Genomic DNA, 72089 nt, shown 5'->3' with positions numbered 1-72089 from the left:
CCATCCCTGGCAGTGCTCAAGGCCAGGTTGGACAGAGCCTTGGGTGGCATGGTTTAGTGTGAGGTGTCCCTGCCCACGGCAGGTGTGTTGGAACTAGATGATCTTAAGGTCCTTTCCAACCCTAACTATTCTATGATTCTATGATGAAACCTTGGGGAGCAGTCTTTCATTTGCGCTTTGTAAGTATAGGAATGCAATCTAGAGAGTTGACTCCATTACCAATTTTTCCCCAAAACTGAGCAGCCTCAAAACCCCAGCATTTTTGTCTACTTAAGAGGACTAATGATAACAAAAGTGAGGTGGCAGAATAAAACAACAAAATGGGCCAATGTAGGCATGAAAATGTTGAAAAGGTAAATATCGTCACACTAATGACAGACAAAACCGAATTAACTAGAGACAGTATCAGCTGTTTCGCTGGCTCATACATGATTCTAGCCCCTTTGACCATACTCATTAACTTCAACAAGACATTCATCTCCGCAGATGTAGTATTCTGGCAATAAAGATTGCAATTCAGAGTCCTGGAGTTCTGATGACTTCAATAACTTACGTATTAAGTTTAGGAGTGGTGTAATTCTTTGAAGGATTGGGACCCAATACTGAAATCTCTGCAGGAAAAAAAATAGTTCCTTCCTGTGTTTTTATTCCAGAGCCCCAGTCTTTATTGCAGCTTTTATGAGATGCTATAATTCAAAACTCCACTTCCCTAGATTGCTGCATTTTTTTCGTCTCACCTTTGCATTTCACTTCACATGCCCTGCACAATCTACAATGAATACGAAAGACCATGTTTGACAAAATAAAGGAAAATGAAAAAACACCCTTTGCAGTTTCTGCCGGTATTGCCATTGATCCAATGGTATTTTTTTGCATCCATCCCTCCAGATTTATTCTTGAAAAAACGATAACCAGTCAGAAGAGTTATCACCTTGTCTCCTTGTGGAAATGCATTGCCACCTGCACCACAATTCATACAGTGAATACCAAGGCCAGCAGCAGAGTATCTGTGAAACCAACAGGTAGGAGTACTTCACCTAATGATGAAACAAAATACACAATAAAATCCCATTATGTGTTTCTTGCCAAGATAGTTGTTTGGGGTTCTTTTTTCTAATAATATTGTTCCAAAAGTAATTAGAGTCCACGTTGTTCACACATGCATAATAAATCAGACAAAAAAACATTCTTTCCTATTGCTGTTATTCATCCCCAATCGGCATGATATATCAACGTGTTTCAGCAATGTGCTATATGTTGAACATTTGTTTCAGATAGAAGTAGCTAAACCAAAATCAAAGAGAAGTGTCGTGTCTTTGATGTAGTTCCATACATTTGTTATGCTGCAAGGGCTAAGGCTGCTAGACCCAGCTAATGTCTACAGATTGGTTAAATCCTCTTTTATACTTTGTGGGAGGAACAATTAAATCCCTGTAGAAATGCTTTAGAGATGCTATGTATTTTGAGCTATTTAGTTGCCTGTTCCTTTTGTGCTTTTGGTAGGTAGAAGGCCTAAAGATATAGCTGAGGCCGAGATCCAGAAATGAGACAAAGTGAGATCAGACAAAGCTACATAGTTGGTATCTGTGTCAAACTGAGATACTCAAGAAAGAAGACTTCCCAATCCTCCTTTCATTCTGTGACGAAAAGAACAGCATGTGCTGTCTTTGAAAGAACTGTCACCGCCTCTCAGGTATTCATGTATTAATAAATACCTGATTTTAGAGATTATTTTAGACAAACTAGATTTTCAAACATACTAAACTTGTAACTACTTCATGGCTGACCTAAGACTGTTACAGAATACGACCAAAATATTTGCCAGCTCATTTCTGTCATAGCACACATGAACATTTTCCTGGGCAGAAAAAATCTGAAGCTTGAGAACCTGTAATCTCTTCAAAGGCAGACAAGCTACTGTCACACATCATTATGAGGTGTAAAAAAACCCACCCAACCAAAATAAAACCCAAAAGCAAACAAACAAAAACCCCACAAATCAACAAAACCCCCCAGCAACCTGTGTAGGCTTTCCTAGAGGAAAAAATAATAGTTCACACAAGTGGCATAATTGTATATAATATATAGCCACAGGAAATAACTACTTTACCACGTTCAGCCATTCAGAAAGGAGAAAATGGAAGTCACTCAAGCTAATCCTTTTTAGACTTGCACAGACTGCCTTCTGATACAGCGGCTCTGGTTTTGTACTCCCAGCTGTGAGAGCTGCTAAACTATCTCCTTGAAAACCGGTTTTAATTCGGACACATGGAGCCTGTGCACACTATTATAAATGGAAAATGCCCTTCCCACACAGTGCTGTGTTCAGCTTTCAGATGGCTGATAGTATTTTGCTCCAATGTGAGAACCACTTGTGTTTCCCTAGAAAGGAACACCATAGGGGCATGTAAAATAATGAATGGTTCAGTTGAAGTTGATTAGGCTCCCCTGTTCATCCTGAAAAATAACACCAGAATAATGGGGAAACTCAAGCAGATAAGCTACACAGCAAAACAGAAAGAAAAGTAAAAACACATTAAAAACAAGTACATGTTGTGGAGCTATTAGGTAATTGACAACAGACATGAATAATTTGAGGGGGTTGATATATAAAACCATGATTTAACTTTTGGGTTGGTTTGTCTGGACTTGGAGTAATGACAAGATTACTCAAGGCTCCTTCCATAACAGAATTAGATGCAACAAAATCACAGGGTGTTTGAAGGCACAGGTTTTAAGAAAGAGCAGGTCATTATGAACAGTATTTGCATTACTGTAATTAGCTTTATTGATGTCAACAGGGCTAGCAAGGAGGTAAAGCTTTCATCAGTAATGGCAGCAAGCTTAGATGAAAAGTAAATAAAGCAAGTAGAGACATGAAAGCTCATTAGGGTTTAACTTCCCAGTACTCAACTCCTATGGAAAGTCACACATTATCTAAACTAGTGCTGGATACAGGGCACTACAGACACCATTTGCTTTGTTAGGCAGCCCTCTGTGTACAGTGTAACATCCCACATTAGAGAGCAGAGAAAGATAACAGGTTTTGACTACTCAGAGGTGAAATCCTGACCCTGGTAACATTTACCTGAAAACCATCTCCTGCCAACACCTACCTTAAACTGTCACTTCAAAATGTCTCCAGAGAAGCTGTCTAGCCAAACTTTGAAACATATTATAACACAACACCAGGTTCTTTCAAAATCAAAGCATTAATTGAATTTCCCTGAAATACCTGAGCGAAAAGACATAGGCATATCAAGAAAGTCCAAAGCAGCTTGTTTTGACCTAACAGAAGGAAGTATTTCTACTATTCATTTTGAAGACTTTATATTGAGGGTAACACACAGTAAAACCTTAAAAGTAAAAATTAAAACATCTAAATTCAGTGAAATCTATTAAATAATTGTTGGGAGAGATGGAGGACAACTGCAGGGCATAGAAGTGTGGTTTTCTGTTATTTTGGGTTTTCCTGAATGGGGAGCAGCACATCATAGGGCTTCATAGTTTGGGATCTCACAAAAGTATGTGGCAAATGGATTAAATGGATCCATCAAATAGAGCTGGTTTTGACGCTTCAGAATCTTATCTAGACAATCAATACACACTTGCTTCTGACAACTATTTCATTAGATTGCAACTGCTTTTGCACCAGGACAATGTTACCTACAAATGCGTTAATCACTGAAGCATTTCTGCTACTCAGGCATAGCTTGTTAGGAGTATGTGGATCCTGGCCCCCAGTCCACAGAAAATCCTGCCAGTAGTTGTAGCTTTCTCCATGAGTTTCACACATTCAAAGCCAGAAATCACTGAGCAACACTGCCAGGAACTCAGTCAGTATCAGCTTGAAGCTCTAGATTGCCAAGAGTTTTTATTTTTTATATTGCAGTTTTAAAAGGGAAATTTATTACCTCCTATTTTTAAGCTAGGATTCAATTTTTTTTTTAAACAGCCTCTTTTAAAAGACAGTTCAGAAACAATGATATGATTATATATTGCAGATCATTTATGACAGTTAAAAGAAAGGATCATTTAGGCAACAGCTATGTTACTTGATTGAAAGAGTTAAGAAAACCAAAGAATCCTTGGTATTGCACAGCTCTTCATTTGAAACTCTCATCTGAAAGAGTTCACTGGTAGCTGTCCACAGCTAACACATCATCAAAATCCTAATCAGCAGATCAAGGCATCATTGCACTTTAAACTTGAAGTACTTGAAATTTTAAACTTAAAGCACCAGGGAAGGCAACTGCAACATCAAATAACATGCAGGAGAAGATCAACCCCCTTCCCTTAAGAGACTTTATTTGAGTGATGTGGGGGGAGCATCCCTTGAGATGGTTAATACAGGCTTCAGTGCATTTATCACTTTGAAGAAATTTTCACTTTTAATTTTCTAACTCTACAGATGCAACTTTTTTAAAGCTGTGGATGTTCTTCCTTAGCTCTCTGCTCTGCTACATATTTCACATAGAAGTTTTGACCTTGCTACAACTTTAAACCTTTTAAACCCTATGAAACTCAAATGTTAATTCATACTGCATGATCTGAAAGCAAAACTGGTTCACAGATGGTGAGGAAGATCCATCAGAATCTGGACTCCTACAGTCTCTACTAACTAATGCACACTAAGATTACTGTTTTTCTTGTTTGTGAAAAGAACAATGCAGCCTCAATATGTGCATGTACAACAGAGAGCAACTTTTAGCAGTGAGCAGCCCCATGTACTAAAACAGCCGCAACCATCACTCACCTACTGCTTCCTATAAAGGAGTAAAATTTCTGTCTCTCCTTTCTACACCTATGTCTTTTTCTCCATGGCCACATCAAAGAACAAGGCAGCACTTTAAGCATCACCTAGTGCAAAGAATGTCTTTCCGAACATGGAGCAATCCCATTATGAGTATTTACAAGCTAGAGCTTCTTGTGGTTATTATAACACATTCTACCTGGCAAATGGGCTGTCTCAGGACCACCTGATCACAAGTCATTAATACCTATTTCCCTCAAGTCCAAATTCAGATATCATCATCTTGAATTAAGAGGATACTAAAGTTACCCCTAGCATCATAATATAACTCAGACTGAGGGGACCCTCAAGAAGTCACTATGATCCAACCTCCTCCCAAAAGCAGGGCTAGCTTCACTGTTGGGTGAAATTGCTCAGGTTTGTTCCAGTTAAGTTTTGAACTTCTCTGAGAATGAAGAAGATAATACGTATGTTTACAGCAGACCCTAATAAGGTACAAAACATCGTAGAAACAACTGAGGGATTTTAATCAGAATTTACAGCTCAGACCATCTTTTTTATGTAGTAGTTCTGACTATAAGACCTGACTATCCCATACTTTTAGGTGTCTCCATTGCCCTTTCAGTAATTAACTGTGTATTTTGAAGTTTTCCAGCTTTGATGTCTACTGTTTTGAAACAGTATACAAAAAGTGAAAAGGAAAATTTCATTCTGTCTTGAGCCTCCAAAGCTGCATACATCTGTAATAATCTTATTTTGAGAGATTTTCTCTACTTAGTTTTTTCCAAAATTAAAGATTTACTACTATTGCATGTATCAAAGGTTTCTCTTTTACAATTAATTCATATTGGGCAAATCTGATAAGAGTTGGTTTCTGTTATGATCGTTCTTTGCAGCATTATTTTGTAGCCAAAGACAAAACGTCTGCCACGCCACAAGTCTGTTTTCCAGAAAATGGAAGAACGTTCTATTGAAGCTGCATAGAAATGATCCTATTATGTGTGAACCGTTTAGAGCACACTGGCTTCCTAACAATTAGAAAGCTTTATGTGTTTCATTCACAGCTTATATAAAAATTCTCAATAGACTATTTGCCCTCTCCTTCCCCCACAGAAAGTTTGAAAAGACATCAGTAAAGATCCTTCATGGCATCTAATTTATTCTCTTGAAATTACCTGCAATTCCTTAGTAAAAGAGACTTTTTTACATGAATTCTCTCTCTCCAGTTACAACCTCTTTCATCGTGTGCTGGCTCTGCAAGAGCACCAACACAACTTTTCCTGCTTAGGAAAAAAGGCAATGCATTTTTTTTCTCATGGCAGTTTGATTTTGTTTTTAAATTCACAAGTCAGCCTTGTGAACTGTATTCAGAATTCAGGTAGAAGTGCTTTGGTTTACAGTCCTGTGTAATAATGCCTTTGAAGACTACAGAAGCGTGGAAACAGGGAGATGGTGGTGATCTCTCTCCCATAAAGCAGCTGATTACATGATCATCTTGAACTCTCTGAAGTCAATTACTGTCATTACTGCAACTATTGTGTTGTCATATTTCATTTGGAACAAAATGGTAGCATGAGAGGAAACTGCCAAATATGGTGTTCCAGACTTTTTCCACTTTCTAGGAATATGTTTAAAATGAAAGCTTCTGTCAACCCCAATGAAGTGTTTGTAAACTCAGGAGGCACATTTACCTATTACAACACTCTGTTAACATAAAGCACTGGAAAATGTAGCAAGATTAAATAGAGGGAGTATTTAAAACACAGCTCCAGCAGGACAGAGAATATACAAGAGGTGTCAGAATTGCCCACGAGGCAGCCTGAGGATCCATTTCATTTTCCTCCTAAACTCCACCATACTAAGCAGAACAGCTATTCAGTGGCATCTTGCAAGTTCTGCTTCACATGCCTTTGATAGAAGTCCTGTGTAAACTCAGCCATCACCTCATGTAACTGATGATCCCCAAAACAGACCATGGCAACTGGATAAAAACTTTTCCATCCTCAAGATGTTTTCAGGAGTTTGCTTGGCTCAAACCATAGCCTGAATACAAAAACATTATAATACAAGGTTAACCTCAACTTCATCCTGATGGAACTATTTATCTGTCACACAAAGATAAGTATATTCTCTGTCGACTGCTCTTTTTAAGGGCACATACACAACCTATTTTCTCACTACAGTGAAAGATGTCTAAGTAAATCTCTTACAGACAAGTAATAGGAAATATTTCAGCTCCAAGTGACTACACCAAACTATTTCCCAACCTTCACCGGCTTCCCAAGGAAAGCCAGTGAATACCTAGAAGTGTTAGTACTTCTAAAAGAACTAAATAGGTTTGCAAAACACAGTGGTAAGAACCTCAGCACTGGCCCTCAGTTCTAACTTCATGGAATACAAACCCTTCTCATACTTCTTACCACACAAAATGTGGCACACTGTATCATGATTCTTGGTTTTGCTTCCTTTTAATAGGCAATAATTTTTCCTTGCTTTAAGGTGACATAAATATTTAAGCCTCTCTCCTGTAACTCCCTGTCTCTGGAAAGGCTGAGCAGATTCTCCAAGGACCAATACTGAAACAGATACCAAATTGTGAGCCATGCTTAGGGATCCGTGAGCTGCATTTTGTTTTCAATACCACTGTGGCCACTGTAAGTTTGCTGGGTCTATATATACGAGGCCTAACAAAAATTCATTGAAAAACTGTTGTGAAGAGAATCTTTTATGCCCCATCAAGCCTTTCATGCACCAAGTACAATGCAACATCCTAGCTTTTGAGGAAAACAAGAATAACTGTGCTTCAGACTGGAATACTCACTGCTAAGGCAGAGCCTTGGATTTGGAGTGATTCACCTTCAGCATGTCAGGCACTCAATACAGGAGTCCATGCAAAGCCAGCAAAGGGCTAAACCCCTTCTGGCACAATTCACTTCCTAGCCCCTCTCGTCATGATGCCAATGTGCAGAAAGTATGTCAGACAGGAATGATGAGGCAATAGATATTGGCACAGCTTCAGTAATAGATGTTACTATCCAAAACTAGCGAAGAATGTTATTTTGTAAGGAATTATAGAGAAACCTCAAAATTGATAAGAATTTTTTTCCTGTTGGCTTCAAGCAATTCAGGATTTCACGCTTAAGGTCTCAAAGATAACAAAATATTTAAAAAAAAAAAAAATGAAAGCAGCAGAACCATTGCAAATTAACAAATACTGTCTGAAATCTCAAACAAGACTGTACAAACTGCCACATCCTTGCCTTGACTGCAAACAGTCAACCCTCTAGATGTAAAAGGTTTAAGCTGTGAAATTCCGTCACAGATATTTTAACTGTAACAGTACTTGCATTACTTTCCCGAGTAGGCAGCATTACTATTTTTTCCAAGGAAACTCAGGAATTTTGCCTGTATGTGCCTTTTTGTGCTGCTTCCTGAAGACACTGGCAGTAGAAAGGCTACTTTTTGGTGATATTTTTTGTCCTTTTCCATATCAATTTATTTGGAGATTAACTAACTCAACTGTTAAAGACGGCTTGTGAACAGATGAAGGACAATGCAGCACTTTCATACTGTTATGGATGATAAAATAAATAATTTTCATTCCACAATGTTAAATGCATTCCATGTTCTCACAATGCCTATTTAATAGTTTGGGGACTGTGTGTGTGTTTCTCTTAGAAAAGAAGAGCAGAATGCACTTCACCTTTTTTTTTCTCCTCCTGGATCTAATTATTCTCTAATTTAAATGCAAAGGCCAACCCAGGTTGCTCCTGAGACACTGTGGGACTCTATTAGGATCTTTTACATTAAGACTTTTTATAATAATGATTATATGATAAAGAGCACCTGGAGTCTAACACAATATTAACACTATTTCTTAAAGGTGCAACCCAATTTCCCCCAATCTAACATTCAACTTCTCTGTGCTTACACATCCTAATTTAAGGGAAGAGGATAATTTCTCCCATATAGTCTATACCAGTTATGACAGTATCAGAAAAGCCTAGTGTGGGGACATTTAGTTTTTAATATCTAGTTTAACATCCATCAGAGAGGATGTTCTGCATCTTCAGGCTCTCTTCAGTTAAGTCCACACTGTACCATTATTTCCTACACAGAAATTACATATTTCACTTATGTAATTCAAAAAACAACAACATTAAAGGTTTGAAAACAACTCCAAACAGCATACTTTGCCCCACATGCTGTAACACAGTATTACATTACACCCCTTCATAAAACCTCCACGCTAACAACTGAGACATTGTCTAGAATTGCATTAATTTTTGTCTAGATCTTTGTCTAGACATAATCTTTGCTGAGATCTTCTACCTGTTCTGATGTCTAATGAAAATTAAACACATCCACTAATTCAGGAATAAGATACTCAGGTAGAACATACGGAAGGTGAGGTTCTTTTTTTATAAATCATAGTCCCTAGAGTCTAAAACTTACTTCAAGGATCACACTTTGTATTTCACTAACACAGTTTGGGCTTTCACTCTACTGTACTGTATTTCAATTCAATGGAAGCAGATTCTGCTAGAACAAGAACAATCTGGCATAATTTTTAGTTATTTATTTGGTAAGTAGAAGGAACAAGTAGAATTATGATAATTTTATGATCTCCTTTTGACATGAATAGCTTACAGATAAAGAAATAAAGCATTACAAGTAGGCAACGAGAGGCAAACCAGGAATTTTCATCTGCAGTGTTTAAAGTCCAAAAGGTTCATTGATTTATCCACAATTTGCTTCTTCCTACTATTCTCTTATATACTGCATGCCACTGCACGTCTCTATCTATACACCTAACCAATTGACAGATACTAGCACTCCCAAGATCAGATTCTGAAAGATCCAACTTCAAAAAGGGCTTGAAGCACACAGTTTTTCTCTAGATAGACGAAAAGGGCTAATTCTATTCCTTAACTCTTTTTTTCCATGTATAGTACAAACTTTTTGTTACTCTTTTTGATGAAATATTAAACATATATAAGAAGTATCAGGAATATGAAAATGTTTTTTTTTTCCTCATGCTTAAATTATACAACTTTAATAAACTTATTATACTACCCGACTAATGCAACTGCACTGTATCTGTAAGGAAAGTAGCAGGCTGAAAGAACAATAAAGCCAGCTTGCATTTTCACCTGTGCTGAGCTACTTTTTCCCAATGTTTCATTTGTGGTCTTTTTGCTTTTTCAGTGAGCTAGTAGTCTTCACACCTCTACACTGCTATAGCATCATAAACTTAGCAAAACCAGGAAAATTCCCCTAATTACTAAGTACAGTATCCATGTGAGAAAGGAAAGTGTTTTTCTGCTTTACTGCAACTCTGAGATGAGCTAAATAGCCCACAATCTATATTACAGGAAGAAAGACACTTTCCAATCTGAGATATAGTTTCAATCTATAATTAATGAACACACAAATGCCTCATTATTTCTGTACAGACTTGCAGAAGGAACATTTTAACTGCACATTTTTAACCAAATAGGACCTAATAGTTAGCTGAATCACAATATCAAGGATCTTCTGTCCCCAGTGCTCTTGAGCTGAAAAACTTATTGGAGCTTCCCCAACAAAGAAACTAGTAAGTTGAGTATTTAATGCCACAAAAAAACAGTGTCAGTTGACCCACTGTGCATTTTCTTGATTCTCTCTGTGTAAGACTAGCTAATTCACATTGTCTCAGGTTCATGCCCCATGTTTGCACATGTTCTGTTCAGTAAATAAAATCAGTAACATCCAATTTGATTAATTTTCTAATGCTACTTTGTGAGGCAGCTTATACACTTCCTGGGTGTATGATCTCCTTCACATAAGTGAGGAGGAGCAAGAAAAGTGATCTCTTAAGAATGCTTTCAAAGGAAAAGACAGGTAGCACATGACACCAAGGACTACAATTAATTACCAAAAAAAAAAAAAAAAAAACAAAAGAAAAAACATTAAGGTCTGTACTAAACACTTGATAAAAACAAAAAAAAACCCCAAACAAACAACCAAAAAAAAAACCAAAAAAAAAAAAACAAACCCACAAAAAACTTAATGTTCTGACAATACCTGACCACCATCTAGATGCAGACATTCTCTGGAGAAATTAATATAGCCTCAAGGCAAACAAGCATGCTCTAACTCATATTGTAGGTATTCTTTTGTTTTCCAAAGGCAGAGCAGACAGCTGAATGTGACTATACAAAACCAATATCCAGACTTGCACTGCTTCTTAAAGAACAAGGGTAGAATGATCCTCTGGAAAACACCCACCTTTTACATACCTTTCCAATCCAATTCTTCATGCCACTAGATGTCAAAATGAAAAGTTTTTCAGAAATTAGTTTTAACATATAACTAAACTGATGTGTTGGGATTGTAAGTAGCACACGAAACTGTTGCAGCAAGTCAGAAGAGGGCCACAAGGATGATCAGGGGTCTGGAGCACGTCCCATACAAAGACAGGCTAAGAAAGCTGGAACTGTTCAGCCTGGAGAAGAGAAGCTGCAAGGAGACCTCAGAGCAGCCTTCCAGTAACTGAAGGGGGCTTAAAAGGTTGCCAGAGAACAACTCCTCATCAGGGACTGTGGTGATAGGACAAGGGGTAACGGGTTCAGATGTAAACAGGGGATATTTATGTTAGGTATAAGGAAAAAATTCTTTACTGTAAGAATGGTGAAGCACTGGAACAGGCTGCCCAAGGAAGCTGTGGCTGTCCCATCCCTGGAAGTATTCAAGGCTGGGTTATACAGGGATTTGAGCAACCTGGTCTAGCGGAAGGGGTCCTTGCCATGGGAGGGGGGTTGGAACTAGATGATCTTAAGGCCCTTTCCAACCCTAACTATTCTACGATTCTATTTTCAGTTAAATAACTTTCTTGATAGTACTCCATGACATCGGAATTTGGTTTCTCAGATGTGCTTTAAACGTGACTGTTTTTTTCACTAGGATATTTACATAAGCCAAATAATGTTTTCTTTTAGAGGGAAGACACTAGAAAAAGTAATTGCTTTATGACTTATACTGTACTATTAGAAAAGCTATTAGACTTTAGGAAAATAAACAAGTCCATTTTCCTCAATATGCCCATTATAATCCAACATGTGATCAAGGAGTTACTATTTCATTGCCACATATAATGACAGGGAATCTGCTTCCCTGTATTGTCCAAAAACCGACTGATACTACTTGACAGCATTCCTGCTCTTAGGTAATGCCAGGAAGTCAGTCTGGACTAATAAAACATTTGAAAGAGGCAAACCTGATCTACTCAATAGAAACAAGAGGGTTTATTTCTTGCCTTTCATATTTGTTGTAGTTTTCATACTCACAGGAAGGTGGAGTTTCATGAAACAAGACACCTGATGTTCATGTGTGATTTTGGCTCAGGGGTTTTAAGCAGAGTTAAAATGAAGAAGCCAGTATGTCAGCTATGTCATTCCGGATGCAAACTTTACACTGCAACACCTCTGAAGTTCGTTATCCCTTATGATGAATCTCAGGTAGATAAGTCTCAGAGAATTCTAGGTATTCTTCTATTTGGAATGCTCGTTATTTTGAACTGTATCTTTTTCAACAGTTGGTTGAAACTGCAAGGTCTTCTAATTTGAAAATCAAATGTCAATGTTTTTGAAAAACTTTAAGGAGCTTTTTTGTGTCTTCACTTTAGTCCAGCTGTGATTACAACTATGTATGGCAAATGCTTAATAATTCCCATGAGAAAACAAGTTTAACCTATCCACATAGCTCTTACATACCAAAGCATGGCTTCTGCTTGTAGAGACCATTGATTTGATAAAGACTTAACATTATTTACGCTATGGTACATTTCCAAAGCTAGTGGAAGCCACTTCATTATTCAGACCTATTCCTATTGCCTCATAAGACTATCAGAACTACTCTACCTTTTAATGTGCTGAAGTAAGCCATGTTGTTGTTTGGTCTTTTCTTATGTTAGACCCTAAAGTACAAGTACATTTCTTGTGTATTGAAAAAAGTTTGTTCTTTGTATGTTTCTTATTCAATTTAAAAATAAATGAAAACTAGGTTAGAGCAGCTGAACGTACTCCTTTATTTTCTGGTTGGGTAGCTATTTTCACAGCTAAGACTTTTAGTTCAGATTAGCGCACAGATGATGCTATTATGCAGTTTGGGCACTACAACAGTTGGGGAGCAATCCTTTTTTTCTTTTTTTTTTTTTTCCAGAATGGTCAGGCAAAGTCCAAACCACAAGAGACTGCTGCACATTTTCTAGCCTGATGCTATGAAAGTATGAAGGAGTATCTTTTGTTACCTTTCCATTCCAATGTTAGATAAAAAAGCTTTAGAAGTAGCTATCACGTAAAGAAAATCCTTGCACATAATAAGATTTCATATAGACCACTCACAGGTCTTTAGGCATAGCAGACAAAGGCAGGTTTTACTGATAGGAGCTAAGTACCCAACAACACTAAAAACTTCCATCTCACATGTCTAAAAAAAAAATAAAAATAAAAAAAAAACCACCCAAACAACCCACCCACAACAACCCCAAGCTCCTGATCTTCCTTTCTTCAGTGAAACTAACAGATGGTTCATCCAGTAGCATGGCTGCCATTTACCTTTCCTTTATGGAGAGAGTAGCTGATGAGTTCTCCCACAGCTGAACAGCTGCTTCTCAACTATCTCTAACTCAGAAGCTAGACTGGCACTGGGGACTAAAGTGAAAAGATACGGTCATAGACCTGTTGTTATATCCACAGAGCTTTCCCACAGAAATCTGAAGAGTTTGCTCCAGGTACTGAAAAAAGAACTGTTAATAGAAGTACTTGTCCTCTCCAAGCAAGACAGTCACTACCAAAGCACTGTGGACTAGAAAATTAAAAAGAACATCCAAGGACTTTCCTGGAAGGCCTTGTGAAGACTAAAGTATGTGAGAAAGATGAGGAAGAAATCTAGTCAAAAAGGGAAAAATAGTTGCTTGACAAAGGGAATCTAAGAATCAAAGGTTCTTGAACCAGTTCCTCAGGGTTAACAAATTGTACTCCGGGAATTAAGGTTTACGTACATTATGGACACTGTAGGCACTGCGTTATAGAATCAAAGAAAAATAGGGTTCAGTGGGTTATCCTGAGGTCTTGCAAACATATCACTTTTCCCTGACATTTCATTTCCCTTAAGGACCTCTACTGATGGAGAATCCCTGACTATTCTATTCCTTCTTTATCCTTAACATTAGGGGATTTTCCCTAACAGCTGGCCAATACTTACTTGCACAGATTTACTTCCTTGCCATTTGAGCAGAACTCAGACTATTCCTTTCTTCTTTCCAGCAGCTCATTATGTATATGAACATTGACTTTATGTACTCTTCAGACTTAAAAGTTAGAAATAAAAGAAGCCCTTGCTTTCTCAAACAAACTCTCATAAATGCAATCTAGCATTCTGTTGCAGCACATATGGCCTAACAAATAACTAGTAAAAAACGTTTGCCCAGCTACATCTACCTTGTGATTCTGCAGAGATAATGCTGACCTCACACACTTTGAACTGTGATGTTCTATTGTGGTATCAGGTATGTAATTCAATTAATGATACAGAACAAGACACTAAACCACCAGGTGCTAATAATGGCTGTGCTCTGATGTTCACAGTCCTTCAGATCTTGACTCCACTGTGTGTCTGTCCTGCCCCTTTGCTTGAACATGGGCAACAGAACTGAAAGGTCTTTCCTGCTCAGCCACAGCAATGGCTAAAAGCAAGCCACGCTCCTCCTTCCCCTCCTCTTCCCACTGCCTGCTCTCACAGGGCAGTAGCACATTTCAGTCTCCAGAAAAATGAGCAGAGGAGCAGAGCGGAAGCTGTGATTCCTGGCAGGTGGCTGCCTGACATGGCACCAAACTCATGAAAACTTCAAAGGCTTTGTCCATCATTACCAAACACCAACTTATGTTGATTCCCTTCTCACCACGAGAATTTCAAACCACCCCTTGCTTAAAATATCCCCACAACTTACAGAATTATTGAAAATTTCTGAGTGCCAGTACTACCAGATTATTCATTCTTCAGATCAGAAAAATATTTAAAAAAAACCCAAACCTTACAATCAAAATCAAAGCTTGGTTTTATCTTTTTGCATTTTGCATCTAAAAATTTCAAAGTGTTTGTTTTCTACCTCTCATGCTTATTTGCTTTTTTGCTTAATATTTTATTTCACTTTCGCCTTCTATCAAGACAGACTTTAAAATGTGGTCTGAGCTAAAATTTAATATGCACAATAAATTTTATTATGTGGCCGAACAAGAAGCCACTGCACCAAAAATGGTCCAGTCCAGCAGTTTTCTAAATGATGTAGGAGAAAAATAATGGGGCAGAGTAGAAGAAGCCTGACCCTATTCCCATAAGACTGTAAGATTTATCACCTACATAAGCAGAATGCTACAGAAAAGAGATCTATTGACCACAGCAATAACTCACAGCTCAGTAAAGCTAGCTGAGATGCTAGCCTGGTATTTGCTGATAGTACCTTTCTTATGTGGTACTCAGAATCTTTTTAAATAGCTTTGCAACAAGCTACTGGTTTTAATATTATGCACTACCTACTCTTTTTTTAGACCAGCCACTTATTTACAGTGCTGATATTAAGGGGAGGGGGAAGCTGCATGGAAGGATTTATAACAGTGGGGATTTACTGTTTGAATTAAAAAATGTGTTACCACAATTCTTGTGGATTTCAGGAGAGGGGGAGCTACAGGCACACGCTATGCTGGTATCACAGAAATACTACTCAAACAGAAATATGTTTGCATAATACCTTCTATCTGAATAGAATATTTACTGGGGAAATAAAAAAAAAAAGTCAGAAAACTGCTATCACTTACAATACATGGACGGAATTTTTGCTGGTTTGGGTACATGTAGGGAGATGCTCAACTAGCTTTCTATTGTGCAGACCATTTCTCCAAGCACTTAGATAGCAAGGGTACAAAGTCCTCAAGAAGTCATCTAATACTGGAAGATGCACTCAGAGAGCATCACCTTTTCCCAGTGTCAGAGTCCTAAGGGCAAACGACTTCAGCTGACTGTGCTCGAGGCCAGTGCTGATGGGGTGCCTCAGACCACTGTGAAAAGAGCTGTGAGAAGCAGGGACATGGCCCTCTTTGCTTCAGAGGGACATTTAACTCAGGCCACTGACCCCTAATGAGCTACACTGATGACATGCCTGTGATAGTGTATCCCACCTCCACGGACCCTGACCTATGAACTTCCTGCCTCGAGCACAAATCCATCTCTAGAATTCCCCTAGGGAAAGACAATTTCATCCAGAAACATTAACTACAATGGAGCTATTTTATCCTAGCAAGAGAGTCCAAAATATACACAGTGAGCTTAAGAAATAGCCCTAGTTTTTATTGCCTTCTCACAACCTCAATGCCAGGCATGCTTTTTGTCTTCTTTCAGGATTTAAAAGAAAATGTAACGGGTTTTGAAAGTCCTAAGCAGCCACAAGTTGTAATAAAACATCTGTTTATGATTCTTTAAAAGCTATTTCAATTACTTGTTAGGGTGACTAGCTCAAAAAATCAAACACCAGAGAATCCTAACTAGAAGAGCAGAAGCTTTTTCCAAAAGGATTCTTGGCGGTAGCTGCATGAAAACATGCTATAAACAAACAACAAAAGAGAGCATGCTATAAATAAATGACAAAATAACAATAAGAGTCAACAGCTCAGCTGAACCCAAGAAACACAGTTCAGCTGTTCACCCGAACCCAAGAACCACAGTTCAGCTGTTCACTCGGCCACCTGATCCTACAGAAAACCCCACCAGAGGATATCACAGAACCATGGAACAGGCGAAGTTGGTGGTACCTGGAAAGGTCACCCGGGCCAGAGTCTTCTGGAAAGGGAGCCAGTATGAGACTGCCCAGCTGCAGCACAAAAGCCTCCCGCAACGGGCACTCTGCCATGCCTCTGGAGAGATCGCTTCGTGGAGTGGTTGTTCTCAGTATAAGAACAAACTATTTCTTATACCAAGATGAAACCCGTCCTGGCGCAGTTTGTACCCGTTGCTCCTGATCTCTGCCACAGGGCGCTTTGTGCTCGGACACACCCCAATACCTGACAGGGCTGCCGCGCGGCGCACCTCCTCTTCCCGCCTTTCAACTCTCCCGCCCAACTCGCGCGAGACCTGCCTTGCGAGACATGCACACGCATGGGCGGCGGGAACAGCTTCGGGCGCATCATTGCAACGGACTCTGCGGGAGGCCTGGTGTCCGCGCAGACCCAGCGACTCCTCAGACACCCCTGGGCTCCGCAGGCCTCCCTGAACACGACATCTGCTCATCTCTCTTAGCCGAGAAACCCCCCTCTTTCCACCTGGAGGTATTTTCTTGAATAATCCTATCTTGTTACTCCGGGGTATCTGCAGTGGCCATGGAGCACAGACCGTGTTACCTTGTAGGGAAAGTCTTTAAGAGAGTCATCACATACAGACACTGAGGAAACACGGAGGAGTTAAAATGGTTTCTATGCTACTTTCTCACTGTTGCTTTGACAGACCACACCACCACTGTGGTGGTTTTTTTTTTTGGGGGGGGGGGGGTTGTGTTTTTTTTTCTGTTTGGTTTTGGTTTGGTTTTTGTTTTGGTTTGGGTTTTTTTGTGGGGTTTTGGTGGGTTTTGTTTGTTTGTTTGTTTTGACCACTCTCAGTACCTTGAAATATTACTAAAGTATCTTAAATTCATGCCTGAAAATATAAGTCCGTGTAGCAAAATTAGTCTGTGGAAATTCTCTTCAGAACACACTGAAGACACAGGCTGAGTATGTGTGTTTATGAATATACAACTTTTCATGGGTTTTCAGTCCATTTACTCCTGTAAGCCCAGTGGTTTTTGCCAGGAATCATTTAAATGTACAGGGCAAGCGGGCACAAAAGCCTGAAATTATTTTGGCTTTCCATGTGAAGCCTTATTTTCACACCTTCTTTGAAACAAAGAAAAGCACAAAGATAGTAAGAAGTATGAAGAGTTCCTCTCTGACTGCCAAAGGTTGGCTACTTCCTAAATTAAGAACAAAACAACTTTTGTTTCTAGCACTGCCTGGTTCCACACGTTTTGAATTCTTCCCAAATCTGCGTACAGTTACCTTCACCAACAGCAATCCTCACTAAAAAGCAAACCCCAGCTTCTGTTCTCTGAGCATCTCAAGATCCACTCACAACCCAAGTCATGTATGTGAAAAGATCGATGCTTAGCCAAGGCTGATGTGCAGCTGAGTAATGGCCCCATTCTACTTTGGCATATACCAAGGTTTGAGACCAAAATGTCTTCCAGACAGAGGTTCATATTTCACACCAAAAAACCCAACAACAGACAAACCAATCAGCAACTGAATCTTTGTTCATGAAAACATAATTGCCTCAGGTAGAATCAAGTTGTGTCATTAGAACAACAAAGACAGATTCTAGCACATGGGGTACATCTGTGGCCATGTGCATAAATTCTTGACGACTCTCCAAAGTAATTTATCCACCCAGAACACACATCCAAGCCGGCCAATATCTAGTACTGAGCAGAAAGGAAATTTAAAGAAAGGCACATCATTTATCATTACAGACAGCTCAGAAATACTGTGAACAGGGAGCACAATTTCAGTGGAGGGGGAAGAGGGAGTGGGGGAATGAAGACTGGAAATGCTTGCTGAGCTTAGAGCCTGCTGTAACAGCAGCCTGACATCAGGATCTCAAGGGCTACTTCCTCTGAGAAAAGAGGAGTACAGAAAGCCGTGTCTTAACCATTCAACCCTGTCCTAACACATATTGTAATTCAATGAATTGCTATTTTGTGATGGAAAAACTTGCTATTGGAAAATTTTTTACCATCCTTGCATAACTTGCAGTGGAATCTAATGTGAAGAATAAACAAACTCACCACTCTATGGCAGTCTTACATTCAGGCTGAAACCTCCCAGAGTTAAACATTACAAAAAGCCCACTTTCATATGCTGCATGTAAAATTCTACTTGTCGTGGTTTAAGCTGAACCCAGGACACTACCTCTTCCTCCCCACACTTAGAGGAGCTCTTGACAGGGGCCTTAATGCAGTTACTCGCTACAAAAACCTGTGTGCTGAATTTTTCAACACACTGTTCAGCTTTCTAGGCTATAAGGTGCTAGGGCAAGGCGAGGAAAGTGTACATTATGGGTGGTAATTGTGCTATTTGATCCCCTCACCTTTATCAAAGACTCAAGTTTAGATAAGAGAACATGCTGACATACGGGTATCAACTTCATCCAACAGAATCTCATCATTCATTAAAATTAAGGAAGATTTTAGCTCTTGGCGTCACCAAAGAAACCCTACTTTACAGGCTGTAAAAAGTATCTCTGTGAGGTGTTGGGCTCCCCAGAGTTTACACACAAGACAGTGTTCTTGATGATGCACCAACGGTGATGCGCAGTGAAATACGTGGAGGCAAGGAGAACATAATGCAGCTCTAGGTAGAAGAGAGGATGAGCTGCAGGGAGCAAATTTTACTGGAGGCACATTTTAAACAAGTAGTTTGGGAGACGTCTATATTTTCAGGAGCTATTTCAACTGAACTGCCTCTAGCACAGTCTTGGATGAAAGCACAATTGCAAGCTGCTGAATGCAAACCCCAGTCAGTCTGTTCCTACTGCACGTTACAAGTCTTACTCAGCTCTGCAGGTGAGCATAGGCCCTTCTGCTTCCACTCTCCTTTTGGAGACGCTACGGCAGTAGCATGCCTTCTTGCTAAAATGAGATGCTTTCACCTTTACAGGCTGTAGACTAGAGGAGAATCAGCAATCATTTTAGCTGTGTGTGCAGTCAAGGATACAGCAAAGAATTTTCATTCTGCACATGTGCCAAAGGAGTGCATTTTCACTTCTTAATTTCTGGGAGGTCCTTGGTTTTCCTGCTAGAGTTTCTGAAACACAGAAATGACACAGTCATTTCTCTGGCACAGATAATGTTCAGAAAAATCAGCTGGCTGCACAAGAAAAAATAAATTAATACATGTCTTCTTCACAGTCATGCTGGAAAACTTAAAACACTGTACAGTACATCTTTAAGCTATCATGAGATCCTGAAAGCTTGCAGTACCACTCTCAAAAAGAGAGAACAAATTACGGAACAACAACAACAAAAAAATAGTAGAGGGAGGAAAGAAATTATTCACATAGTTATGATCACAGATTCGCAGACTGATTTGGGTTGGAAGGGACCTTAAAGCTCATCCAGTTCCAACACCCTGCCATGGGCAGGGACACCTTCCACTAGACCAGATTGCTCCAAGCCCTGTCCAACCTGGCCTTGAACACTGCCAGGGATGGGGCAGCCACAGCTTCTCTGGGCAACCTGTGCCAGGGCCTCCTTACCCTCACAGTGAAGAACTTCTGCCTAATGTCTAATCTTAGTATCCCCTCTCTCAGTTTGGAGCCATTCCCCCATGTCCTGTCACTATGTGCTCATGTCAAAAGCCCCTCTCCAGCTTTCTTGTCAGCCCCTTTATGCACTGGAAGCTGCTTTATGATCTCCCCAGAGTCTTCTCTTCTCCAGGCTGAACAAGCCCAGCTTTCTCATCTTGTCTCTAGAGTGGAGCTACTCCAGCCCCCGCAGCATGTACATGGCCTCCTCTCAACTCGCTCCAACAACTCAATGTCCCGCTTGCGGTTTTGCCCCAGAGCTAGACACAGGACTGCAGGGGTGGGGAGGTATCCCCAGAATGCAGCAGAGGGAGAGAATCCGTCCCTTGAAGGATGAAAGTAAGATGACATTCATTCTTCATCTAGATTGTCCCTGACACACCAGAAATACCAGATGAGCCAAGATGACAACATCTAATGCAAGTACTAGAGGAACTGACAGGAGAGGTGCCATGCTTGACCTTGTGCTCACCAACAGGGAGGGGCTGGTTGGGAATGTGGCACTCCAGGGCAGCCTTGGCTGTAGCGATCATGAGATGGTGGACTTCAAGATCCTCAGTACAGTGAGAAAGGCATGCAGCAAGCTCACTGCCCCAGACTTCAGGAGAGCAGACTCTGGCCTCTTCAGGAACCTGCTTAGTAAGGAGGGGGGCCACAAGGATGATCAGGGGGCTGGAACACCTCCTGTATGAAGACAGGCTGAGAAAGTTAGGGCTTTTCAGACTGGAGAAGAGAAGGCTGCATGGAGACCTCATAGCAGCCTTCCAGGATCTGAAGGGGCCTACCTACAAGGATGCCAGAGAGGGGCTCTTCATTAGGGACTGTAGTGATAGGACAAGGGGTGATGTGTTTAAACTTAAACAGGGGAAATTTAGATTGGATATAAGGAAGAAGTTCTTTACTGTGAGGGTGGTGAGGCATGGGAATGGGTTGCTCAAGGGAGTTGTGAATGCTCCATCCCTGGCAGTGCTCAAGGCCAGGTTGGACAGAGCCTTGGATGACATGGCTTTGTGTGGGGTGTACCTGCCCATGGCAGGTGTGTTGGAACTAGATGATAATCTTAAGGTCCTTTCCAACCCTAACTATTCTATGATTGTGTGGCATTCCTTTCCTAGATACCAGCAACCTGCATCATGCAAAATGGAATATTACCAGATAACTTTGCTGAATCAGACAAAGTAATCCTAACCAGACTCCTACCTGCAGTTTGGGGAATTCTGCTCTTAAGATCACAAATCTGTATTTGTACGGAACATGTTTTACCCTTCTTGAATAATAAGGGTATTTTATGAGAACCCATTTGAGCACTGAGAATTGAGTCAGCCAAGCTCATTTAAAAACAAAAAAAACCAAAGCCCGGGATGGGGGGTGAATACACCCTCACCACCCAAAACAATAAAAAACAAACAAATAACCTCCCTCCCCCCAAAAAAAACCACAACAACACACACAGAAAACAAACAAAGCAAATAAAAAAGGCAAAAACACCTAACAAATGCAGAAAGTTTATTTCAGGTTTCTGTGGCTTTCATAGAGAGTCAGAGATCAGCCTGGCTTTGCCTGAAATAGAACGTAAGTTTTCACACCCATCAGTTTGTTAAAGAACGCATGGAAAGGTTCAAACAGAAATAACGCCTGAAAGTAGATAACTTGACACCATGTCTGGGCTATGTTTTAAATAGTTTGCATGGTTGTAATTAGGACTCGTTCTGCCATATTTGCCATCAGATGGGTGATTAAATGACATGTTTGTAAAACACAAAGCATTGGCCATTTTGTGTCTCTGGTGCCATCCTTTTAAATTTCATGGAAATGGGGTTAAATGAACCCAGACTGGTTTTGAAATTCCTATTGCTAAGTGTACTTCAGTTACACAACATATAATGCTTCTTCATGTAATACTTAAGTGTGATAAAGGGACACTGAAAATTTGTCAGAGAACTATACTTTTAGGGAGGGATGAGTGGTTCTGCCCTGCTCTTCTCCTGACTCACCTCCTCACTCAGGTTCTTGTAAAATGATGCAAACACCTCAGATTGATGTCATAACATAGCACAAGGCAGTAAAAGTTTTAATTATTTTCTGTTAGACAGGAGGAGCTTAATTCATGAAAAGTAAACACTGAATAGACTCCGTAGCTGAAGAGCACATTACCAAAACCTAAATTACAGTTCTCTTATGGTAAATCAAGTGCAAGAAATACTCATCTTCATCAGTTGCTGCTTCTCCTTAACACTACAGCTTACTCTCCAAATCAGTTGTGCTGATTCAGCTGTTTCTATAGGTATATTTCTGAATAGATTTGTGAAGTGATCCAGCTGTGCTGTTTAAAAATACAAACTCCTCCCCAACTCATACACCCACCTACTCAAAGAAGAGGATCCCAGAGCAGGCCTAGTGCATGGCCACATTCCACAACCATTCCAGTGGTGGTCTCTGCACCCTACGCTCACAGCCGCTGTCAGGGCAAGTCTGACATGGGTCAGACAGAAAAAGCTCCTGTCCTAAACCAGACTCACCTTTAAAGAAATCACACTGTGGATCTGCAGGCTAAATCCATGTTAGGACTCATTATAGTCAGCTGTCTCTCAGAAACACCTGCAGAATGCCATCCCCATCACCCCCTATTAAAGTTAACTAACTTGTTATGGGTATGTCACAGCAGGACTCAGCCTTTTGTTCCTCAGCAATAGCCCAACTTCCACTGTACTATCCAAAAGCCACCCTTCTGTGTTATTAAATGAGAACTGGTGCCAGTCAACCTAGGACAGTGCTCCATCTCAGAACATTATCAGACACTGACACTCTTATAACAAAATTAATTACTGCTCTATATAACCCAACTGACAGAAACTTGAGGTCCTTTGACAGTGACATGTCAAAGTATAATTCAGTGTGGATGTAGTAACACATACTGAAACTGGCCTCGTACTGTAAGTATTATCAAACATCAACTGGAAAAAAAAAAAGTCTCTTTTTGGAGATGGCAGTCATATTTTTCTTTTCATGAAAGAACAGACCATTGAATTTCACCAAAAAAAAAACCCCAAACAGTTGTTGAAACAAGTCATTTATCTATTCTGATGTAAAATACACAGCTCTAAACTAATGATATCTGAAATGAAGAGAGTGAAGTTAAAATTCCTACATAACCTACAGATGTAGGCAGTCTAGAGCATGTGTTCAGTTTAGTCATTTTATGAAATGCATAGCCACAGATCAGCTTATCTGCAAAGTTAATTTTTATTTAGGTTCGGGGTTTTTTTTTTTTCCCTAGCATAATTAAGCGCAGGCTCATTCTTTTCTTTGGATAATTGTAATTGGAGATGCAGATATTTCTTTGTTCTTTATAAGCTTCCTAGAAACAAATCCAAGAAGCTAGTCTGTAGGGAAGACTCAGACTCTTAAAGAACAGCTTTTGCAAAACAATGTTGTCTAAAAACAAAGCTTGTCTAAAAGCTAGGGAATGAAAGAGGGACAGTAGTTTTAACATATTTTCAGAGCAGATTCCTTCTATAAATTTGAATTGCTGCAGTTATTGGATACAAACTTTGGCAGATTTTTAGCAGACCAGATGTCCACAATAAAATGTTATTTAATGTATCTATGAACAGTTTCCAACAGGCAAATAACTCAGTTTCTGCAAACATCTGATGCACAACTGCCAAAATGATGGGTGTTCATTCCAGGAGAGTAGAAGCAGTTATCAAGATTCTTAGTTTTCTGATAAAGGCTCCATTTAAAATATTTATTTATTATATAATAGTGCATAAGGAAGATGTTTGTTTCTAGCAAATAGCCCTAAAACATAATAAAGTCATAATAAACTTGGGAATAAAATCAACAATGCCTTCAGCAGCAGAAAGCTGGAGGAAGAAAAAGCAAATTATCCAAAGGATGCTTAGCAATCGTTTTCCACATAAATGATATGAGGTGCTTTCACATGGCGGCCAGATTTCAAAGTGCTCGAGCAATTTGCATTGCTTGGTTTTATTTCTGTTTTCTATGATCCTTCGACACTGACAGGCACAGTAATAGAGACCAGCGGTCCAATACACCACTTGAGGACAAACTTGTCTTAAGACAGGAGAAAGCTCCTTGGTCTACTCCCTGACCTGGACAGAGCACTTCTCAACAATAGGAAAGCTAGCTACGTTGGAAATAGTTTCCGCCATCACCTTCTCTGAAATATCAACACCCTGCTCTATTCTTCCCAAAGTACAGGCCCTAGGACAAAATGTAACAAGACAGCTTTGGTATTCAAGTAAAGAATAAGGGTTTACAGCTCCATCACTCTTTCTAGGCTTTTCCATGTTAGCTATTTTCTCATTTTCCTAAATAATGGAAAAAATTTCACCCAGCTGATGGCTCTTCTCACAGTTTGTTGTCATTTGATTTTTAAATAACCACCTTGCTGACATACTGTATTGTCTCCAGATTGTTTTATTAATCTTATAAGAACATGAACAAAATCAGTTATGTATGGTATTTGCTACTGTAAATCAGTAGCGTGTTCTAATTTATGAGAAAGCCCCTTTCCCTCTGACTCCAAAGGAAACATGATTGACCCTGACACAGTTATGTGCTCCAGAGGGGAGACAATGTGTCATGTTCAATCATTTCTTGATCAAATCCAAAATGGCAAGTTAATTGTTTAATTAAGGGAACAAGGCCCTTAGAAACTTCAGTGTCCTGTATAATTTTCTAATCGGTCTACATAAATAAAATAAACACAATCTGATTGAATGGAGAAAAATTTCATAAGCAATACCAGTGCTAAATATATGATATCAACAAAAAGCTGTCAAAGGCTAATCTCCAGCAGTTGAGCACAGCAGAAAAAGCTGAGTTTGATGCAAGTATTTTGGAATTCATATGAAAAATAACTGTCACATTTGGACACAGTTGTACCTCATTTAGGTTGTACCATTTAAGAATTTAAGACAAATTCTGTCTGTCCTCTTTGGGTAATCCTGAAAAACAACATTAATTACATCAAAGCAATTTGGGGGAAATGTGCTACCAATGCTGCAACATTTAGCAAGCCTTTCATATCTTAGAGGATTTTTGCCATCACAATTGCTGCTGCCTATATCTAGAAGTCACTTTTCACAGCATTAAAACTTCATTTTTATAGTGCAAAACTAGAACTCCATTTAGAACTCTGAATTACTTAACCGTACACAGATTTATTTATCTAAGACTGTTTCTACCTCTCTCATGACAAATCCCATTTTGTATAAAGCCATGTGAAATGCACTGATTCTTTCTGATACGTTGTTCACTGAGTACAGTGTACCTGTACTTCTCATTAGTGGGATTTCTCCCAGCATTATAGGTCCAGAATAGTTTTTTAGAAGTCTCCTTTCTCTCTCCCGAAACTCTGCCATTAATTTTTTTTATTTCTTTAGGTTAAACTGTCACGATTTGATTGAATCTCAAAACCAAATAAAGGTCATCGCTGCTTTTTGAACAATCACAGTTTTAAATTCTGACCTCAACATAGCTAGAAACATCTGCACAATTCTGCCAGCATTACACATTTGAAGTTTCTAATGATAATTAGTATTTTGAAGCTAAAGCAAGTAGGTTAAAGCTGGCTTTCCAGCAAGATTTAAACTTCTATGCTTTCTCCAGTGCTTGCTTAAGGCTAGAGGTACACACACGTGGTCTGTGAAATTTAGATCAATTGATGTGAATTAAGCTGCAGGAACTCCTTATGACTCCTAGTTGTAAAAGTTACCTGAGAAAGCCCATACATCATCTTCATGGAGAAGAGAAGTCAGCCACAGAAGTTTTGAAGCAGGGATACTATTTTGTGTGTTTGTTTTAAATACATTTAAGTCAAATTTATATTCAATAGATTTACAAAACGAAAGGAGAAAGTATGGGGAGGATTTTGAATTCTGGAAGTTTCAAATCAGAGTTTCCAGTCAACCCAAATGTGCCTGGGGGGGGAGACAGGATGCTTCTTTCTTGTCCTAGGAGCACAGTCATTTTAAGAGAGAGAGGAAGGGAAGAAAAGGAAAGAAAAAAGGAAAGAAAGAAAAAAAGGAAAGGGAGCCTTATATTGGAGCTAATTACAAGCCCTAGAGATTAAAAACAAGCAGCTGTCAGCTCAGGAATAATGGGGAAACACAGAACATTTTAATAGAATACAGACTGCAAGATTCACCCCAGAGCCTGAAAATTGCATAATGGACTCCCTAATTTCTGTATTTATTTTGAAGTAATAAGCTTTCCAAAACAAGAACAGCTCTTCTCTCTCCGACTTTTACTTTATTTTCATTGTGACATGTTTCCCAGATTCTCCTCAATTATGTGTCAGAAAGTTTCTAAACTTTTTGCATAACTCAGTTCCATGAAGAGAGAGCTTGGGGGAAAAAAAACACATAAAATATATCTAAATGCACAACAAAATAAATTAAACAAACTTTGCTCAACACAGATACTTCAATTGTTTTTCTTATGCCACTCTCTGATTAAAAACACTCAAATAAAATTCCCTTAATGAACAGTGGGTCAGATTAGAGGAGAAACCAGCAAGAACACAGAATGTGGTGTTCTACGAATATCAGCTCACACAGTTGTAGAGGGAAACCAGATAATCCTGCCTGGATATACCAGTGGTTATTCAAAACCTTATTTTTCCCTCCCATCAATTAAAAGATTTGCAGAAGGCAGAAATGAGGAAAAGGTAGGAAGTCTAAAAGTGGTGAGTGAACCAGAGGGTCACAGCAATAAAAGCACATTTTTGTAACAACTGTCTTGCTTCAGAACGAACAGAGAAGCACAAAGAATCTACTTTCTCCAACCATGCTGAGGAGCTGTGCTAAATCTCTGATGAGACAAAGATTTTCTTTAAACTTTTACAGGAATAAGAAGGTCTCCACTAATGAGAGTTTAAGGGAATTTCTTAAATCTAAAGTGAAGGATACCAGGAGTTGAACATAACCTGAGGGTTTTCCTGTACATGTTCGCTAATATTACAAAGAGCTTTCAGAAAACCCTCTGAAGATCCTGTTTCCTGCAGGAAGAGAAGAAAAAGCAGGGCAGATAAGACTTTAGGGACCTGAAAAGGAAAGAATATTGCTATAAAGCTACATACACAGTATGTTGTTAGAGAAGCAAGTCTCCCAAATGCCTGGGCGTAATTCCTGGTAGGTAGTTTGAAATGAAGGAAAAAAGGAAAGAAGAAAAAAAAAAAAAAAAGAAAAAGAAAGAAAGAACAAAAAAGTTCTCTCCTCACCCGTTCATAAAAGAAACTGTTCTAGCATACAAAACCAGTGCAACCCAAATGGGAATACACTACTGTAACTGAGATAACTAAGCTAATGGATAATGCTTGTGAAAATGTGGCACCAAAACTTTCACAAACAGTAACTGAACCCAGGTCTTCCAGAATGACACCCAAGGAAGAGCTGGAGAAGTACAGGAGGATTTTTCACCCTTCCAGAGATTCCAAAGTCTTCTGTTCTCCCTGCAGTGAGGAATGAGACAGGCCCCATTCATACTGAGACAGCAAATGAGCCATTTGACGTTACTGTCTGAAAAGTGTCCTCTTGGCAATAGTGAACTTAAAAGCCAAACCAAAACAGCCATTAGACCCTTTAAAAGGTGTAACTTTCCCTCCTGTTTTTGTGTGCATAGCTAAACACAACAGACTGGCACTGTGCTGTCTGTCTCTGTATTGAGCAGGGACAAACAGCTGATCTTCCTGTAATTCCAGTAATAACTGTTGCATATCAGCACATGGAAAAGTTTAAGCTCCACCTACTCTGTGCCAGGGGAAACAATTTTGGTTGGTTGTTTTTTTTCAAGTAAAACAAACAAACAAAAAAAAAAAAAACCCCACAAAAAAAAACAACTATGCCAAATTCATCTGCCTTTATTGTGTTCAGTGGAAGCTCTGTTTTCTAAATAGTGTATTGCTATAAAGCACAGACTGAGGGGAAGATTTAACCTTTGTATAAATGGAGAGCTGTCAAGGGCAATAAAAGCTTATGTCAGGTAAGAGAGGCTTATCAATGCTGACAGGGGTAGGAATGGAGAAGTCAGAACACTTGCTCCTGAGCACAAGGTGTCAGACTCATGGAGACCTTTATAAAGCTCTTTTCTGGTTCTGTTTTATTACAGAAAGCTCCTTTTATGTTGGAACATCTTCTAGGGAAGGGAGGAAGGGAGTCATCTTTCCAAATCTTCGCGCTTGCCCTTCCAAAACAAGGTGACTGAAGTAGGAAATACTGCTGTGACGGCTGCCATAACAAGGGGACCAAAGAAGGCAGCACTTCAAAGTTTTCCTTGGAAAATGGGGCACTTCACAAAACAGCCCTTCAGCTTGTGGGGCCTGCAGAAAGCTCCTGGGGCCAGCCCCAGAGCTGCAAGGGAGTATGCAAAGGAGCACCAACTGATGACAGCAGCCTTGGGGCAGTACACAAGAGGAGGATAGGCCAAGGACACAGAAAAGAGGCAAGAAATCATCACAGAGGTGATAAACCAGCATGAAGATAACCAAATGACAGCCAGGTGAATGAACAGCTACCAAAGCTAAGGCTTAAAAAGTTTCAGTGACCAGTTGATCCTGAAAGCATCATAAACTTTTTACAAAGAAACACACTGAAGCTTAGCGCAGCAAATTTAAACTTGGAGGAAAGACAATCAGAAGATTACAGTTGGAATAAAGCAGAAGGAACAGGTGAGGAATTGTGGAGCGTGTGGGAAGGATATTGAAAAAGACTGGATGTTGGAGGAACTATATAAAAAAAAAGCCACCCAACCCCCCCAATAATACATCTCTAAACATCAAGAGAGATCCTGGGGCTACATCAAAGAGGGTGTGCCCTTAGAAATTACAGTGAAGAGGTCAAAGAGAAACTGCTGGAGTATCCTGGCCCCCTACCAGGAACATACTGCATGCAGCAGCTACAAGGAACCCGACAGCACGCTGTAGCAAAGGAGCAACTGGTGGATGTGCAATCTGAGTTACCTTAAGTGCTCTCTGAGGAAAGGGCCTTCACTGTCCCTTTTCCTTCGTTTGGCCTCAGCTGAGACATCTTAATGCCCTTATCTAATATTAAATCACACCACTCTTGTCTGAAAGATCTCTCGACAAGTAAATGGCACAGAATCATCTTTCATTTTCTTTTCTCACATTCATTTCTTCAAGAACCAAAGTTTGTTTTCTTAAAGATTTTGGGTAACATTCAAAAGAGATGTCATCATTTCATGTGGATTATACAAAAAAAAAAAAAAAAATCAAACAAAACAAAATACAAAGGAAACCACGCTCTAAGTCTGATGCTTTCACCTGAAATATAGAAATATTTGCTTGTAATAGTCCATGCTGTCTTTATTCCAGTCTGAAGTGCAATGAGAGGCTACTACTTTGTTACTCAGAACTTCCATTATATAAGCCCAGAAGCAGGTTGCTAAGTGCGACCCTGCCTAGAGGTATTTGCATCTGGTATCTCCATACACTACAGAACCAGTCTCCTTGCCATTATTCCCACACACAAAAGGCTGTAAGATATTTCCAGTCTGCATCACCAGCTCTCATGTATTCAGCATCTAGCAGTGCTATATCTGTTATATTTTGTACCAAAAAAAAACCCCAAAGCCTCTGCTGGGAATGGGGTTATTGAACTTGTAACATGTATGACATCAGTTGAGATTCTGCAGGTTCAGAAGCTTTCATAAGACAATGTTTCAGTGCTTGACACTAGGTTAACTTTTAAACATAATCCTGTCTCCAGTGTTCCCTTTTTGCATGTATTTTACTAATATCTCTTTTGTTAAAGTCTTAAACACTTTTCTGAAGTGAAACCTAGGGAAGCCTGGTTCTTTAGAATCGGAGGGAAAATTAGTACTAGGCTTCCTTAGCATCTACTAGTTGTGATGGTTCTGAATAACATTGAATGTTTTCTGTTTCTTCTCAACAAGAACTCTTGTTAGAAAATACAGGAATAAAATTTTGTACAGTATTCTTGCGTGGAAACCTCATAGCAGCCTTCCAGGATCTGAAGGGGGCCTACAAGGATGCTGGGGATGGACTCTTCATCAGTGACTGTAGTGACAAGACAAGGGGTAGCGGGTTCAAACGTAAACAGGGGAAGTTTAGATTGGATATAAGGAAGAAATTCTTTACTGAGGGGGTGGTGAGGCACTGGAATGGGTTGCCTGGGGAGGTTGTGAGTGCTCCATCCTTGGCGGTGTTCAAGGCCAGGTTGGATGAGGCCTTGGATGACATGGTTTAGTGTGAGGTGTCCTTGCCCATGGCAGGGGGATTGGAACTAGATAATCTCAAGGTCCTTTCCAACCCTAACTATTCTATGATTCTAATAGCTGCACAAATCTCTTAGATAAAAAAAAAAAAAACAACACATAAAATGCTTGAAATAATAGTAGTAGCTAGGGGGGCTGCATTTATGGACTATTTGTAATTATGTTACATGAATTGCAAGGAGTGACTCAAGTGAATATTTGTACTTGTGCTATCTTACTTGCTTTGTACAGAGTGGCTCTCGTAATGTAGGCATTTGTGCAGCCTTTGTATTTTACATGGCTTCCCAAGAGGAGAAGCAGTAGTGAAACCAATAAAGAAGGCAATAAACCTGTATTAATAATGTATGCAGAGCTATAGATGTCTGTTTATGTGATACAATATTAAAGTGCAAATGCATTGGGGGGGGGGGAGGGGGTTTATATGAACATGAATGACCAAAACAGTATTCTTAGTTTTTTACCAACAATGACATCTTCATAGTGCCCCATGTTGAATAACTCTTGTACTACATATTAAAAAAAAAAAAAAAAAGCCCCAAAATTTTCACTAGTCTGTCTGTAATTGTAATATTGGTAAGAAAAAATGACAAAATTTGAAGTACAGAAAATGTATCTAATATTTATGTGCTATTGCTTAAGAAGATAAACAGATTACACTGATTCATTTGGGGGGGCTAGTGACAAACATTAGAAGAACCGATTTTTTAGGATCTTGTTCACATGATCTGATTACCTGTTAGTGTTTTAAGTCATTATAGGGTTGCTTTACTTGGTGCAACACATGTTCACATACAGTATGTGAGGCACAACTGAATGAACAGGACGGAGTGTGGCTATTGTCAGGGGAGACAGTGAATTTTACTTCAGAATTTAAACATTTCATCTTGCTGGCAGTGTCTTTGGCAAACATCTGGTTAACTGGTAGATCTGAAATATTATTACTAATGGACAAAATAAGTACTTTAACTGTAAAGCAGTACAGTACAAATGGTAACATCCTTTTTACCATCTGTTATTTAAACCAAGGGCATCCTAAATCCTTTAGCAAGCCTCTGATGCCCCGAACTTTTAGTCTCAAAGACAGACAAAAGTAGAACAAGCAAAGCTTTCTTTTCTTCTGTAGTGACAAGACTACAAAGTACCCTCCTCTGCTGGGGTTTCTGTGTATATGAAGAGAGACCAAAAGTATTTCTGTTTGATCACTTAATATCATAGTGGGATCCTAAACTTCACATTTTACCATTTTTATGCAGGTGATAACCATGGACCCAGATCAACAGCTGTAAAACTCAAACTAATTTTACAACTACAGTGACCTATATGCTTCCAAGTTCTGCTGAATTGCCAGAGTTGTTCTGAGACTACTGTGCAATCAGCTTGGAACAGACTGGTAACAAAACCAATATGTCCGTGTCATCAGGTGGCAGTTTTAAGAACTAATTTTTCATTAAGACTACTATAAAGTAGTATTTTCCACCTATTTCAAGCTATATTCTAAATATGCATTGGGGACAGCATAAAAGTATTTCTACCATTTTGATTTTTGCCCTAGCATACATCCAGTTTCTTATTCCACACAAGGAAAATCAGCTCCATCCACATTCCCAGTTACAAAGACCTCTGCTTCCTCTCACCTAAAAGGGTACGTGCATCTTTGCCGTACCAAGTGCTGTTCAGTGCTCGGGACAGCTTTGAATTCTACCAGAGCTCAATACTGAAAACAAGACTTGTGCAATGGAGCAGGTTTAAGTCTTTACAGCCTCCCAGGCAAACCATGGCCATCGTGTCTTCTCATCTCTCCATTTCCTATCACTGCCTCAAGCTCTTAACTTCACTTCTTCCTTCACTAACTTCACAGGCTAGAGGGGAGAAGCTTTACCTGCTGCTGTCAAACAGGAGAATTGAGGAGTGTGTGGATACAAGGGAAATGCAAGAATTCAAAGTGACTAATTTAAAATATGTTCTTCAAAAAAAGAAAGATCTGACTTGGTCTTTCAGAACGTGGTTTTCTTATTTTTGCAGAAAGGGCTACACACATCAAGGGAGAGCAATACTCACCTGAGAATTTTTGTATAGATACATCTTTGAAGGAGCTTCCAGCATAAATTCTGCAATTACCAGGGGACAGACAGGTAGTCTTTAACAGGAGGAGGAAAAAAAGAGCTATAAACAGAAAAAGTCAAGTAGTTGGAGAATAGAAACAAATAAAGAACAAAAAGAACTGATGAAAGAACCTGTCCAATTTTTTAGAAAGTTTCAATCTATTCGATACTTGTTTCGCAAACAAGTATGTCAGGATGGCTGAAAATGTTTGTACCTGTCTGCAGTGAAAGATGGACCCCTGAAGAATTAGATGCTCATGCTGGATGAAGAGACAAGTTTTCAGCCTCTCCAGGGCTCAGCACTCTGGCATATACAGTGAAGCTGGGTAACTGCTCAGTGCTATAAACACCAGAATACATCAATTTAACAAAAAACTTCCTTCTAGAAAAAACACTACATACTGGGTTTGAGCAATGTTAGGATTAAAGTACATGTTGACAGTTAGAACTGAATCAGGATCCAAGTTAAGAAGAAAAAAGGTTTAGCTGTCTCACCCATCCTGACTGAGATGATACAATTCTGAACTTTATGGCTTTCATTAATACAGAAGAGAATAAATAAATGTGAAAAGGTGTTGTCTACATGAGGAGATGCATTAAGATTTTGAAATAAAGCTCTAAAGAAATATAAAAGAAGCTGCAACAGAAAAGTAAAGTCTAAGCTGTTTGACCTACAGGATAAACAATCAAGCAAGACCCTGAGGCTTCTCACAGCTCCTGCTTTCTCTCTTTGAACAAATCACATCATTTCTCTTGGCTCTTACTTCTCTTCTAACCTTTGTCAGTCTTGTCTAGTTGGCCTGTAAAGATCTGCAGGCCAGGTCTTGTTTCGTATTATGCTATACCAAGCACTGTCTCTACTGGGTTCTCTGGGCAGCCTGGTGCAAAAATATTGATACTTGCAGCATCACTGAAAACTGATGAACAACTGTATTAGATGCATCTCCATTGCTAGGAACATAACAATGTCCATACAGGGTCAGAGCAAAGCTCAGTGCAGGGTTCAACTGGCCTCGCTGTTGCCAAAAGTAATTGTGCAGGAAAAGGCATAAGCACAGGGCAAGTGTTCAGGGACATCTCCTTAAATACTCTCTTCCCAACCAAGCTTTGTAGCTCATCGACTTCTCAAGCCAGCAGCAGTGATACTGGTCTCGTTGTTTAGATGTTGCAGTTCCAGCTAAACATTTGTGCTAAGGAGGACATCCAGCAGGAATTCAGGTCACTAGTGCAGGTGGTGAGTTAACTAATGAAAACTTATTTAAGATGACGTAGGCAGCTGCAGGATTTACTTCCTATAGAAATCACGCAATGACTGACAAATGCAGACAGTGAATGCTCTTACCTATGAGCAGAAATTTCTTCCATGATCTGGGAGCGACATGGAATTGCTACCAAAACTCGTAAAACCCCCAAGAGGGTGTTATATACTGCTTTTCTATTAAGAGCTCCATGTCAGTGCTGGTGACTTCCTGGTAACCCAGGCTTGTTTGTAAACTGCTTTTCTGTTACTTTATCTCTTCCCTATAATCCTTTCATGCTGAATAAACAGGATTTTGCTTTATGGAAGATGGTTAACCTTATGCTGAACTAAAAATCAGACTTGCAGTTAATTACCAGGATCTGCAATCTAAAGCCCTGCAATCTAAACATTTTATATAGAGAAAATTGAAGCACAAAGAAATTACTTAGGCCAAAACAGAAAATCTAATCAGACTTCGGCAGAGTTCAAAACAACATTAAATCACTTATTGTAATTGCAAAACATATTCCAGCAGAAACTGATCATCAAATAGCAAAAGGAAATAGCAAAGGTATTAAGAACTCCATATAAAGCACACCATTTGAGATGCTGTATTTCAAAACCATTAACATACCTAGTAATAGAGTACCAATTAATTTTTTTATAAGTCAAATATATGGTAGGTACAGAGAAAACAACTCTTATTCAGTTAGGAAAGGGAGACATAAAAATGTCTGAGAAATACACATGCTTGTATGTCTTGTATGAATAACAAAAGCCCTCTAATCAGAGTGCATTGCTTCAAAAAGGAAGTCCTGGTTTCCCAACCATGAGACAGACTCCATTCGTCTCTGCATTCCCCTCATTTCATTTCTGCATTGACTACATTGTCCAGACTGATAAAGTAAGAACCAAAGACTAAGCCAGTGGTTTTATATGCACAAGTTACGATCTCAAACTGATTGTACCCCAGAAGTCTGGGCAGATGCCTTGTCAGTCATTTACTCAGTTTCCAAGAGCAAACATTTATGTGCATAACCAACATAGGCACCCACGTTGGTAAGCCACTGATTAAGATATAATACACTATTTCTTCACTTGGAGACACTGCAGAATTACCTGGAGAACACTGGAATTCTTTTGTTGCAAACATAGTATGAACTTCTTACTGCTGTGTCAGGTCAGCCTGCATGTAAGCTAAAAAAGTGTGCACAAGTTTCCTCTACAATCCCATAGAAGACTTAAAAATTTACTGCAGAAAGACCTTAAACACTTAAAACATTCATAACTCACATCAGCTTTACCTACTTTTACTGGGCTTTGGGTCTGTAAAGCGTTCAGGATGAAATACACACTCATTTGAGAAACTCTCAAGTGCTTTAGCATTTTTTCACTCAACAAGTGAGTCCCAAAAGTATATTCAGACTTATATTGCCAGGCATAGTGATTCTTCACTTACATTGCCACTTCTGGACTCTTCCAGGCTTGAAGTATCCTGCAGTGTTTCTTTTTCCGCTCTCTATATCAGTACCAGCTCCAGCACTTCAGTCTCACACCTCTTGGGTGAAAGAAGTATGAAGTAAATAGCCAAAACTTGCAAGGCTGGAGAAATACAGTCTCCAGAGTCCCTATCTCTACACAAACTGCTCACTGAAACCAATTTGAAAGTCTCTCCAATTGATTTATCATCGTGCCCTTTACAGAGCAGTGAACTAGGACCAACACCAGGTCTTGATGAACTGTCAGTTCAGTCCACTTCCCCCATTCACCTGTGCAATGGATCTGCAAAAGTACCCACCTGCAACTAACAGCCCAATCCAAACACAGAGGAAAAGGAAAAAGAAAAAAGAAGAAGAAAAAAGACCCTCCTGAAGCTATGAAAATGAATGAAAGAAGAATCTGTCTCAAAAATGTCCATGTTGGGCAGCACTCAGTAGGTCTGGCATCAGAAAGTTTTGTACCACACTATTGAGCCAACTGGGAAAAAAAAATGGTACAGCTATAGGCTGTTTGGAACATGTAGGACAAAAAATAAATAGCATTTTGTGACTCTGAATGCAGCTTTTTGCTTGAAAACTTGCGTTTGTCTGTGGGTTTTTACAGATAAATAGAAGCAGACCCCAGAGCAAAGCCTTTGCACTATTAATTTCCAAACGGGCGAAAATCAGTGGGCTGCCATTGCAGTCAAAACCATCAGGAACTAGTACATGAAACATCTAAGATACCTTAAAAAAAACCCCAAAATAAAAACAAAACAACAACAAAAAACAACCCCAAAAAACCCCTTCATGCTGTAGTGGAGAAAAAAAACCCCATTATCTTTAGTAACTTTTTCTTTCTTCATAAAATTTATCTTTTTAACACATTTTGGAGACATGAAGTTTAGTCTCTGGAAAAGCAAATCTGTGAAAAAAACCCACACATCTGTTTCTGTTCAGACAGATCAAAAGGTCTGAGAGCAAATCTACCCCACAGCCTTAGCTCAATGGCTGCCCTTTTTTCCAGTCCTGCCATGTGAACTCTCTGGATCTCGTGGAAGATTCTTCCTTCTCCTCCTCATCTTCTCAGAGGTTTCCCCGAGACTGAATGTGACATAGCACCTACAGGCCTGCCTGGAGTGACAGCTAGTACCAGGCAGCATCTGAAATGGTGCTGGATATCTGTATTTGGGCAAACCTGTGGCTGAGTGCCCTTCTGTCCCACACAGAAGGGGCGATTCATCTCCCACCACTCCAAGTCAGATGCTGGTAGTCCAAGACTAAGGCAACCCTGATGCCTCCCCATACCACCTGGCTAGACTCCTTTAGGAGCTTATATCTTGCTACAGGGTTATTTTATTTTAAGAAGACCATCAAAACTGTGTAATAATCCTACTGCCTAATCACTTAGGCTTTGTAATTTACATTTATGGGATCTACTAAATCAATGCAGGGCATAAAAAACAAAACAGAGAGCATTAAATACTAAGTGCTGACATTCCTCTGAGACACGCATCAAGGTGGGAGAAAAACTACAATAGTTATTATTCTTGAGAGCCTGACGCAATCTGAGCTTTCCTGGTGAAATTCAAACCTGCAATAAACATACCTCTTGCTCTACAGTATGTCAGGTTGTCTTGGTGCACTGTTTTTAAGTAATTTGTAGTAACAACAACAACAACAAATGAATAATATTATGTATAAATAGATATATTCTGTATGCAGCATACTAGAAATCCTGAACTATTTCAGGTACTATTGGCAGATGTAAGCTATGAAACACTGCTTAGCTCTTTCTTTCTCAACAGTTTTAAAATAATTCAGCTCAAACATTTCTTGCAGTTTAGTCCTGCTGTAGATTTAAAAATAAATTTAAGCTTGAATCAAGTTGGCAACCTGATTCCAGAAAGAAAAAAAGAATAAAGAAATACACAAAAAGAGAAGGAACTGGCATTTATCTATTTATATCAGAAATGATCCATCTAGGTTTCACTGGGGGCAGGGAGGCATTTGGTTTTGCAAAAGGCTGGATGCAAGCAGAAGCAATACTGGTCACTGTTGTTGACCAGATGCTGTCAGCAACTGGTGAGAGAGGCAGGACTCAAGCTGTGTCTTCCCTCTGGGAGCAACTTACCAAGAGGGTCAGTTATGTTAATAATAAGATTGCCAATAGCATGCTGAGCGCACAGCCAATCTTCTTGGCAGAGATGGCTGAGAACTGATCAATAGGGGCATGTCAGCTCCCATGTCACCCTCCCCCTTTTGAACAGCCTTGGTGACCTTCACAAAACTTGCATCTACAGCCTGGTCCTGGAACATGTCCAGGATCATCTCTTGAGAAGCAGTGATGAAAGATTTCCTGACACACAAACTCTGTCCATCCTTCAGGGAAGGATGGCTCCAAAATACTCTTATCACTTCATGTCACAGTGTTGAAGACCTTCCAACTACATGAATACTCAGCACTTACAAAGTGCACAAAAGTGGAGAGGATTGACATTAGCAGGCAGGGGTTTTTTTGCAAGCCCGTTTGTTATTTTCCTGTCTATTATAAATACACAATTCAGCACATCATAAAATCAGAACTCTGTGGCTCTCCATTAAAGGTGGAGGGCATGTTTGGACAGACAGGCATTACTGAAATCGGCACAAAAGCTGTAGCAATAGCAGACAAAAAGAAGGAGCAGTAGGTGTGTAACTACTGGAAAATCTGAGGGAGAATTCAGTATTCAGAAGTAGATGTTGTCTCTTTTACCCGGTGTAAAAGGAAAGTGACTACTTAAGAACCCCTTCAGTGACCACTTCCCACCTTACTTTGCCACCTTCTGTCTCTCAGTAGTATCTCACTCAACTACATGTTTAGCATCCCAAAATACTTACTTAGACACCAATAATTGCTTAAGTTGGCAACAACCTATGGTTGTCACCATCCAAAAGCCATTTTGGCCTGCAGAAAGTAAAGTCGTCTGTTTTCAGCATGGAGAAGGCCAGGTGTCCACACCGTTAAACATGTCAGTGCCACAACTGCTACCAAGCGATGCCACTGATACCTGCAGAGAGGCCAGGGCTGGCCAGTGCTGGGAGTGCAGAGTTTGCACCAGCCAGAGGATGGCCAATGGAATCACTGAGACTGTGTTTGATGGGGGCAAGGCAAATCTGTTTTCTGAGCTCCTCCTCCTGGCCTCCACATCAGTGTACAAGTCACTTAAAAAGTGACAAAGACAACGTTCTTCTTTAAAATGGTCCAAGATCTGAATCTTGCCATCATTTGAAAAGGGCTGTGAAATCTTCACCTTGATGAGTCTTGTGCTGTCTAAAGCAATTTTGCATATTCTTCCCTCCATTGAGCTATCAATGACATGTAAATATCAATGATCATGTAAAATAGGATGGCAGAACCCACAATTCTGAACATCAAGCAAATAGACGGTTTTCTTTGAAACTGCTTAATCATTTCTCTCCCTCTAGTTCCATGGGTTTTCTGGTTTTGCTCCACTCGGCAACTTCACAGTGGAGAGGGGCACTGAACTGCATGACCTTACAGAATTAGCTACCTGCACAATTCCAAATATAAACTGTTCTCTTTGCAAAGCGATCAAAGGTACTTTCATTTTCATCAAAACTGAACATGTTAACTAAACCACCATGACAATCTCTGTACTACTGCAGTCAAATCTAAATGGCTGTTCAGTGATGCACAACAACCTCTTTAAATTCTAGCCTGTTTTGTCTCTCTAACACAACCAGTTACAATAGCATTTTTCATTCTTTCTATGTCCCTTCCAACCACCTGCAGTCAGAGCATGAGTTTCTCATGCAATCAGTTCATACTCTGTACCTGCCAATGTGGAGATGACCTGAAGTAAACAGATCAACCCACCTGCTACCCGATTCCTGTACGGAATAAGCTTTAGAAAGGGTTTCAAGAGCTTAAGTATGTCAGCAATTGGGATTGCTGCCTTTGGAAGCATACAGAAATAAAACATCAGTAAGGATCATTCTGCAATCTGGTTTTAGTCTTTACTGGCCTAGATTTTCCAATTCAGCATTTCAATTACCTTTACCTTAGAACTTCTCAGCACTTCACAATCAGGATCAAATTTGCTAATATTGCAGAAACCAGCCCATAATTTAGCCCAGCAGTGCTCCTTAACACAAGCTTGGCATTGGATTAACCAGATTCATGTGAAGTAGGGAAAAGCAGAAAAATGTCAGATGCCATTCTAGCATAGCATCTGTCCTAACTGTGGCTTAAGTGAGTCACTTTGGGTAAATGGGAACTACCTTTAATTATCTTAAACCCCAATAGAAAGCCATTTTTGGAAATGCCCATCTGTTACTACACAGTGATGGTTTCCAGGGCTGTTCAGATCCCTCTACCATTTTCATGTACCCAAGAAAATAATACTTTGTATATATTTTGCTAAACTTACAATATCTTCCTTTACTTATATCAATGCACAGATTATCTATATCTACATATACTGTTTCTCTGGGGATTTACATTTGCAGTTTAGCATTTCTCACTTTACAGAGAAAACAGAATAGAAAAGGACTGATAATATAGGTGGTGCTGGACAGTATTACTCAGCTTTGTAATTACCTTATCTCTACCTGCACAACCATAGTTTCCATCAAAAAACACTTAGTCACTTCCAGCCTTGCTGCAGATAATGTGGGCCAACAGATGACTTAATCTATACCTATTCATCCGCAGAGATGGTAACAGAAGTACTGACTTCCCATGGATATCTTACATCAGACTCATCTCAGAGTAGGCGAATTGCTGCTGCATGAAGCAGCAGCCAAAATGCAATTCCACCACAAGCCAGGTTTCCTTGAGACCAGAAGTTACAACTCAGAGTAGATGAAGCTCCTATCTAATTATTTTAATCACTTCTCCACGTACACTCACATCAAACACTGAGAGTTTGGTTTTCTCATTATGACTGTACGAGGAAGAAAAGAATCACAGCGTAGCCCTTTCTCATTTCATGCAGTCGTGTAACTGTTGTCATAAGAGGTTTTGCTCTTCTCCATAGCACAGTGGGAGGAAAACAAAGGCAGAAGGACACACAGGTGCACTCTGACCACTCATTGCCCACTGTGTCTCAGGACAGAACCACATTCAACACTTCAACATTAACTGAGAGTTCCAATGTTTCACTATTTTATTGCCATTAAGACTTTTTTCCCCCCAAGGGATAAGGAGCAAAGTAAGAAATCCTTAAGGAAAAAAAAATTAAAAAGACAGCAGCAGCAACCCACTCTCCAACCTCAAGAGAACAAATACAGCTTCAACAAACTACCTTTTGGATACAGTTCTATTCAGTAACAAGGTAAAATTAACCAGAAGTATTTTGCCAAGGCTGTGACATATGTCAACTGCAAGCATTAGGACTGTAGCATATACCTAATTTATAGCTTTTACAGAGCATTTTCAGCTCTAATCATGCTTCTCTCACACTATTTAAGTATATTAAAAAAAAAAAAAAAAAAAAAAAACAAAAAAAAACCACGAAAAGCCCTGTAACATGTATTCCCTAATGCACATTTGCAAGCAGAGCATCCATGGTCTCATCCAGCATGACTCACATTACAAAGCAAAAAGAGTAAGATGATTAAATAGACTGGCTCACCCAGCCTGTTTTTACACATCAATAAATAACCTCAACACAGCAGAAATAGAGATGTGGTTTTCTGTTTGGAGTTAATTCAAACACTGGCTCTTCTTCAGACCTTGCACACTATGTAAAATAGAGCTGGGCAAATAATTCATTATGAATTATTCATTCAATTAATTTAATTTCTTCTGCTCACTAATTAACTATCTTGACTTTTCTGAATGTTTTCATTATCTGAAAATTATTTACTCAACAGTTTCTATGAATAACTCCTTGCCTCTAGATTGTTCACAAGCAGATTACTGCAAGAAATATAAATTGTAAATTCAAGCTGTGTTGAATAGTTTTCATTAGACATACAAGTCACATACTGGTTTTCTGCTTCCCTATTGGGTATATTGAAAAACCCCAAAACCCAAACAAACCAATATAACACAATATCTCCTGCAAACAAAACCATTCCAAGACTGAAATTTATTTGCCACAAAAATTCTTGAACCTACTAACTGCACAGAATGATTTTGTCTTCCTCTTTGAAGAAACAGTAAATTAAGCATGTTAAATTAGAAATGTAAAACACAACTTGCATGCATCAATTCTTTAACCACTTGAGCTTCCCCTACAAGGCTGAAATCTCCACCACGGCTCCCTAGTGTGAATCCAAATAAGGGAAGAATGTCAGTGCCACCCCTAGGAGTAAATTCAAGAGGATGTCTGAGTTTCCTCTTTAGTCTCCACCCAAGCAGAAGGTCATTTACATGGCCAGGTTTAGCAGGCTGTAGGGAAGCTCTTACAGTTGCTACATTGCTCTTTTTCTTCTTCCCAGAGGAAACTGAGGTATTTATGGAGATAAACAAAAACACCATGAAGAGTACGTTTTTTGATTGACATCGTACATCAGCACTGGCTTCACTGTTTCCTTACGGTGGCACCCAGGCAGGTCATTAAGCCATCTGCTTTCCTAGCTACAGACACAGGGATGGAAACATGTCCTTACTGTGCTTGGCTGATGCATGAAAAGGAATGATGGAATGGGAGACAACTACAACAAGCAACCAGAACATGGTCAGCTGAAATGAATGTGGCCGGGGAATCAACTATATACACAGAGGCAAGGTATATAAAAAGCCTTTCAGCTTTTCAACAGCTGGGCAAAGGAAATTTTTTCCAGTATCATCTAAGAGCAACAAAATCCCCCCAGAACCCCAAACCTACCTTGGACATACCTTTCTTCTTCATGCAGCTGTTGTTGCTTGTAAATGGGAGTTCGCTTCCACTCTCTCTAGGGTGAGAGGAAAGGGAGAAGTTTAGATGACAAATAATAGGCTATCAGAGCCTAGAGTATTTCAAAGAGAAACACAGAACTACTGACAACTACCTACTGTTTCTCAGAGGAGATGGCAGCAGACCATCTCAGGTGGGATGGAAGAGTGAGAAGCAGCTGTGATTGCTGTAATCATTACTTGCTATGACCTGAGGGAACTGTGCTACTGCCATCAGTTAAAGTTAGTTAGCGATTCTCCTGCCAATTTACAGCCATATCTGCTTCCCACCCACCCGAGGTGGAGGAATTGTGCTGTGGACATCTCATCAGATGTGAACAATCAATCTTAAAAGAGCTCATGAGACACATGTGGTGTGAGTCATCAGTTAAAAGTTACAGATTTTCAACTGAGGTAACAGTTAACGAAGTATGTATAATGCTCGCATAAGAAACAGGCCAGATTTGGATGTATTCATCCACAAGAACCAATCTTTAACTCAACCCTGGGCAGAGGATAAATTATTTTAAGTCTTAAAGTGTCAGTTTGACCTTTTTCTTCAACACGTTAAAGACCCCATACTCCACAACTGAAGATTTTATGAAACAGAAGGCTGTACATAGGGTTTGCCAGGCAGAACTCTTAACTTATATTATAAATGAAAGTGCCTTTAAAAAACACTTTCAGACAGTATGTATTACTGGATAATGGATAAAATATGATTTCTGTTAAAATAATTTCTACTTCTGTCTTTCATCTAATATAATGTATTTCCAGCCAAATAATTTTAGTTAAAATTAGTGTCCTATAGTATTTTCGTTCGTGCAAAACAATTCTTCTGTAATACCGCACAGACCTATACTGATTAATGTCCTTGAAGACTTCCTTAAATATTTAGAGCTGAACTTTAATTCTGCTCACAAAACAAATTTTATCTCATTTCTTGACTACTGGAATTCCTCTTAAGTCTGTAGCATACATGTTACAGCAAACAGATGAAAATCTTGGTGACAATATGCATAATGAGGAGGCCCCATTCCCTACAGAGAAGGCTAATTAATCATTAGGTGAGTGCTAGTAAATTTTCTGAATCACCAAGTTTCTGACAGACATGCTGTTAAGCCAGCAAAATGCCCACAGATGTTACCTGCCCATCAGAGGGGAACATATTCTCTTGAGGACCCAGAGCATCTTGTCATGGTTTACTTATTTATTTTTGAATGAAACAAAAAATTAGCAAACCCATGTAATGGTTAATGTATATGTGCAAACACAAAATAATAGCATGACACCTATTAATAATTAAAACTAGTACTGGATTTTAAGATGCTAAAATAGAAATGTGAATTGCTTTCCAGCAGCTCTGAAATGGTACAATTAATAGATCTACTGCACTGTCTGCTTAATAGCTTAAGCATAACTTGATTCAGAGAAAACTGTCTCAAATTGCTTCACTTTACTTTCTCCCTACACCTTTTAGTACTTTGCTAGAGCTGTCTCCACACAAAAGCTCCATCACTACCTTCAGTAACCTGTATTGTTCTCTTCCTCTGGATGTAAAAGCCAGAGCCTTTGGTACAGCTGCATGTCTGCCAAGAACCACCCGACCCCTTCTTCACTTGGTGGGAATTGGAGGATGTGTCACACATTTCAAACTGCCCGTGGGGAGCCTGGTTTGGTTGGCCAGAATGTGTCCAAATATGCCACGAACCCAAAGGCAAAATTAGACCCAAACTAACAGCCTTTGAATACATCAAATGCTTGGATCAGTCTTTTGCAAGATACTTCTTATGACAACAGGCTACTCAATGAGACCTTAGATCTGCAGTTTCGCTTAAATTATCATTCTGCTTCATAGATTTTAAAAGGATGGTCTCAGGAAAACATTAATCAGTATTTTTTAAGTATTTCTGTAATTACAGGGATATTTTTCATGTGCAGAATACGAGGCAGGACCTCAGCAGGACTCAAGCCTGAAACCTCCCTTCCTCACTAAACGTTTTTCTTTCAACAATATTTAACTTCCCCCCATGCCTTTATAAAAGATAGTATGAAGATGGCATATATAGAAAACTACTGTTTCTTTTATTCCTCCCTCTCCCTCTTTGGGTATTAATTATATTACAGTTCATTAGCTGAGCTCATTAAGACCGCAATACAGGTAGGAAACAGCTAATAGGTTGGGTACAATTATTACATTAATTTAATTAGATGGTTTGTGCTTTTATGAAAAAGGTGACCTCTGTGGATACTGGAATAGGTTTCACTCCCTTACTACTTACTGGGTTGCAGGCAGCCATGGCTCTGTGTTTACTCAGGAGAATGAAAAGCCACATTAAAATTGCTTTTGGTGCAGTTCAGACTGATGGGAAGAGGCAGCTGTATCTAGACAGCTGTCTTACAAGACCGCTGGGTTTTACTATGACTCTGCCCCTCCTCACTTCCTTGAACGCCACTGGTGCTTTATTGTGTGCTAGCCAAGACACAGCCCTGGATTTTAGGAACATGGGAGGGTCACAGAGGCCTTGTGCTCAAGACAGGCCAGATCTCTTAAGATACCATGGCAGTAAAGCCAGAGCAAAAGAATTAAAAAGCACAGAAGAATGCAGCAAATATACTCACATCTCCATATTAACGCAACTGAGCCAGACAATGCCAATATCAGAGGCTCAGGCGCATCCATCTCATCCCATTTCTGGGACAGTGCCTCTGGCAGAGCAGGCAGCCATGACCCGCATGGTCTGGCTTGGTGATAGTGCCACAAAGAGGACAGCGAGCCTTTCACCTCATGTCACTGCTCAGGGCTCACCACAAGCTGCCCCCAAACTCTCCTAGAGGGTTTTTTATTTTCATATTACTTTAATTAAGCAACTAGAATGATTTGTTCCTGAGAATACCACACAAAGGAACACCATTGATGGGAAGCAGCTCTGGGGATGCTTTCAATTAAAACAGCAATTGGTGGGGGTGGCAAAGCATAGTCCAATTCCTAATTAAGTAAATGTAGCATCTCCCACCGACTAAGCTGGGAGCTGGACAAAGCCCAGAACAGAAAAGGAGGAGTCAAGCAGTGGGTGAGTTCAAAACAGCATTAAGAGGTTTACTTGTCACCTTTATAGGAAAATGTCTCTGTAGTCTACAGAGAAGTTGCTATTTTCTGAAGAATCTTATCCAAACAAAACAGAGATATATTGTGTTTAGGTAAAAAAGAGAAAGATTCTAAGTAGGAGAAAAAAAAAAGTTTTTTCAATTTAATCTTTGTGTTGATTTTGAACAGGTTTCTCTTCAAAAATAAAATATCTGTGACTATTCTGAAGCTTAATAGTTTTGTTGGTATTACAGACACTTGCTCCTAATTTTCACATTGCTAAACCCCATGTTTATGTACTTACTGCTTCAGGAGGATGTAACTTCCCAGTGCTGGCAAACAGCACAAATAATGCCTGTCTGTTTGTGCAATCACAAAAGGTATGTAGCTGGGATTATAAATTACATCCAGCCAAATAAGAGGCACAAAACATAAGCTTGTCAAGTCAACTGGAGCAAATTGGTATTGTGCTAGAACAAACTGGAGAACTAACAAGCAATACAGATGAAATCATGGACAGCTGAAGTCGATCCATAGTTTATCTTTGAGAGTCAGTTAATGTCGATGTCAGTGGAATTTGCACAAGCAACAAACCCTCAACCTCAGCTCTGCACTAGCTGACATTTCCCTCCATTTAAAATTGGCAGTGTAAGCTATGGAACCTAAATTTAACCTCTGGAGAATATGCCACATGACATCTGTGTTCTTTACATGTTCAGCTTAAGACTTTGAAAGCTAATTTATCCATGTACCACCTCGATAAGTGACTTGCCTAGCAACTGCTGAACTTCTGTCACTTGTTGGCTTCTGTTGGCAGAGACTTTTTCTCTTGGGAACTCATTCTTTAATAATGACCATCTCAGACCCCTGAGGATGACACTAATGAGCATTTGAAAATGCCAGGAATTAAAAAAAAAAATCTAACAGCATTCAGTGGTTTTTGAAGAAACAACACCTGATCTAGGTGGCCATTGCACCAATAGATTTTTGCAACAAATTGTACCAAACTCTGTTATTAGATTCATATTGAATCTCACATCCAAAATACAAACATTTAAACAGAAACCTGAAACACTGAAAACTGAATTAAGGATTTCTTACGAAGTGCTGCTTCTGTTCTGTGCTTAAGAGAAGAGTATGGTGAGAAGAATTGCTAAACAAATACCACCTCCAAACCAAAATAACTTCAAAGTAACAGACTAAAGTACAGCGGCAAAATAGCTGCAAAGTCCAGTCATATCTCCTCCTCCTCCCCAAGATCAAATTAATTCAGTTGTAAATGGATAAGGATATGGAGGCTTTTCCTCCAGATATATGCCTTTTCCTCCAGAAATTACCCAGGACCTGCCCTCACAGTGACAGAGAGCAACAATGCTCTCAGCCCCAAGGGAGCTGCACTTTTCGCCTTGCATCAGCCTCCATATCCACAAAGTTTCCGCAGCTACACACAGAAGCCATAAATTGTGCAACCATGTGTTTGCTGAACTTCCCTCCTCAATTAAAGTAGTTTTTTTCTTTTCACCTATCTGGTCTTTGTACCAAACAAATGCATAATGCACTCATATGTTGGTCAGAAAGCCTGGCTTATGGATGACTCTGCTATGCTCTTCCTTTGGTCTATGCATCCCATGCTATTCTCTCCATCTTCTCCCTTTCACCCTTTCAGGTTTCAAAGCTATATGGTGTTGTGGTTTAAGCCCAGGCCATAAATCAGAACCACACAGTCTACTTCCCCCCCACCTTTCTTCCCTCCGCTCCTGGAGGGACAGGGAGGAGAATCGAAAGAATGCAACTCCCACGGGTTGAGATAAGAACAGTTTAATAACTAAGGTATAACACAAATCACTACTGCTACCACCAATAATAATGATAAAGGAAATAACAAGGAAAAGAATACAACCGCTCATCGACCGGTACCTCACCCCCACCCTGCAGTGATCCAGCCCTTCCGGGAACTCTCAGTTCTACATCCTGGGCATGACATGCTATGGTATGGAATACCTCTTTGGTTAGTTTGGGTCAGGTGTCCTGTCTCTGCTTCCTCCTGGCTTCTCCTCCTCCCTGGCAGAGCATGAGACTCTCAAAGTCCTTGGTCAATCTAAACATCAGTGTTATCAGCTCTGTTCCCAGGCCGAAAGTCAAAAACACAGTGCTGCAGCAGCTACTAAGAAGAAGAAAAAATGACTGCTGCTGCTGAACCCAGGACATATGGATACGACAGTGATATAAGACAAGTCTGCAGAAGAATCTGAAATGGAGATTAACTACCAAATAAAAATAGATACTTTTACCACTTCTTAACATCTTCCCCTAAAGAAATAAGCAGTATCATACCCAGCTATATTAGCAACAAATCAAATGTTCTGCAAATATCACAAGGCCAGGAGAAAATGAGCTAGAGGGATTACCCTAATTCCTTATTTACACACCCCCATTTGTAGAAACACTCAGCTATATCCTCCCTTTATATTACAGCAAAATTAATTACATTGGTTATAATTTAGAACAAAAGAAGAAAAATAACCATTAATATAAAGCCACAATTAATTAGGAAATGTTACTTGAGAATAGAGGGAGAGATGCATAAGCAAAAAAAAAAAAAAAAAAAAGTAAGGTAATTTAACAGGTTTAAAGCCCTGTGCCTTCTATATCGTCATTTCAATAAAATGATGTGCTTGTTTAGGGGGAATCCAGCTCTCTTGAAAGCTCAGTAAGTGTTTAAATTACTTCACCTGTTTACAGTTATTGAATGGCAAATTGCTAAAGGAAATTATGTCAGAGAACAGCTAGATAAACGTTGACAGCATCTTGTCACCAGCCTGAGATGGGTTCTTGCACTGACTTAAACTAATGTGTATTATCGAACCACTGTACAAATACCATCTGGATCAGAGACCCAGATGTCCTCTCAGTAAAAACAGGAGCAATTTCTTTACTATATGTTCACTTAAAAAGTATTCTGATTCCTGTCTATAGACTGTAGGCATCAGACAAAGCATTAAGAAAACAAAGGAACCAAACCCCTCACATATTCAAGTTCATGTGACCAGCCCAAATACACATCCCCACATATACTCACTTGCACGTGACAAGTCTGTGCACTTTGTCCACTATTCAAGTGGAAGAAACAATGTTGGGAGTACTGGAAACTAGTAGAAAAGTAATTCAGATCAAATAAAAACTATGGCTACTGAGCACAGTCTTAATTCCAAATGATTAGGTCTAGAAACACACCATCTAACCCACCAGAATAAGTATGAGAAAGGCAGCACTGTTTATAGCTTCATGAGCTTTGTGTGCAATTGCTGGCAGGTATTAAAGACAGAGCATGCTATATGGCCAGGGGTTTCAAGGCAACCATTTCCTCATTCTTTCTTCGTGTTCCAAGAGTTATTTTTCTGCTTACTTATTTCATCTTTTATTTAATTGAACAAAAAAAACCACAAAGCAGAATCTGAATGGCACGTGATTAAAATGTATGTCTTGAAATTCTGCAGACCCAAAATCCTCTTGGTACCACTTCGTTCTTAAGGGATGCCCAGCAATGATTTACTGTGAGATGAATAATGCATTTATATCACATACGAGATGTAGCAAAAATAATCTATAAATGTTTAATAAATATTCTGTAATGCTTTTGGTGAGCATGCTATAAATAAGTAACAATAGATTTGTGATGAAATATTTATATGCATTTTGGCTATTGTTATGCTTTAAGTGTTCAAGGAGCCATTACTAACAAAGTGAATGGAGTTACCAAGGTTATAGATATGTTCTGTAAGCCATTTATAATGAAATGTTCAACACTTAAAGTAAATGCATTTATAGGGGTTCTTGACAAAGTGTAAGTGTCTAACAAACCATCCATACTAAACTCCAAGCAGATATAAATGACATGTAGTCATTTGATAAGTCATTTACAGTGAGACGTGAAACTCTGCTGGGAATATATTTTAAAATCTTTGTGTGTTCCTTTAATACTAATTGGAACATACTTCCAAATACATGGTGTACTACACTACAGATACATGGTTTACATGTACTGTGTTCAGCTCTGGGACTCCCAACATAAGGAGGATGTGGACCTATTGGAGTAAGTCCAGGGGATGCCACTAAGTTACTAAGACTGCATATTAGCTATCACAGCCAGATAACTTGAAGGCTCAAGAGCATAGATAACTTCCAGAGAGGTGCTGGGTTCAAAAAGCAGCTTGAGGGTTCTTCCCATACAGTGTGATGCTAAATACGCACTGCTGCAAGGCATGGCTGTGGACAGTGCAAAGCAAAGCCGTGGCTGACTAAGAGGCCTTAGGAGTGCTGCAGAGACAGTGCCAGCCTAACATTTTTAGCTAATGCCATCTCACTTACAGTGACAGCAGCTCAAGAAGATAACACTTATTACTGTCACAGAAATACCCACAAAATAATAAATAATATAGCAAGTGTTTTAAGGAAAAGATTCTTAATGTTGAAGTATATGCACATCCATCCTAGTATCAAGAACAGCCATTATACCATGTTCTGACCTGGGCAAGATAAACTGCATCCCCTTGAACCTGATCCACTCAAGAGTACTCCTGGTGCTGTTCAGGAAGATATGCCTGAACGATTCTGAGGGATATTAATGATGGATTGTATCACACACTATTATCATACACCTACATTTCAGGCTGTTTCACAGCACCCTTGGCTGCAGTGGGAAGCACATGGGCCTGCTGCTGGCTCCCACAGCTGCTTTACACTCACATCATCCTCAGTGCTTTCACAGCTCCTATAAAACACACTAGTCTCTCCAGCAACCTTGTGGTTCATGGCTCTGACTGACCCTCAGAGACTGAAATGCTCTAGACAGCAGCGTTTTTTCCATGATAGAAAATCATAGTGATTTCCTCACTTGGTGAAAAGAGCATTACGAATAGTTGGAAAGGTTTAAAACCTGTTTAAAATAATACCATTAAAGGTAGAAGGATTTAACTTCCTCTTTACACAGCCATTCACCGGGGGCTTAACAGTAGGGGATTTGGCTTGAAAAACTGCAACAATATCGCAACCAGTTGAATACAGAAAAAAGTAATACTCATTTTTGTACTTCAGTTAATCTCCCAAAACATAGGACTATTATAGTCTGTTGGAACATGCATATAGCCACAACAGAACTGAAAAATAAATGAAGACTTCCTTTCAGTCCCTCACACATGATAAAGGGAAGAGGACATCAGCATGAGATAAATTAACCAGATCACTTGCTCAAAACACAGGATTATGTTACATTAAACTTCCAAGGAAATAAACACAATTTCAAATTCAATAACTTTCCTTGACATTAGGAGCTACTGTATAGCAACTATAATGCAAATTTAATTACTACACTATTTTGTATATAGTTCTACAGTGCTGGTTCATTCCAGGGTCAATATGAGGTTTGCTCATTTTGTGTCTCTACCAGGAGTGTCAGGCACATGTGAGAAGTATTAGATTTTGCTCTTCACTTATCCCCTTTCACGTTGCAAAATAAGTAAGATCTGAAATATGAAAATAACCTTCACTCTGTCTTTAGCTACTTGCAAAGGTAAATTCTTATCTCAACTTTATCCATATCCTCAGCTTTATAGAAACACTAAAACATTAGAGGGAGATACTTTCTAATAATGATACATTAATGAACAATAAATTACAGAGGAAATACTACTTAGAACATCTATATTAATACTAAATGAGTTCTTCATTATTAATATATCATCATCAATATAAAAAGGAATTATCAATAATTAGGCTATTATTTTATACCATTAAACACGAGAGATTATATTTTATTTCAAGTAATTTTAATAGACATTGAAAAAGTCATCCACTGTCCTGCACAGAATTTCACGTCAAGTGAAGCAATCTGTGCAAGGAAGGGGTGCTTCAAATGCGCAAGCCCTGCCATGCCTGCCTGAAGTCAGCAATTATTTCACTTACAGGGGAAATTTGTTTTCACTGGAATTGTAAAATTAGAACCAACATGGCCATAGATCCCAGAAAAAGGAAGTAATAATAATTTGTACATGTACAACAGCTTTGTGATCATAATGCATTTTATAGTTGGAATACTGAAATGAGAACCATCAACGTGAAGTATGCCCAAGTGCTCTTGTGCCTGACATCCACAGTAGTGCAAACAGCAGCTTTTTGACTTAAGTTCATCATCCCACGTTTTCAGATTTTAGACAGTGATGGTGCAGAAGAATGTGGCCTTTTTATAACAAAACCTATCATGAGACAAACTCAGATTTATTTTCTCACAGTTTCTTTCCTTTTTTAATCTCATTTCTTAAGGTTACTTGATGAAAGATCTCCAATCCAGCTACTAAAAGACTGCTGGTGGTGATACTGCACCACCACAAAAATGAGGTGAAAAGAAATAGTGTTCAGGCAGTGCATAAACCAATTATTATAATTATTTATAATTTATTATTATAATTATTATAATTATTTAGCAGAATCTCCATGAATTTCATGCAGTATTAGAGGGGTTTGGGCTGTTTTGACTTAAGTAAGTGATAGAGGTGGGGGAAGGGACCTACAAGAATTCTTTTTCGTTTTCTGCCTTCTCATTGTTTAGGAAGAACGTTCTGTACAAAGATGAATTTCCACAATCCATCATTTATAAAACCTCTGGAAACTTATTAGGGCTTCATAATTTTACTTTGTCATAGAATCGTAGTTATGAATATCACGTATTTAAAAGAAAATGTCATGTATTTAAAAGAAAAAAAGCAACATGCACACCGCAAGTAACAAACTGCAATCTCACAAGCCACCGTGTCTATGCAAATGCTGTCAATACTGTTCTGAATGGCTCATCCATTGCCAGAGACTCATACCAAAAACTGAAGTCCTTCTTACCAAGCTACTGCAGATTAGGGTTATTTTTCATTTAGATAACACTGTTTAAAATATAACTATCTTGCTGAGATATCATTTGTCTTTCAGATTCTTTGAAGAAGCACACAGTTCAGAATTGTGCTCACCAGCCTTAGAGAGAGACACGTGTCACAGTTGCAGCTGTCTTCCTGTGGTCCCTGCTTCTGTTCCATTGCCCTCCACAGGCTCCGCAGGGTACGCTGTGCTTTGCCAGCACTGATGTTTCTCTGAACCATCAGGGAGCAGATTCCTCCTGCCAAATCAGTAAAAAAAAACAATGCACATTTTTTGCATTGTTACTGGGGCTGGATACATTTGATGCTGGGTTACCCTCGTGGTCAGAGAAGGCAGCATAAGGGTCAGAGCCAGCACAAGGACAGCAGCAGAAGCGAGGGACAGGGTGACAGAAGTGGGACCACACTCCTAAACAGCAGTGACTCCTTAGTCCAACTCTTCAGCTTCTCACATGAGACATTGCGAAAGAAGCATCTGCAACATAATTCAATCCTAAAAAGTGTTTTTGTGATGGACTTCTCTGTCCACCACAAGGAGACTGAAGAGTTTTAGAAATGTAGGGACCTGACAGACTCACATTAGACATTAGGAAGAAATTCTCCCCTCTGAGGGTGCTGAGGCCCTGGCACAGGTTGCCCAGAGAAGCTGTGGCTGCCCCATCCCTGGCAGTGTTCAAGGCCAGGTTGGACAGGGCTTGGAGCAACCTGGTCTAGTGGAAGGTGTCCTTGCCCATGGCAGGGGTTGGAACTGGATGAACTTTAAGGTCCCTTCCAATCTAAACCAGTCTGCAAGTCTCTGTAGCTGAGCTATATATTCTGCTCTTGCATATCCTTCATGGAAAGAGTAATGTCACATGGGGGACATAAACGGCAATTGGTGGTCAGCGAAAAATTAAAAAAGACTGCCACAGTGTCACGTAACAAAACAGGGAGAAATATTTATAAAGAGGAACATGGGTGTATAATATTTAATGAACGTTTGTGGTTTTATGTGACTGTCTTGATATCTTAGTTACGCTTCAAAAAATAACTACCAAGAAAGTCTATAATTAGGGGAAACCAAGAACTTCACTGTAAACTTGGAACAGCCTGTCAGATTGAGATTTCTCTTTCACAAACTCTTGGAATTGCAATGACAAGAGTTTATTTAATGGATAGAAGACAGTGATACTGCTGCTTTCTTGTGTTACTAATCTTACTTTCAATGAGAAATAATTTTTCCTTTCCTCTTTTTCTTGGCAATCATGTGGAGAGCCTCCAGTCTGCTCAGATGCATTCAGTGCAATTGAAAAGGTGCTCCCAGTTTCTGAGGCTGTATATTCAATTAATGTAATATGTCACAACATTTTCAAAATGCAAGTGTCTTAGAAAAAGAGACATTACTGGGAAAGAAGGAATTTAAAATACATGTAAAACACATTTTCTTGGGAAAGTATTTGATTCAAATTATTAGAAGACAAAACCCCATAAAGGTCTCTCTTATGCCTTCCTACTTAATCTTCAGCCAAAGTTTCAGCACCATAAACTGGCATCAATGGAAGCTGCATCTCAGGAACGAAAGGAATATATGGCCTTTAATGGAAGACATTTTTACACTTAAAGAGAGAGAGAGAGGGAGCATTTCGGTGCTCTGCAGTCATTCAGCATAAAATTACTTACTTATTATTCATGACTATCTTTAAATGCTTTATTGAAGCATAATGCAAAAAAGTACCTGTCCATACTTAAGAACCAAAAATTCATCTATCCATCCTACATTTGGGTTTGGGCTTCAACATCTATTAAGCAACTCCATTATTTCCCTTTTATTGACATTGCTAGGTCAGTGCTCCAGTCATTCCGTGAGTGCAACAACAGCACACCAAAAAAATGGCACAGCAAGTTCAATTGTACTGCTTGCAAAGGAAAGCTAAAAGGGTTGCTAAGCAGTATCAAAATTAAAGCTGAGGTGCAGCAGGACTTGCACTGGATATTCAGTGCCCTGGGATCCACAGACTGCTTTTTTTCCTTAAAGCTTGCTAGTAGCAGCTGGTTTCCTTGAACCCAAAAGCTTCACATACCACTAAAAAAACTTTCTCGTTTCACATTGAAATCCTTCGACTTATTCCTTTCCTCTGTGCTCAGGATATACAGATTCTGCTTTCTCAGATACTTCTGGGAGGAGGGAAATGGCAACCACTGACTTCCTGCAGCAGCCTGTCTCGGATTCCATGCTTCTGCAAATCCTGATGTATCAGCACCTTAGTCCTACCTGGGGTTACATGCCAGGGGAGCCATCAGCTTGTTGTATTTCACAAGAAAAAAATAAAGAGCTTCTTGGGAGCAGGCAACTCTCCTCCTGAATTTGGCAGAAGAATAACATAACAGAAAATACCTGCCAATGCCTGGATCAAGCCCAGCATGCATTCAGATCAATTCCATCAAGCAGACAGCTGTCAAGCACTTATTCATGATTTGCAAACATTAAATCCTTTTTCCAGAAGAAATGCCTTAGTGGAGAGAAAACTGTGGTTTTGTTTAGCAAACTATTTCATCCGTTAATGGTTGCAGATTTTCTGATGTTATGAACTGTCCTCTGCTCTACCTCCAACTTCAGGCTCGTGCAAGCTCTTAGGTACAAAATGCATGTGCTGTGCCTTCGCCTCTTCTGCACTGCTCCAGCTTTATTCAATAGTGCTGACACTTCACCAAGGCCCCAGCAGCATCCCCTGTCCGTTTGCATTTCACATTCCCTGTTGCCACTGCAGGTCCCCAAGGGCCTGCTGCAAGAGCACTGGAATGAGCACACATTCCCCACTATGCCCCTATTTCCTTCTCATCCCTGCCTACATTGTGCAGTACGAGCTACATTACTTTACCCAGAGGCTGTAAGGGTAAAGCAATGGCTAATGCATTGCTACCCTCCTGTTCTTTGCAGCTGCTACACACCAAGGTACTAAGCAGATTGTTTGCCACACATTGCTCCACTATAATTAAGGGGAGACTTGAGCCTTTCTAGCTGCTTCCCAGCTAGACAGAAAGGGCAGGACATCTGACTGCCTCCTGAGGAACATGGGAAAGAGAAGCATCCATTTCCTTTCCTACTGTGACACACATCTTTGCAATCCCAATGTCTCACAGAAGTCAGTGCTTGGACTGAGATGGAAATTAAAGCCTAAATCTCAGTGGAGAGCACCTGCGCACTGCACTGTTTCCTGCTGGACAAGCTCTGTCAGATTCAGCAGGATGGTTTGAAGAGTTAATGCCAGAGTTGCCAGCCCTCTGCTACACAGCAGTGCATCTGTGCAGCAGCTCCTCAGCCACCACATCTGGCAGCCTGGTTAAAACATAAGCACTAACCTCAGCCACCACCACCACCCATTCCCATCCAGGTTTATGCTTAGTTTTGAAGCCTGGCTCCCCCAGATCCATCCTTGCTCCAGTTAGCCACAGCCTCTGGCAGCAGGAAACCTGAACACTGGAAAATAATGACATCATACCCACCCCAGAAGAAAAAAGCCAGGCAAGCTCAGCACATCAAAAAGACCTTTGCTCATTGTTTAACATGGACCCAGGGTATATACCTGTATAATGTTATTCTGCAAATGAATGGAGTTTTCATTCTGTTAGCATAACCTCCCTGTTGGTTGGAAGTTTACTCTTTTGGCAGTTATTCTGGTGGAATATAATCATTTAACTGTGATTTATGGCACAGCTATATGCAGCTGGCTTAGTGCAAGGTGAACGCACAGGAGTACTTTAATAGTCCTTTTCCATTAGCAGGTATGTTTTTCAGTTGGCTTCACTGCGATTGGAAGAGTTGATAAATGTAACATATAAAACACTGTTGGTAAATGTCTTCAGGCTAAGAGTAAGCTTACTGCTTGCCTCTCAGAAAGTGAGATAACTATATGCCTCTAGAAAATAACCTTCCAGGTGATAGCTGTGACTAAAATTTGACAGGAAGGAGGAAAGAGTGTTTACAGTAGTGAGCTGAAAAGGTGTATCTATTCAGAAGCAGATCTAAGGGGGAAAAACAACCTTCTCTTTTCTTGCATAGCTTTCATGCTTACTGGCTACCTTTCTGAATATCAACACTGATGCTAAATGGCATTAATAATGCTAAGTTGCATTAAATTGTCTATCAATCAAATTAATAATGTCTACCATACTTGAGGCATTTAGGTTCTTCAAAATCACTAGCATCTGCTCCTATTAAAAATGCCAGATGATTTGCAAATCCAGACTTTTGGTGAAAAATGCTAGCTAACAAGGTGAAATTAAAATTTACATCTTATTCTAACATCATGAAGATCATTAAAAAGAGTGATAAAACCTTTTGCTTAACCCTCATCCCATTTTGCACAGGACTATTATGCAAATTAAACATTGAACATTGCAGACTTAGTACCAGCAAAGATTCCAATATAAACATACTCTAATTTAAAAATTAAGAAAATACAAAACCAAATCACTGGATCTCTCACTGCACTCTTTGTCACTGTTGAATTAAAAAGCAGAACTGGGGCATATGAAACAGTGAGATAACTCATGTCTTGAGTTGCTGAAGGATTAGAGTTTGCTCCTGTTTCTTTCTTGTGCCAGGCATCATATTATTCACACATTCTGGGTGCAGTTTAATTAGCTCCCTACTATAATCAAGCTGCGCTTTGTCATCATAAACATTCAAAGCTGGCAAAATATGCATCAGAATTGCTGCGTTCTGGGTTACTGGGTTGGAGTTGTTGCTTTTAGTTCAGTTCTGTTATTTTTCCAGCAGTAAAGGTGTCACAAAACCCTTCATTTTAAGTTCTGCCTGATAGAATGATGCCTGGCAGCACTGTATGGCTCTGAGCATTTAAAATCTTAGTTCAAAAGTCCTTTTGGTCCCCCAGGAGTCCTTCCTTTAGTCTCTACAGCTATTCTGTGAAGGCCTCAGCTAAAGACAAAAGTACATCTGCAGAACAGAGTTTTAGGGCATCTTTTCCTTCTGTGTGGATGTTTGGTTTGGAAGGAGAGTTCAGGGGTTCCTGCCTGCAGTTTTCCAGGTGGGGAAGCTGCATTTCTGGCAAAGCAGTAGGGCAGCTAGCAAGTATTCCAAAAAAAAAACTTCTTTAAATTCACAATATCCATCTTGCAGAGAAAACTATCGCTGTACAGGAACACAGATGAGATGGTACAAGGGCTATAGTCTATCTCTCAAATCCCAGCTGCTGCTTAGAAATACTGTATACAATGCTTTCTACCAAATCTACAGGAAGTCATTGACCAAACTACTTGTCTGCTGCTCCCCCCCCCCCCCAAATTAGGGTAGCTAACTTAATGAAAAATGATTTTTTTTTCTTTTTGTTGCCTAGGAGGGTCTGAACATAAAGCTCTTATCACCAAGCCACAGCTGTAGGAGGAATCCTTTAATCACAGCCTTCCTCCTTGAAGAAGAATATAGATTTATGACTGGACTTTGGTTACTGAGCGAGAAAGAAATATTGCCAGCAGCCACCATACTACTTCCCACAGGCTGTAAACAGCTTTAATCTGCTTTAGCTGTCATTTTGAAGTCGAGAGATATTAGAGTACAGTGTAATTATGCATTTGTGGGCAGAAGCACAGTTTATTTTCTTTAAACTGAAGTGGCAGAGGTAAACTTGTACACTGTGCCTAAACAAACAAATCCTTCTCCCTCGCTCTTACTGCACTATGGCTGCGAGGGTCCCATCACTTCTGTGCTGCTTCACTTGCACTGTTTTCCCTCTGATACACTTTCATGGGTACCCCCATTTCCCACCATGGTGACATGAGCTCACATCTGTCTCTCCTTCAGACACATAAAAAGAGATTCTTTTTCTTGGATAGTAAAAAAGCGATTGTAGATGCTGTATGCTGTTTTTGTTAGGGGCATAACAGCAACACATGCATTGCTGAGTTTCCCAGGGCAAGAACCTGCTCCCATAAGCACAGATGTTAATTTCTTACTTGTTTCAGTATAGCATATGCCTGTTATTACATAGAGAGTTTTAGAATAACCTGATTAATTATCAGTTATCTTTGCTTTCATATCTAATAGGGTTTGGCAGGAAAGAAAACTCCTACTTAATATTATATACACCTTGTTAGCTATTTAGGGTTTCCCCCATCTCTGGAGAAAAAGAAAGCCATTCCTTTCAAATTATTTGGCAGAAGGACCTGCAAGTTCATGTCTGCAACATGCAAGCTCCAGTTACAGCACTTAGAATCATAGAATAGTTAGGGTTGGAAAGGACCTTAAGATCATCTAGTTCCAACCCCCCTGCCATGGGCAGGGACACCTCACACTAAACCATGTCACCCAAGTCCTCATCCAACCTGGCCTTGAACACCGCCAGGGACGGGGCACTCACAACCTCCCCAGGCAACCCATTCCAGCACCTCACCACCCTTACAGTAAAGAATTTCTTTCTTATATCCAATCTAAACTTCCCCTGTTTAAGTTTTAATCTGTTACCCCTTGTCCTGTCACTACAGTCCCTGATGAATAGTCCCTCCTCAGCATCCCTATAGCCCCCCTTCAGATACTGGAAGGCTGCAATGAGGTCTTATTTAAATAGTATCCTTTATTCTAGGTGAATGTTGTGAACATTAAGTTACAGAGCTATTCTTCATCTGACGTAACATTTTGGTTTGCGTAAGAGGTGAAATTTCTTCAACAGAAAATAAGAGAAAGACCAGTTCTCTACCATGATACCTCAACTGTTAGACAATATGGTACCCATTTCTCAAATCTTTGCAACCTTTAACTGTCCTGGACTTGAGAAATATTTACACTCACTTTCTACCAGTATTCTCAAGAGAGGCACCTATTGGGTCCAATTCAGTAAAGCTGTAAGTGCTTAAGTCTAACTTAAATAAGCATATAATCAAAGCACACATTTGGTTTTAGTGGAATCTATAAATTTCTAAAACTGTAATAAGCATACAGATATATTTCCTCACCTTATTTATTTCTTCATTTAGTGCACATAATGAAATTACATGGAAAATAAAGGAATTTGCTTCTTGGTCTGAGATTTCAGAACAAGAAGAAAACACTAAACCAAACTTTCCTCTGTATAGATGTAATACTGCTGTTTGCATGAGTTAAGACAACAAAGTGCAAATAAATTGTAGTCTTCCTGGATTTATATTGTTTTATGTGGCATATTGCATCTTAAAATTCATAGACTGAGGGATCTATTTGCCATTAGCTACATGCTAATGCCTTTCAAAGAGGCACTGGAACTATCACGCAGGACACTGCAGCCTCTCTGGATTTTCATACCAATAATCTCCTCCTGATTGTCTGAGTTTGTCCACCTCCTAAACTCTGTCAGAAAGTGTTCATAAAGGCTGAGCGTATTGAGTACCATCAGTTCAACTAGTTTTAGGAGGTGCAACAAGATGGCACGAATTAATGCCGCTATGACCTAGAGAATATAGATTTGTTCATTCATTAGCAAAAAGGAAAAAAGAAAGGCAAAACATGGTTTATCAGATGAATTAAAAGGAGATTGATGTGCTACAGACTAGGAGCAGTAATTATCAATTCTGTCTGAAAAAGGAATAAACACCCCTGCAGCGCTTTTTGCAGCATCATTTTGCCTCTGTATTCCAGCCAGACATCAGTCTCCATGGAATCCAAACAGTTATCCAAGCAAATTATTCCTGCTAAGAGCAAGACTTCTTTTAGTAAGCGCTTAATATCTTGGTGCTGTGGACCTATCAGTAAGATCTATTGGGCTGAACTTCTAATTTCAAAAGCTGAGGAATGTACATCTGTGCTAATATAAAGAAGTAAAATACGGTGGCATATACACTTCAAGAGCCTCTACTACTACCCTATAGCTCCCTCAGTTCTTTATTCAAATGAAAGCACAAGAAGGACAGGCAATTTTAGTGTCAATTCTGAGCTTAAAAAAAAAAAAAGAAGCTGCAGAGCAAAGAGGACTGAGGAAAATTCTTGTACAGTCTCAAAATGAAACTACACAGCTTCAAAGATTGATCAGGTCTCTTGGCTGAAGACAAACATTTTCAATTACTAACTTTAATGATAAACAGTTATGATAATTAAATGAGAGTAGAGATTTGGGTTGTGTAAGATGTTCAGGAGGGTCAGCGACTGCAAATTTCTCCATGCTTTTGCCCATCAGTATTATCCAGTCATTCCAGACATTGAAACGAACAGTTAACCATAATCCTGTGCAAAACAGCACCATGGTCATAAAAAAACCTTAAAAAGCAGTCCTACCATTTTTATTGAAGCAGACAGGGATGTTCATTCAAAACTGGCATCTTCTAGTAGGAGATATCAAGATAAAGTTAACCATCAAGAATATCTTTGCTGGATTAATGTCATAGGTGGGGTCACACTGACACTTTTTTGTAGTAAGCTCTATGATTAATAAAACTGCTTGGAAAGTGGTTCTTTTAATGACAGACAAATATATATTGTATGACCCAAGTTCTTCATAAATGCCACCTTATTGTCAAAATGCTGAGAGAGAAATTTTATATGATTAATGTTCTTTCTTCCTCCCTTTCCCCCACACTGATCAAACAGTGTAGGCTAATCCAGTTGCCTACACTGAAGCGATTAACAATAAAAGGGAGATTTTTGCAAAATTCTGTCCTTGAGAAACACCTTTCATTTTATTAATTTTGCACTACAAATAATTAAGGGATATGAAGCAGAGGGCTGGAGGTAACCTTCAGAGATCAGTTAAATCTGTTTCCCTTCTTGCAGGCAGAAAAAAAATCACACGTGGGGTTTCCCAACAGATGTGTGTCTATCTGAGGTTGTTGAAAACCTGCAGACAGGGTCTCTGCAGCCTCCCTGGCCACTCTGCTCCAACACTTCATGATCAAGGAAAAGCTTTCCCTAACCCTGAGCTAAATTTTCTTTGCTGTTATTAGAATTTCTTATCCCATCTGCCATCAGGATGGAAAGCACATGTGCTGTTTCACCATTATTTTAAGCTTACCCAGGATGACACTTTTGTCAGAAGGTGTGATCCCAGCAACTCTGGCTACACATCCCTGTTACGTCTCTTATGATGGCTCCAGTGATTCAACATCTGTCAGCTGAACTGCTGATCCAGCTGAAAATTAATTGAGAAAAACAGCTGGGTAGTTTTGAAGCAGATCAATGGCTGCAAGGTAATAGAAGGTCAGCTTGAGGGTTGAACTCCTCCTGATGCTGCTGCTTCCAAGAGAAACACCTCCAGAGCACCAGCCCCAAGATCCTTTCCACTGAATTTCCACCTAGTCAGCTGTTTTCTATCCTGTGTTTAGGTACTTGATTATTCCTGTATAAGCCCAGTACTTTCCTCTTGTCTCTGTTGAATAGAGCCACGTATCTCTAATACTGCCATATATATATATATATATATATATAACAAAACCACATATCTAATCATCAGACTCAATCTCCTGCCATCCAGCATTCGGATTTCTCCCAGTTTGCAACATCTGCAAATTTAACAAGCCTACTTTCTATCACATCCTCCTGATCATGATAAAAAACCCCAAACAAATAGTATTAGACACAGATAAAATGGTGGCTTGGTTAATGTGTCTGTAATTGAGGACACCTGAGAAACATTTTAATAAAACAGAACAGAATGCTGTTGATGCATGACTCAATTAGAAATCAGGCCTTACTCCTGCCTCATCAGCTGAAATAGCAGAACAACAAGAAAACAAGTCCAGCAAACACAGTGGTCGTGTGTGATAATGAGCCCAGCTTCTCTAGAGAATTAACTTCATTATTCCCTTTCTCACACCAGCCATGATGGATCTTCAGTGAGATGCAAGAAGTACTGTGACTCTCTGTTTTACTATAGCTACAACAAATAGAAGCCAAGATTTGTGAAGAAAAGAGAAGGATTTGCCTTTCACAAGGAATAAAACCAGCACATATTTGATGGAAAAGTCCTGCAGTTACTTCAGGCCTAAAGAAAACTAGTGTTCAGCCACCTCATGAATATCACTGTTTGCATTCAGTAGTAATCTCCAGACTGTAAGAACACATGTAATTCTTTGATGCAAGATGTTATCAAGGCCAAGAGCTACAGTAGGCCTAAGAAAGTTCTCTCCATGTGAACACCAGAAGGCCCCCTGTGGTCTCCATGTGGAAGGCAGACATACCAGAAAAAACTTTGAAAGACATTACATAAAGTCATTTGTAGCAAAAGGAGCTATTAGAATACTTAATTGTGACTACCAGAAGTTGGCTTGTGTAAAAGAAATTTGTTGAAAACTTTGGGTAAGGCTTGTTTGCGTTTTCTCCTCATAAAAGGCTTCCTGATACAGAATCAGGGAGGTAGAAGAGGGGAGAGGGACCCCATCCAGGCTAGCCATTATTATCCAAACAGCAGTGTTAGGAATGCAGATTTTCTGCTTTCCATCCAAATTTCCTGGAATCAGTAGTTACATTGTTCCTCCCTTCCCCCGCAATCAATATCTACTCTTTGTTTTCACTTGCTTCATAACCAGAATTATTGTTTCATATATAAGCCTTGAGAAATGGGACACTAAATTAGATAGACTCCTGGCTAATCTGTTCAGGTGATTCTTGTATTCCTCATAGAGACCAGTTCTTGGAAAGATGCAATCATGAAGTTAAAATTCATTCCCTCTAGAGAGAATCAATGCAAGGCTTTTGTGCCACTTGTAAGTCCTACAGCTGTTGTGCTGCACAGATATATGTATATAACCCATTCACATTACTGAGCAGGAGTTCAGGATTTAGTTCAATCATTACACAGACTCTACAGCAGGTTCAAAGAAGAAAGAAAGAAACCCAACACAGTTATTTCACCTATACATGTTAAAATCCTACAGGATGTTTTCTACTAATAGGAGTTTTCAAAACAAAGTTTAGGCATGCAATTTGTTGTTCACAGGGGTACAGTACTACTTCTCACCACAGCCTTGTGTCCCTTCCCCTACCTTGGAGACTGCAAATCACACACTTGTTTCTTGAATATAACAAAATTGTTGAAGAACAGTAGTTTCAATTAAGCACCAGAAGAAAAAAAAAAATCAATATTTATGATTAGAGCATTATGTGCTAATATAACATTCAACAACTAAAATTACTTGCATCCAAATTTTATTGCCAGTTAATGGCATCTAAAAGAATATTGATAACAAATGACACAGAATATCTTCCCAGAAGTCTAATTCCAATTAATAAAATTGTTTCATATGCTGCCTTGAATAATGATACTGTATATAATGGGAATAATACATCCCATTTGTTGATGATTTTCTGCAAGTTCTACATGAGAGTTTTCTTTAAACTTACACAGAAAGCTGAAGAAAGTAAACTTCCTTATATGAAATTAGTAAGGAGGTTTAAATGGTGTCTGAAACCAGCTCCAGTTTTCCTTGCAGTTCTAACAGTTCAAAACAGACCCCAAATTCAACAAGCTTTTCATGCTCACACGGATTTTCAGTAGATTCCAATCCAAATATACCCGTTGATGGCCTCATTCCAGCGATCACAGTACTGCAAGGAGTCCTTTTAAGCCTTATGAGCAAAAGCAAGGAGCAATCAAAGGACAGTGGCTCTCTGGTATGCAACAAGAGAAGAAAGCAGTCAACAAGAACTCAGGTAGTTGCTAATTAGCCAAGTTTTCCCATAGCTCTGAGAGCTTTCAGAAGCAGGCGTTCAGCTCATTTACATGTGTTAGAAGGTGAGCACTTACTGATGACTCTTGAGAGCAGTAGGGGGTTGGTGAAACCCAAGCACTGAACTGCTCTTTTTATTGCTTGTGAAACTTTGCAATCCTAGGAAGTCTAAGGAGTAGTAGATACACTCCTCCAGTGGTTTCTTGGTTGGTTTTTTTTACTGCTTTTCATTCATTCCTCACTCAACTCTTTAGAAGTAGAGCCGAGGTTATAACTCCTTTACAGAACTAAGTTATTCAGATCATGCCTTGCATAGTAAATGCTCTGCGGTTGCCCTCTCCTACTGCACCAGCTCTCACTTGGTGCTACAGACAGGCTGTGTGCAGTCTCTGCCTACATTTCCCAGAAATAAGGGTCATCAATAAAACAAGTCATAGCCACAGTACAGATTCCCTTGATTCACAGCAGGAGGGAATGCTATATCTGAAAGCAAGTGCTGTCATTTCAAATGTCACCCAGTATGTCACCAAATGTCACCTTCCTAGATTTTTTTCTGTAATGACAGTTTAAAGCTATATGTGGTGTTTGCTGAACCCCCTTGGTAGATCATTTATTATGTTCCACTTCAAAATCAGATGCTAGACCTTGCTGACACCTGGCAAATGATTGCCCTGTAGTTACAACAGTAGAAAATGAAAAGAAACCCAAACACCTTCTTTCATACACACATGTGTATGTATGCACACAAGACACGTGCTCATCAAGCCTTTACCTTTCAAAAACGATTTCTAAATGTCTTGTAATCCACACAAGCACTTAACGATCACATCAGCACCTTCACACCCCACTCCCATCTTCAATCGATTTGTCTGCCATTTGTGGTCTTTAGGGGTCACTTATTTGGAAAGGTGAGCATTTCTCTATTGACAGAGATAACTCACTAACTTTCCTTAAATGAAAGTTCCAAATAAACCTATTGAATATGTAGGGGTTAAGACAGGTGGACATCCAAAATCTCTCATTTTAGATTAAACAGCCATTTGTAAACAGACATACATGGAAATGGGTCCAGAGTATGAACATTTAGAAGAATTGGTAAGGGGAAGCTTGCCACACTTTGTCACTATTTTTCATCAGTTTGCCTTCATGGTAAGTTCTGTTATACATTTTGAAGTGTTAGTGTTATTTCCCATTTATATTGGCCCATTTTGAGTATCAGCCACACAGCATCAATAACACCTGGCATATATGAAGGAAAAACAGCAGCTCATGCACATTTCTGCAGGAACTCTAGCAAAGCGAAATGCTAAAACTCTCAGATCCATCAAGTGTCATACCCCAGTATCTTCCAACTCTTCTACAATTCTATATCTAACACCTATGCTCTGAGAAGCCTTATATTTAGTAATTTGTGTCTCTAAAGGTGACCCAATCCTCTTACGCAAATCTTAAACCAATGCAGGCAAATTTTCAGTTGCATTCTTTTTTTTTTTTTTTTTTTTGTTATTAGCATTGTTTCTAAAACACCTGCAAAGGAAGCAGGCAGTTTTATTGATGACACTCTCTGGCAGTTTATCTCCTGACTAGCCCACCGGTTACCGGTGCTTGCTTTTTTCTTTCCCCTTCCTCTCTATTCTTAAAATTCTTAACACTTGATGTTTCTTCAAAGCTGCCTCTGCTACATTTATTGTCCTGCCAAGTGTAATGCTTCTTTCTCTCTGCTCTGCTTTTGGCACTAAACTCAATGATCAGTTGATCAGTCTAGCCTATCTGTCTGGCTGTTGACATTCAGCCCCTTCAAGCTTCTATTTTCCTGTTCTATTTTTGTATCATTCAGCAACCTGCGTTTTCCTCTGAGGTCACCCTTAAAGGTCCATGTGTCATGTTTTTCATTTCTGCCTTGTCAGGAAAATCTTGCCACTGCATCTATCAAAGTAATCATCAGGCCTTGATGTAAGAGTGTGGGTCCTCTCACATTTTTCATTACCAGATAATTTATTAATATCCTCCTGAGCAAGACTAGATTTAGCTTGATAAAACTGCTATCAGTGGCATCACAGTACACAGCACTAAAACTGTTTAGCTCCTTTGGCAAATGCTCAGAGAAGAGGTGTCCTTTAACCTCTCCTACCCCTTAATTCCTCAGCCAGCTAAAAGAAGACTTTGGATCCTGAGGCTCTGGAGGCTTTGGGTGTTGGGCCACTCCAGTAAAGCTGACCTGAAGCAGCCTCCTCAGAGCAGCCCCTGCAGCTTCTCCTTTCCAACACTCGCCCTTGCTGGCATGGAATACATGCCTATTAAACAAAATAAAAGTAATGTAATGATATACATGGAAGCAAAAAGCTTTAGAGTTAGGAGTGCTATCTGACATCAAGAAACTACAGGCAGTCATTTTACATTTCAGGTTGAATAGCTCCTGACATTGCCCTGGATATTTTCTAACCAGGCAGATATTCTGCTTTCTTCTACCAGTTGGACCCTGCCTATGCAGCCCTCCCCATCTGAGCACACTCTTCCTGGAAAAGCCATTTCTCTTTTACAGTATCTTTGCTGGGAAAAAAAAAAAAAACCGTTGTAAGGCTACTCAGCCAGCTCCCCGCTCTATTATGTACTGAAATTAAAGCACAGGAGGCCCTTCACAAAAGCGGCTGGCTAATGACTCTCCTGGTGGACATTAGGCAAGAGATGCATTTGTGACATGAGTGGCAGCTGTGCAGACACCAGTTTATGTGATTCAGCACAGCTATTTCATTAATTGCGTTTCATGGTTCATTTCCTCAGATTACACTCAAAATAAATAAATAAATAAGAACACAAAGCTGCTGTGTTCTTTGAACCATCCACCAAACAAAAAGAAGGGGGGAAAAATGCCCTTATTTTAATTGGCTTCCTTCATATTCTTCTGTCTTACGTGCTTTTTAAACTGTAAAGGAAAAAAAAAATATAAAATGAATTGCAGTTCCATTCTGCTGTCTCGTTATCTCAGAGACATGGTGCCTTCCAGAGAACCCTGCGCTGAGGGAACACGCTCTAACAGAAGTGAAAATGTTGCAGGGGCTTAGCTATAAACATGACATATCTGTATCTGCTGCTTCACAGGTTTATCTTTTGTGCCTTAAATTTAACAGAAAAACTGTGCGTGCAGTCTCAGGGAATCAGCAGCTTAGTTTAAAAACTGACTATAACTACATGACTCTATGCATAAAGAAAAGTAATTACAAGAAACAATGAAAAATGAAAATGCAAAAATGGGAAAAAAAGTTGCTTTGATTCAAACCAATAATGTGAGTGGCTCTAAAAAGACATCCAAACTCATGTTTGAACAGATAGTGACAGGTGACTTGCACAGCACCACAAAAACCAGCATCAGCAGCCAACATGGTCAAGAATTTTCAAGATTAGATGTCATAGAAGATTGTCCCAAAAAATTGCAGTTTGATAAAACAGCAGTTTGCACACATCAGAAGGTATAATTTTAAAAACCCCAAACCCTTCTGGAAGGAGCTTTTCCTAACATTGAAATTAGCATGAAACCCCAAACCAGTTCTAGTGGTTGTTGCTGGAACCTTTGGCACTCATAGCCAAAAATCAAGGTGAATCAGATACAGCAACCTTCTAAAGATCAAAATCTCCATAGATTTTGCAAAAGCCTTTCCTTAGAAAGTTTTTGGGGCTTGCAGAGGAAGAGATGCACCTGGGAGTAGCCTTCAGCCTTGCTGTAGATCAGTCATGGGAATGTAGGCGCAAATCTTCATTTGAAGTTAGAGCATTAGAGCATGTTCTAGCTAAAAGCCTTACAAAGCAGAGAACTCTTAGTGAGAAAATGAACATAATTCCCTCAGAAAACAACCGATTTTGACAGGGAAGATACCTAGCGCTTTTGTTTGTTTTTACAAAAGATGCAAATATTGAAAGCTTAATGTTTGCAAAATATTGAGAGTGAACATATTTGGAAAAATATGAGGCAGGAAGTCTAGGCAATTGCTGAGTTATAATAATCACTCTACTATAAATATCTGCAGTGTGAAAATGGCTCTCTCTCCCCCTGTGTTTCAGCGCTGCTGCTAAGCACTAAGCTTTTTTGTGGTTTCATTTTAGTAACCAGGATTTCTCGTACTTCCCGGACAGATGGCCATTCACACTTCAGTGCTCATTTAAGCACATACGTCAACGATAACAGAACATTTCAGCTAAGAACAGGCCAATGTAATCTTCCAAATTCAAGGCTATGTCATTTTTGTTGGTTATATAAAACCAGAGTCAAAGGAAAGTAGGACTGTTCTTATTTGGAAAGCTAGAAAGAAAATGGAAAATTCCACCTGGCTCGCTGTCAACATGAAACTCAGGCGAGGCTATTTAAAATGATTTGAGAAGGTTTGAACGTCTACCCTCTGCTGATCCATTGGCAGTTGCTCTTGAGGCCCGCTAAGGAATGGAAGAAGCTAATATCAGATTAGAGAATGAATGTTAGACCTTGCAGGCTGCTCAGAGCCCCCACAAGAGCATTAATTCTATATATGCTCTTCAAATCCATCCCAGGTTTATAATGTAATAGTCCTTCGTTTGCCTCTTTAGGTATCAGATAAGTACCTGCCAGCACCTTGCAGCTGCACTCTGCAATACACAAAAGACAAATTGGAAATGGAGGGAGAAGTATCTTCCTGACTCTGGTGTTGATCCCCTGTGTTCACTCTGACTGGACACAGTACTTATGTGGATAAATAAAATTATTTTCCCCTGCTGCCAAGCCTGCATCTTAGACAAGATGGAAAGCATTTATATTTCCTAACATTATCTTCAGCTTCAGGGTGGACTATGTGTAAGAAATGAAAATCTGAAACATGGGGGATAAAAACAGTCTATTCATGCCATTTCTAGTTCCTGCCTGTCACAGGAAGAGCTTGCATTCTGCCAAGAACATCATCTTAACTGAAGTTATCAGCAAATGATTTTTTGTTTAGTTCAAATAAACTTTACAGGCAATCTTTTGGGAACTTTGCCAAACCTAAACCAACCTATGAGCCATTTAAAGTTCAATTAATTAGTAATTAGGAGGACAGAAATAACCCAGGGGAGTGTTTAAGAGAGTGGATATGTAATCAGCCAATAATTATCAACACAGCAACAGAAGTGTGACACAGTATGAGTTTCCAGCATATCCACCTAAGTGTGTAAAGATAATGAACATAGCAGTGGCTAAATATTTTAGCTTGCCACCCGAGTAAACCTCCAGGAAGTCTACTTCTGCAATTTGCACTGAAGCTATAAAGCTAAAGAGGCTCAACTGGGAGTAAAAAATTTCCCTAAGCTTATAATACTGTTTTACAGCTGAGTCTCAAAACCATGTTTTTCAAGAGTACTGCTGATAATCGAGACATTTTTTGTACCATACTGCTGTCATTTGTGTCTGCAAAAGGCAATCTCCCATCACTAACCAAAGCACAGCAGTGGATCAACAGTCCCGTCAGAGTTACTAAACAAGTGGGTATTATAAGTGAAAAGCAAAGGTCATGAAAACCAGCTTGACCCTGAATGATTCTGTCATTCTGAAAGTAAAAGCTGTGAAAACTACAGAGGTTAGGGAACACATTTTACGAGTTAGCTGAATTTATGCTGCAGTAAATTACACGGTCAGGACAACCACTGCCATCTCACTGTGGAGGTCTAACTCCAGTGGTACTGGAAACTACTAGCATATTGCAAGGATGCAGTCATGACCCTGCATGCGGATCATGAAGGTCAAAGAGTTACCAAAGCATTCAGTATTTTTCTGCTACTCCTGGGACAAAAATTTAGAGATATGATTAGGCTGAATAAAAATCTTTGAGATAGCCGAAGTAGTATAACTACTTCCAAAGGCATAAAAGACAGTGGCTGGATTTAACCTTAATCATGTAGTTCGTACTGGAAAAGGCCCCTTAAACAAACTTGTCTTGTCAAACACATTGCCAAATAAAAGAAGCTGACCCAGAAGGATCCTCCAAGGCACAACAGAGGACTGACTTTACAGATCAGCAGCTTTAACAAAGTAGAGGACCTGACCCAGGATAGGATTAGCTGGATAGGCAAGTGGTATGTTGTGAGCACCTGATTGAGCTGGAACAAGACAAGATGATAATATAATACCCTTCAGCTTCTCACAGAACCCACTGCTAAACTTTCCAGGGAACAAGATAAATTTGAAGGAAGACAGCAGTCAGCTTCTCTTCTGGGATGTAATTCATTCAGTCTGAAGCAAAAGGAATGGGGGGGTTGTGGAGGAGGCTGAAGGTATCTCAAAAAATATCTGTACTTCACCTTTTTGCTTTTTCTGATATAAGCTTTCCCTTGCAGCTGGTGGGAATATTTGAAGTTGACTGAATGCAGATAAGAGGGCAGGATGGTCGAGACTCATATTCACTGTACAGATTTTTTCCTATATTTTATAACCTGTGGTTAAGTCATATGATGAGATCTGCCACATCTAGTTGATCCTCCTCTATGTGAATGTCAGCAAAGCAGAAATTGCTTCTGGGTTAGCAATATTAATTTATAATGTAATTTTTATAGAAAAGCTTTAATCTAAAATTAATTTCATCATAACTATATGGACATGTCATCACTCTTCCTGAAAATAACAGATGACTCACTGTGCCTCCTACTTTAAGTTTTATATATTTTACTTATGCAATCTCTGGCAAAAAAAAAAAAAAATTAATAATCACTATAGACTTGGGTGCAATATACAGCAAATATTATGAGTCTTCCTTGTAGATATCAAACTGGTTTACCACTCAGTAGTAGATATTAATTAGACAGAGAATTACTGAATGTTTAACTTGAATTTCTGAGTTTGGGGTTTGGTTGGTTGGTTGGTTTTTACTTACATGTGATCTGGAACTTCCATACGATTTACAAGAGCTCTGAATTTCATTTTCACAAGGTGCTAAATTCACATCTGTAAACATGTATTTTGCATCCAGATGAAAGAACAAAATTACATAAATGAGCATTACTGCAGCACTTCAATGTGCAAATGAGTTTCTTTCAATATCTTTCCCATAAGCAGATTATTTAAGTTGTAAATGCAGTCCAAAGCCTGCTGGCCTCATCTGAATCTTTCAACAAGTACCTTTAAGCCAAAGGGAGAGATCTGTCTGTTCAGTAACCTAAGTGTGAAGATTATGATTCATGATGATGACAATTAGTCAGTTTGCTACATGTCATCAGCACGTTCTCCTATCAGTTACAGGACTTTTTACAGTCTTGGTACACTTTTTACAGTATACTTCTTGACTGCATAATTCCCACTAATGCCTACAAATTAGGTATATATTCAGTCTCTGTCAGTAATGCAAGATCAGTGCCTCCGTAGGACACATTGGCTTTTATGGCTTTTCATACAGCTTCTTTTGGTGATGCTCATCAGCTCACAGGAAAGGGGGAAGTCAATGCTCTTCATCATTCACAAATATTCTATTAGTCACCTGCCTGTTCCAGTCATTGCATCACCTCAGTCGCCCAGCCGAAGTAAGTAGGTGGTTTTCATTTTGCTTCAAGCCTGAATCATCAAGCCTTCACTTGAGCAGCACTGCTTTAGCCTAAAGTAGTTAGTAGCAACAGGAAAAAATTGCTTGGACTATCTAATTTGTGGAGCAGCTCTGTTCAGTAATATTAATGACTGTATAAATAACAAAATAACTTCTTACATTTTTGCAAGATGTAATGTTCTTTTAATACCTGACCTTCTTATGTTTTAATAAACCTACTGAAATTCCTTTTTTAATTATTAAACACTGTAGCTATAAAAAGAGACAAAATGCCTTGGATATTGCTTGTGGTTTAACTACCATAAACAAGAATTTTGCCTTTCAAATGTCAGTTGTGAAACAGTTTCTTGAACATGTGTCTTTCATTTAAAAATGATGGTAGCTACTTTGCCTGAAGTGCTTTAAAAATATCAATCTATAACTATCACCAATGTAGCCCATTTTGCTACCTTCACTTATCTCATAATAGCATGTATGGGATATCCAGCTGAAATCTATCAGAATAGAAAAAGCTGCCCCATTTGTACAAGACTTATTCTGTGCTGATTTGCGATTTTATTTGTATCATGTTAGTGCCAATCAGACTTGCCTCTTATGAACAACACTAGGAGCAAGAATTGCCCCAACATCCTACTACCAAAGGAATTACAAACTAAAAACCTTTAGATTGCGTGTTCCTTAAATTCTTCTCATAGCTGAGTTTAGAAACTAAATGTTTCTAAGAATATTTCTGAGCAAATGGAGTCTTTCCCCTGTTTTTATTC

Source organism: Psittacula echo, assembly GCF_963264785.1.
Source record: "Psittacula echo genome assembly, chromosome: 5".
Classification (NCBI taxonomy): domain Eukaryota; kingdom Metazoa; phylum Chordata; class Aves; order Psittaciformes; family Psittacidae; genus Psittacula; species Psittacula echo.
The sequence above is the reverse complement of the archived record's forward strand: the minus strand, read 5'-3'. Positions refer to the sequence as shown.